Genomic DNA, 72,089 nt, shown 5'->3' with positions numbered 1-72,089 from the left:
GCTGTAAATTCTGCCTTTATGATGTTCATGAGGGAGGATGGGGGCAGTTGTGTTAGTGAGGCAGGACTCAACCTACAAGTTTGGATGGTGTCTTGAGGCAATCTCTTGATAATAAAAGAAAGAAGCGGGCAGAGAGACAGGGAACCTCATACCACCAAGATAGCAGTGCCAGGAGCAGAGGATATGCTCTGGACCCAGGGTTCCTGCACAAAGAAGATCCTGGTCGAGGAGCAGATTAATGAGAAGGCCGACAGAGAGAGAAAGCGTTTCCCTGGAGCTGACACCCTGAATTTGGACTTTTAGCCTACTGTACTGTGAGGAAAAAAATTTCTCTTTGTTAAAGCCATCCACTTTGGTATTTCTGTTATAGCAGCACTAGATGACTAAGACAACAATAGTAACAGAAAAGTTCAGTAATGTGATTGGATGTAAGCTCGATAATAAAAGTCGATTGTATTTCTTTGCACCAGCATCCAAACCATTAGAAACTGTATTTTTAAAAAGATTTAATTTGTAATCACAATAAAACTATAAATCACTTAGCAATAAATTAAAAAAAAAAAAAAAAGAGTGCAAGACCTGTATACAGGAAATTATAAAGCTTTTTTGGAAAGCATCAGAGAAGACCTAACTTAATGGATAGACAGCGTATGTTAATGCATAGAAAGAAATAATATCCTAAAGATATCCATCCTCCCCAAATTGGTCTACAGATTTAACGCATCGTCAATACAATTATCAAGAGGGATTTTTAAAATGGAACTTAAGCTGATTCCAAAATTTATATACAAAAGTAAAGGGCCAGGGCAGAGTAGTCAGGTGCTTCTGGTGATCCCCCTTACAACAAAGACCTGAAAAAACAAGTGAAACTATTGTACATGTGACAAGCTAGGAGCCCTGAACATCAAAGGCAAAGTTAGGAAATCGGACTGAGTGGCACAGGGAGGGAGAGAGAGTTCAGAAGTGGCAAGGAGTTGCCAGACCTGACTCTGTGGGAACCAGCACCCCTCAGGCACAATCTCCTGGAGCGACTGCGGCGGGGCTGGTGGTAGTTTGGGACGCAGTTTCCTCAGGGAGAGGCAGCAAGCACACTGTCTACTCAAACCTCCGGAACCAGAGAAGAGCAGCGCTGTCAGCAAAACTAAGTACTTGCGTTTATTTTACCCTGCCCCCAGCCCCCAAGCTGGCTTGAGTGGCTGTCGATTTCCCTGGGACTGAGATAGGTTCTGCTGCACACCCTGAGCCATTCTTCCAGCATTGGAGAAGGAATAAATTCACAGTTGGAGGAGAAGGTCATCTGCCAGCTCCACCAAGCTGGGGAGCTCGGGACAGAAGCGGCTCCTGTCCAGGCTCAAACAGTCCACAGGCTTTGACTACCTTTTACCCCCGTGGCAGGTTGTGTATGTGACTGAGATTTGACTTCACCTGTTGCAGCTGTGTGGTGGGGAGGTGGGTTTTTGATGTTTGACACCTCTTTGCCTGTTACACATGGTCATCACCTACCCACATCAGAGGTCTGAGGACTGGTGGCTCCACCCACATCACCTAGCCACCCATCACACGGGTCCAATGATAAGTGGTGCCTCCCAGTCCTTATAACCAAAAGGATTGGATACCCATGGTCTGGCTGCAGAATCCACCCACCTGAGTGCTCTAGGGGACAGAGACACACTTCCTTCACAGACACTTGGGGGACAGTTGCCAGGCCCCTGCCTTGGTCAGAGCATGACCCCCCTGCTGTAACCAGATACCTGTGCCTACACCAATCACACCTGCCCCTCTAAGACTGTAGGACAGAGCCTGTACCACACACTTGATGACTAACTACCTGGACACCTGAGCTGAATCCATACAAGAAAAGTGAATGGACTCCTAGGCTCGTATACCTGGTAACAGCTCTAGCTATCTGGGGACAGGATGTTAGAGCTTCAAAGGTGCAAATAATCAAGCCAGCTCACTCAAGCAGCCTATCTGGGCATATCAAAATGAAACAAAGCAAGAAGCTAGGATATAGTAAGTAAATCTAAGATAAATTAATACAATAACTTATAGATGGCTCAGAGACAATAGTCAATATCAAATCACATAAAGAAGCAGATCATGATCACTTCAATATGATCTCAAAACAAAGAATCAAGGGATCTTCCGGATGAATTTGCCTTCCTGGAACTACCAGATGCAGAATACAAAAGATTAATATATAGAACTTCTCAAGACATCAGGAATGAGATTAGGAAGGAGATCACGCAAATCACAGAACAAGCCAAGGAACACACAGATAAAGCAGTTGAAGAAATTAAAAAGGTTGTTCAAGAACATAATGAAAAATTTAATAGGATGCAAGAATCCATAGAGAGACAGCAATCAGAAATTCAGATTAACAATAAAATTACAGAATTAGACAACTCAATAGGAAGTCAAGGGGAGCAGAATTGAGCAAGTGGAAGGCAGAATTAATGAGATTGAAGATAAAACACTTGGCACCAACCTATTCAAAGAAAAATCAGATAAAAGAATTAAAAAATATGAAGAAACCCTGAGTCATGTGGGACTCTATCAAGAGAAATAACCTATGAGTGATTGGAGTACCAGAACAGGGAGGGATAACAGAAAATACAGAGAGAATTGTTGAAGATTTGTTGGCAGAAAACTTCCCTGATATCGTGAAAGATGAGACGATATCTATCCAAGATGCTCATCAAACCCCACATAAAGTAGATCTCAAATGAAAGTTACCAAGACGTTATAATCAAACTTGCTAAAACCAAAGAAAAGAATTTTAAGAGCACATAGAGATAAATGAAAAGTCACCTACAAAGAAGAGTCAATAAGAATATGCTTGGACTACTTAGCAGAAACCATGCAGGCAAGAAGGCAATGGGATGACTTACACAAAGTACCAAAGGAAAAAAATTGCCAGCCAAGAATCATATATCCGGCAAAACTGTCTCTCAAATATGAAGGCAAAATTAGGACATTGCCAGATAAACAGAAGTTTAGGGAATTTGTAAAAACCAAACCAAAACTACAAGAAATACTAAAGGGAGTTCTCTGGTTCGAAAATCAATAATATAAGATATCAACCCAAGACTAGAACACAGGACAGAGCAACCAGATGTCAACCCAGATAGGGAAATTACAAAAATAAATCAAGAGTAAAAAAAAAAAAAAAACACTCAAAACAGGGAAACAGTGATGTCATTATGTAAAAGATGACAACATTAAAACAATAAAGAGGGACTAAGAAATATAGTCATAGATCTTTCATATGGAGAGGAAGTCAAGGTGACACATAGGAATAAAAATTAGGTTTAAACTTGGAAAAATACGGGTAAATATTAAGGTAACCACAAAGGAGACTAACAATCCAACACATCAAAATAAAATACAAGAAAAACAAAGACTCAGCAAAAATAAAATCAACAACAGTGAATAAGAGGAAAAGGTAATATATAAACTTCTCAGCACAAAAATTGAGAGGAAAAAAGAAACTATCAATGACACAGAAAAAAAGGCATCAAAATGACAGCATTAAACTCATACCTATCCATTATCACACTGAATGTAAGTGGACTAAATGCACCAAAAAAGAGACAGAGAGTGGCAGAATAGATTAAAAAAACACAATCCATCTATATGATGCCTACAAAAGACACACCTTAGACTTAAAGACACAAACAAACTAAAGCTCAAAGGATGGAAAAAAATATATCAAGCAAACAACAATTAAAAGAGAGCAGGAGTGGCAATATTAATTTCTGACAAAATAGACTTTAATGTTAAATTCACCACAAAGGATAAGGAAGGACATTATATAATGATTAAAGGGACAATATACCAGGAAGATATAACCATATTAAATATTTACACATGCAATGACAGGGTTTCAAGATACCCAAAACAAACTCTAACAGCATTGGAAAATGAAATAGACAGCTCCACAATAATAGTAGGAGACTTCAACACACCACTTTTGGCAAAGGACAGAACATTCAGAAAGAAGCTCAATAAAGACATGGAAGATCTAAACGCCACAATCAACCAACTTGACCTCATAGGCATACACAGAAAACTCCATCCAAAAGCAGCCAAGTATACTTTCTTTTCCAGCGCACATGGAACATTCCCTAGAATAGACCACATATTAGGTCATAAAGCAAGCCTTAACAGAATCTGAAACATTGAAATATTACAAAGCATCTTCTCTGACCATAAAGCTATAAAAGTAGAAATCAATAATAGAAAAGCACCGAAAAGAAACCAAACACTTGGAAACTGAACAATACTCTGCTCAAAAACGACTGGGTTATAGAAGAAATTAAGGATGGAATAAAGAAATTCATAGAATCCAATGAGAATGAAAACACATCCTATCAGAACCTTTGGGACACAGCTTAAGCCAGTGCTCAGAGGTCAATTTATAGCAATAAATGCACACATACAGAAAGGAGAAAGGGCCAAAATCAAAGAATTATCCCTGCAACTTGAATAGAAAGAGAGCAACAAAAGAAATCCTCAGGCACCAGAAGAAAGCAAATAACAAAAATTAGATTAGAATTAAATGGAATGGAGAACAGAAAAACAATTGAAAGAGTTAACAAGACCAAAAGCTGGTTCTTTGAAAAAATTAATGAAATTGATAAACCATTGGCCAAACTGCAAAAAGAAAAACAAGAGAGGAAGCAAATAATCCAAATAAGAAATGAGATGGGCGATATCACAACAGACCCAAGTGAAATTAAAAGAATCATATCAGATTACTATGAAAAATTGTACTCTAACAAATTTGAAAACCTAGAAGAAATGGGTGAATTCCTAGAAATGCACTACCTACCTAAGCTAACACAAAGAGAGGTAGAACAACTAAATAGACCCATAACAAAAGAAGAGATTGAAAAGGTAATCAGAAAACTCCAAACAAAAAAAAACCCTGGCCCAGACGGCTTCACTGCACAATTCTACCAAACTTTCAGAGAAGAGCTAACTCCACTACTACTAAATGTATTTCAGAGCATAGAAAAGGATGGAATACTCCCAAACTCATTCCATGAAGCTGGCATATCTCTAGTACCAAACCAAGTAAAGACACCACAAAAAAAGAAAATTACAGACCTATATCCCGAATGAACTTAGATACAAAAATCCTCAACAAAATTCTGGCCAAAAGAATTCAACAACATATCACAAAAATAATTCACCATGACCAAGTGGGATTCATACCAAGTATGTAGGGATGGTTCAACATTACAAAAACAATCTACGTAATCCGTAATATAAATAAAACAAAAGACAAGATTCAGATGACCTTATCGATTGATGCAGAAAAGGCATTAGACAAAGTCCAACACCCATTCATGATTAAAAAAAACTCTCAGCAAAATAGAAATAGAAGAAAAATTCATTAACATAATAAAAGGCATTTATACAAGGCCAACAGCCAACATCATCCTAAATGGAGAAAGACTGAAAGTAATCCCCTTGAGAACGGGAACCAGACAAGGGTGCCCCTTTTCATCACTGTTATTCAACATTGTGCTGGACAAAAAAAATTTTTTTTTACTGATTGGAGGTGCAGTAGAGTCCATCGGCTCTTGAAAACTGAAATAAGAAATGAAGGGAAAAAACAAGTGATTTGTCCTGAATTATTCCACTGGCTCAACGTGATTGATGGGTACTAAATCACAAAAGAATTCATTCCAGCTGTGCAGGTCTGGGGGTTGGGCTGTGTCTAGATTAGAAACTAGATTTCCAGCTTTGCATGCTGGGAGAAGAGTTTTCTATTTGCTGTTTTTGTTCTGGGTAGAACAGTAGCCCAGAGACGGAAACCACCTTCAGTACCACCCACCTACCACACCAACTAACAGGAGTTGTGGGAGTTTTGATGTTTTCGAGATTGTAAACAACACCGGCCAGAACTGTAAATATTTGTACTTTGGAATGAGTTCATGATTCTCTGTCACCTTATACCAGCTATCTTTGGTAGACACTACAGCATCCAATTTCCCTGGAAACTGTACCACGTTTTTGCATTTAACAAATTTTACAATATCAGATTTGCTTATAAAATGAAACTGTGAACAAAAAGCATTTGGATTTGATGTGTAAAAATAAATAAATACATAGTAAATTCAATCTTTTGTAAAATTGAACCTCTCTATTAAAAACAGTGTCCATGTCAAAATTTTAACTGTAACCAAGTAGTTTGTGTCAAAGATGGCTAAATAATGGGAGCAAATTTGAATCTGTATAATACTAATGAGCTGCTTTTTTCTGTTCAGACTATCATTATTTGTCTTACTCAAAAGACAATTACCTGAATCAGATGTCTGAAATATAACTTACGCAGGAATAGTTCTGCAAATACATTTAAATAAACTGTAAAGATATTTAATAAATATAGTATTTATACTAAAAAAGAAAGAAAAAATTGTGCTGGAGTTCCTAGTCCAAGCAATTAGGCTAAAGAATAAAGGGCATCCAGTTTGGTAAGAAAGAAGTAAAAGTATCTCTATTTGCAGATGACATGATCTTATACTTAGATGATAAAGAATCCTCAAGAAAATTACTGAAACTAATAGAAGAGTTCAGCAGAGTATCACGATACAAGATAAACATATAAAAATCATTTGGATTCCACTACACCAACAAAGAGAAATTCGAAGAGGAAGTCACCAAGTCAATACCATTTTACAGCAGCTCCCAAGAAGATAAAATACTTAGATGTAAATCTAAGCAGAGACGTAAAAGACCTAAACAAAGAAAACTACAAGACACTACTGCAAGAAATCAAAAGAGACCTACATAAGTGGAAAAACATACCTTGCTCATGGATAAGAAGACTCAACATTGTAAAAATATCTATTCTACCAAAAGCAATCTATAGATACAATGCAATTCCGATCCAAATTCCAATGACATTTTTTAATGAGATAGAGAAACAATTCACCAACTTCATATGGAAGGGAAAGAAGCCTCAGATAAGTAAAGCATTACTGAAAAAGAAGAACAAAGTGGGAGGTCCCACACTGCCTGATTTTAGAACCTATTATACCGCCACAGTAGTCAAAACAGGCTGGTGCTGGTACAACCACAGATACATAGACCAATGGAACAGAATTGAGAATCCAGGCATAGAACCCATCCACATATGAGCAGCTGATATTTGACAAAGGCCCAAAGTCAGCTAAACAGGGAAAAGACAGTCTCTTTTTAACAAACGGTACTGCATAACTGGATATCCATCTGCAAAAAAATGAAACAAGACCCATACCTCCCACCATGCACAAAAACTAACTCAAAAGGGATCAAAGACCTAAATATAAAACCTAAAATGATAAAGATCGTGGAAGAAAAAAATAGGGACAACGCTAGGAGCCCTAATACATGGCATAAATAGTATACAAAACATTACCAACAATGCACAAACACCAGAAGAGAAACTAGATAACTTGGGAGCTCCTAAAAATCAAACATCTATGCTTATCCAATGACTTCACCAAAACAGTGAAAAGATTACCTACAAACTGAGAAAAAGTTTTCAGCTATGACATTTCTGATCAGCATCTGATCTCTAAAATCTAGATGATGCTGCAAAAACTCAACAACAAAAAGACAAATAACCCAATTAAAAAATAGGCAAAGGATATGAACAGGCACTTCACTGAAGAAGACATTCAAGCAGCTAACAGATACATTAGGAAATGTTCACAATCATTAGCCATTAAAACCCAAAACCCAGTGCCGTTGAGTTGATTATCATTAGCCATTAGAGAAATGCAAATCAAAACTACAATAAGATACCATCTCACTCCAACAAGGCTGGCTTTAATCCAAAGCACACAAAATTATAAATGTTGGAGAGGTTGTGGAGAGACTGGAACACTTACACACTGCTGGTGGTAACGTAAAATGGTATAACCACTTTGGAAATCGATTTGGTGCTTCCTCAAAAAGCTAGAAATAGAGCTATCATACGATCCAGCAATCCCACTCCTTGGAATATACCCTAGAGAAATAAGAGCCTTTACAAAAACAGATATATGTACAGATACATGTTCATTGTAGCACTGTTTACAATAGCAAAAAGATGGAAGCAACCAAGGTGCCCATTAACTGATGAATGGATAAATAAATTATGGTATATTCACACAGTGGAATACTACGCATCGATAAAGAACAATGGAAGAATCTGGAAGGCATTATGGTGAGTGAAGTTAGTTGCAAAAGGACAAATAATAGCGGTCTTAAAAAAAAATTTTTTTTTTTTTAAGACCACTATTATAAGAACTCAAGAAAGAGTTTAAACAGGGAAGAAAATATTCTTTGATGGTTATGAGGGTGGGGAGGGAGGGAGGAAGAGGGGTATTCACTAATTAGAAAGTAGACAAGAACTATTTTAGGAGAAGGGAAGACAACACACAATACAGGAGAGGACAGCACGACTGGACTAAACCAAAAGCAAAAAATTTCCTGAATAAACTGAAGGCTTCAAAGGCCAGAGTAGCAGGGGCAGGGGTCTAGGGATCATGGTTTCAGGGGACATCTACGTCAATTGAAAACATTCTGCATCCCACTTTGGTGAGTGACATCCGGGGCCTTAAAGCCAGCAAGTGGCCATCTAAATGCATCAGTTGGTCTCAACCCACCTGGAGCAAAGGAGAATGAAGAACACCAAAGACACAAGGTAATAATGAGCCCAAAAGACAGAAAGGGGCACAGGAATCAGAGACTACAAAAGCCTGAGGCCAGAAGAACTAGATGGTGCCTGGCTACAGCCAACGGCTGTCCTGGCAGGGAACAAAACAGAGAACCCCTGATGGAGCAGGAGAGCAGTGGGATGTAGACCTCAAATTCTTGTAAAAAGACCAGACTTAATGGTCTGACTGAGACTAGAAGGATCCTGGAGGTCATGTTCCCCAGATCTTCTTTTAGTCCAAGACTGGAACCATTCCCAAAGCCAACTCTTCAGACAGGGATTGGAACGGACTATAAGATAGAAAATGATACTGGTGAGGAGTTGGCTTCTTGGCTCAAGTAGACACATAAGGCTATGTGGGCAGCGCCTGTCTGGAGGGAAGATGAGAGGGCAGAGGGGGACAGAAGCTGGCTGAATGGACACAGAGAATACACGGTGGAGAGAAGGAGTGTGCCAACTCATTAGGGGGAAAACAACTACGAGTACATAGCAAGGTGTAGATAAATTTTTGTATGAGAGACTGCCTTGATTTGTAGACTTTCACTTAAAGCACAATAAAAAAAAGTCACTCATAGAACAGTAAAGGAGCAAAAAATAACCAAGACACCTCTGAAGAATAGAAAATATGACCAATGTACAGAACCCAGAAACAGACCCCCACATACATGGAACTATAATTCATGACAGAGTTGGCTTGGCATGTCAGTGGAGAAATGAGAGACTGTTCAATAAACAGAGCTTAAAAACCTAGGTAACAATATGGGGCAAGGAATAAAATTGGTTTCTAACTCATATATCACACAAGAATCAACTCCAGCTGGTTAAGAACTAAATGCCGAAGACAAAACTTTAAATTTTCTAGAAGAAAATATTGTTGAAAATCTTTCTGACATTATGGTAAGGGAAGACTGGTTAAAGAAGACACAAAACTTATAACAACCTTTTTAAAAGATTGATAATTTTGTCTATATCTTAATAAGTAATATATAATAATATCAACTGTGTTCATCAAGACCTTAAAGAAAGTGAAAAGACAAGCCATAAAGAAAGAACCACATATTGTATGATTCCATTACTAGGAAATACCCAGAACAGGCAAATCTATAGCTGAAAAGTAGATTAGTGATTTCCTGGGGCTGAGGGGAAAGGAGGGTTTGGTGGAGGAGGGTGGCAGCTAGGGTTGCAGGGGTTTTTTGCATGGGATGATGAAAATGTTTTAAAATTAATTATGATGATAATTGCACAATTCTGTGATGACACTAAAAGCCATTGGATTGCTTTATTTTAAAATTTCATTTATTTTGTTGTTGAGAATATACACAGCAAAACACTCACCAATTCAACATTTTCTGTGAGTACAATCCAGTGACATCAATTACATTCTTCAAGTTGTTCCTTCTTTGCTGAGCTGTTCCTCCCTCATTAACATAAACTCACTGCCCCCTAAGGTTCCTATCTGTCTTAGTCATCTAGTGCTGCTCTAAAAGAAATACCACAAGTGGGTGGCTTTCACAAACAGAAATTTATTCTCTCACACGCCAGTGGGCTACGAGTCCAAATTCAAGGTATCGGCTCCAGGGGAAGGCTTTCTCTCTCTGTCAGCTCTGAAGGAAGGTCCTTGTCATCAATTTTCCCCTGGTCAAGGAGCTTCCCAGCACAGGGACTCTGCGTCCAAAACATGCACTATTCTCCTGGCTCTTGTTTTCTTGGTGGTATGAGGTCCCCATGTCTCTCTGCTCACTTGTCTCTTTTATATCTCAAAAGAGATTGATTTAAAACACAATTTAATCTTATAGATTGAGGTCTGCCTCATTAGCATAACTGCCATAATCTCACATCATTAACACTATAGAGGTAGGATTTATAACACATAAGAAAATCACACCAGATGGCAAGATGATGGACTATCACACAATACTGGAAATGATGGACTAGCCAAGTTGACACACATTTTTGGGGACACAATTCAATCCATGATACTATATAATCTTTCGAGCTGCTGTTATTAATTTGATCTCATATAAATAGCTATTAAAAGAACATAATGCTCAAGGCAGACATTTTTTACTAGTTAAGCTAAAGTATTGTTTGGTTTTAAGAAGACTTCAGGGAATATTTTTTGTTGTTGTTTATCCACCCACCTTTTTTTTTTTAATTGTACTTTAGATGAAGGTTTGCAGAACAAACTAGTTTCTCATCAAACAGTTAGTACACACATGGTTCTTTGACATTGGTTAACAACCCCACGACATGTTAACACTCTCCCTTCTCAACCCAGGGTCCCCTATTACCAGCTTTCCTGTTGCCTTCCAGTCCCTGCTCCAGGACTGGCCCACCTCTTTAGTCTTGTTTTGTTCCACGAGCCTGTTCAATCTTTGGCTGAAGGGGTGAACCTCAGGATCGACTTCATTGCTGAGCTGAAAGGGTTTCCAGGGGCTATACTCTCAGGGTTTCTCCAGTCTCTGTCAGGCCAGCAAGTCTGGTCTTTCTTTCTGATTTAGAATTTTGTTCTACATTTTTCTCCAGCTCTGTCCAGGACCCTCTATTATGATCCTTGTCAGAGCGGTCAGTGGTGGTAGCTGGGCACCATCTAGTTTTACTGGACTCAGTCTGGTGGAGGCCGTTAGATGTGGTCCGTTATTCTTTTGGACCAATCTTTCAGGGAATATTTTTGGTATAAGGTTTAAAGATGATCTCAGGGCAATAGTTCCAGGGGTAAATTGTATACTTTAAATGGGTGAATTATATGGTATGTGAATTATATCTCAATAAAGCTGTTTAAAAAAAGGAAAAGGTGACTCCAGACACTGGAGGAGTTGGGAACATCCAGATACATCTAGAACATGTTTTGTGAAATTCCACTCTAGACCATGCTAGCCTCCATAGAGGTAGCTCAATAGGAACTGGGTCACATATAGACTTTCAGGTGAATGGCATCCCCCTGGAACTGTGCCTTGTGGTGTTAGTGCATCCCTGTTCTTTAGGCCAATCCCCCAAACCATTCTTTCTCATGGTCTTAGTCATCTAGTGCTGCAGAAATACCACAAGTGGATAGCTTTAACAAAGAGAAATTTATTTTCTCACATCCTAGTAGGTTACAAGTCCAAATTCAGGGCATCGGCTCCAGGGGAAGGCTTTCTCTCTCTGTCAGCTCTGGAAGAAGGTCCTTATCCTCAATCTTCCCATGGTCGAGGAGCTTCTCAGGTGCAGGGACCCCAGGTCCAAAGGATGCACTCTGCTCCTGGTGCTGGTTTCTTGGTGGTATGAGGTCCCCACTGTCTGCTCGCTTCCGTTTCCTTTTACCTCTTGAGAGATAAACGGTGGTGCAGGCCACACCCCAGGGAAACTCCTTTTACCTTGGATTGGGAATGCGATCTGAGTAAGGGTGGTGTTACAATCCCACCCTAATCCTCTCAACATAAAATTACTATCACACAATGGAGGATAACTACCTAATACTGGGAATCATGGCCTAAGCAAGTTGACATAAATTTTGGGGGGGACAAAATTCAAGCCGTGACAGTCATCTAAATTGTGAATGACCCATCTTTTTCTCCATCTCTCTTTCCTTCTCATATTAAAAATCTTGGAGATTTTTAGTATTTTCCCCTTCTGCCTAGCTTCAGTCTTTCCCTAACCGGATCCAGAATTGAATCCAACTCTTCTACACTTAATTGTCTCTCCTAGTTCAAGCCAAATATGAGCTACCAGGCTGCTCTATCATTACCCAACTTCTCCCAAGTCCTCTCCTTCCTCTAATAAAATATGGTTCAGCAGTAGTGTTAAATGTGAGAACAACAAGTGGTTGCTGCAGCTTCAATCACAGTATCAGAAAAAGAGGGTGGGTGAAAGCAGTTTTGAGAAAGGTCTGTTGCCCCTAATGACCATTCATTATTCATCCACGTGTTTGGGCAATAGAGTTGGAAGTACCTCAAGTCAGTGTTCAAGTTGATCACACCAGTGGTAAGACAGGCACCCTAACCACAGCAACAATCATAACACAACCACTCCACATGTATACAGGTGGTTTATAATTTATTCACATGGTCACCTATCCACCACCTCTCTGTCAGGTTGTTTTACTCTGGTGGCTTGCATGTTGCTATGATGCTGGAAACTATGCCGCTGGTATTTCAAATACCAGCAGGGTCACCCATAGTTGAGAGGTTTCAGCAGAGCTTCCAGACTAAGACAGACTAAGAAGAAAGACCTAGCAATCCACTTCTGAAAACCAGCCAATGAAAACCATATGGATCACAACAGAACATTGCCCAATATAGTGCTCCTAGGTTTGAAGGCACTCAAAATACACAGTGGCTGCCAACAATGGACTTGAGCACACCATTGATTGTGAAGATGGTATAGGACTGGGCAACGTTTCATTTTGTCACACATGCAGTCACCCTGAGTTGGAGCCAAATTGAAGGCAACTAACAACAACAATTATCATATAACCTTGTTATTCCCTTTTTTTCAGAAGAGGAAATTGAAGCTCAGAAAGCTTAAATAGTATGCCTAAAGTCACTTGGTGGTTCCAAAATGAACCAATCTACCCCCAAGTTCATTGTGTAGTATCTGAGGTCTTAAAAGCTTGCAAGTGGCATTCAAGGTATAGCAATTGATCTCTATTCACCCAGAGCAACAGAGGAAGAAGGAAAGTCAGGAGGAAATGAAATGTGTGGCCAATTGCCTCCATGAACAACTGCCTCCTTTGCACTAGACCAGAGGAACTGGATGGTGCCTGGCTACCATTACCAAACATTTTGATCAAAGAGCCTATAAAAGAATCCTGATCAAAAGGGGGAAAATGGAGAGCAGAATTTTAAATTCTCACAAAATCCATACTTCCTGTAGCTATGGAGGCTGGATAAACCCCTGAAAATATTGCTCTGAGATCATCTTTAGACCTTAAAACTTAAATAAAAAATATCTCCTGAAGTCTTCTTATTAGAATCAAGCAATAGCTTAGCTTAACTAGTAAAGAATGTCTGTCTTGAGTATTGTGCCCTTTTAAGATCTATCTGTATGGGATCAAATTGACAACATCAACTTGAGAGATTAGATAGGCAATTTAAGGGGAAGTGAGTTTATGTTAATGGGGAAGGAACAACTTGGAAAAGCAGGATGAGTTTGTCCAGGTGGAAATTGTTGAATTGGTATGTGTTCTGCTGTGTATATTCTCAACAATAACAACAAAAATAAATTATAAAAAATAATCAGAAAATGCTCCCGATCATTAGCCATTAGAGAAATGCAAATTAAAACTACGATGAGATTCCATCTCACACCAACTAGACTGGCATTAATCCAAAAAACACAAAATAATAAATGTTGGAGAGGCTGCGGAGAGGTTGGAACTCTCATACACTGCTGGTGGGATTGTAAAATGGTACAACCACTTTGGAAATCCATCTGGCGTTATCTTAAACAGTTAGAAATAGAACTACCATACAACCCAGAAATCCTACTCCTTGGAATATACCCTAGAGATACAAGAGCCTTCACACAAACAGATATATGCACACCCATGTTTATTGCAGCTCTGTTTACAATAGCAAAAAGTTGGAAGCAACCAAGGTGTCCATCAACAGATGAATGGGTAAATAAATTGTGGTATATTCACACAATGGAATACTACGCATCGATAAAGAACAGTGACGAATCTCTGAAACATTTCATAACATGGAGGAATCTGGAAGGCATTATGCTGAGCGAAATGAGTCAGAGGCAAAAGGACAAATATTGTATAAGACCACTATTATAAGATCTTGAGAAATAGAAAAAACGGAGAAGAACACATACTTTTGTGGTTACAAAGGGGGGAGGGAGGGAGGGAGGGAGAGGGCTTTTTATTGATCAATCAGTAGATAAGAACTGCTTTGGGTGAAGGGAAAGACAACACTCAATACAAGGAAGGTCAGCCTAATTGGACTGGACTAAAAGCAAAGAGGTTTCCGGGATAAAACGAAAGCTTCAAAGGTCAGCGGAGCAGGGGCTGGGGTCAGGGGAACTTGGTTTGAGGGGACTTCTAAGTCAATGGGCAAAATAATTCTATTATGAAAACATTCTGCATCCCGCTTTGAATTGTGGCGCCTGGGGTCCTAAATGCCAACAAGCGGCCATCTAAGATACATCAATTGGTCTCAACCCACCTGGAGCAAAGGCAAAGGAAGAACACCAAGGTCACACGACAACTAAGAACCCAAGAGACAGAAAGGACCACATGATCCAGAGACCTACATTATCCTGAGACCAGAAGAACTAGTTGGTGCCCAGCCACAATCGATGTCTGCCCTGTCAGGGAGCACAACAGACAACTCCTGAGGGAGCAGGAGACCAATGGGATACAGACCCCAAATTCTCATAAAAAGACCATACCTAATGGTATGACTGTGACTAGAGGAATCCCAGAGACAATGCTCCCCAGAACTTCTGATGCCACAGGACAGGAACCATCCCCGAAGACAACTCATCAGGCATGAAAAGGACTGGTCAGTGGGGGGGAGAGAGATGCTGATGAAGAGTGAGCTAATTAAATCAGGTGGACACTGGAGAGTGTGTTGACAACTCTTGACTGGAGGGGGGATGGGAAGATAGAGAGAGAGGGAAGATGGCAAAATTGGCACGAGAGACTGAAAGGGCTGACTCAATAGGGGGAGAGCAAGTGGGAGAAGGGAGTAAGATGTGTGTAAACCTACATGTGACAGACTGATTAGAATGGTAAATGTTCACTTGAAGCTTAATAAAAATTAATTAAAAAAAAAAATAATAATAATCAAACAAACAAAAAACAAACCCATCTTCTGAGTTATAACCCAGGCTTCGTTCTACCCAGTTTGTTCTGGTTCGAGCCCCTGCTGAGAATGTGCATTTCTAACAAGTTCCCAGGCAATGCTAATGCTACTGGTTAGGTACAAATTCTGAGAACCATTAGTAGAACAGTGGTTCTCAAAATTTTTTATATGTAAGAATCACCTGGGGATCTTGTTAAAACATAGACTGTGATTCAGTGTATCTGGGTGGAAATGCAAATTCTCAGCAGGGGTTCACCTGCACAAGCCCTGGTTTAAAGCACACTATTTCTCTGCTATCTGAGATACTACCCCTAAGTAAGTGTCAGCTCCACTAGGACACTTATTTCTTTTTTAATTTCTGGCTCTGTTTTTTCCTTAAAAAAGTAAATTTCTCATACAAAAGTTTATACACATATTATGTGACACTAGTTGCAATCCCTATAACGTGACAGCACACTCTCCTTTCTACCCCAAGTTTGTGTCCACTCAACCAGTTCCTGTCCCTTCCTGCCTTCTCATCCTGCCTCTGGACAGGAGTTGCCCATTTGGTCTCGTGTACCTGATTGAACTAAGAAGCACACTCTTCATGAGTATTATTTTATGTTTTATAATCCAGTCTAATCTTTTTTGGAAGAATGGGCTTCAGGGATGGTTTCAGTTCTGGGTTAACAGAGCGTCCGGGGGCCATGGCTTTGGGGGTTTTTCCAATCTCTGTCAGACCATTAAGTCTCGTCTTTTTACGTGAATTTGAGCTCTGCTCCACACTTCTCTCCCACTCCATCAGGAACTCTGTGTCGTGTGTTCCCTGTCAGGGCAGTCATTGGTGGTAGTCAGGCACCATCTAGTTCTTCTGGTCTCAGGCTGATGGAGTCTCTGGTTTATGTGGCTCTTTTGTCTCTTGGGCTAATATTTTCCTTGTGTCTTTGGTGTTCTTCATTCTTTCCTCAGAGTGGATTGGGATCAACTGATGCATCTTAGATGGTTGCTCTCTGACTTCTTTTTAAACTCATCATTATTTTCTTCCCCCGCCCCAGATTTTTTGTTACATACATACACATATTTTTGAAAATTATATTGTTGTTTAGGTGAAAATTTACAGAACAAATTAGTTTCCCATTCCACAATTTATACACAGCTTGTTTTGTGACTAAACCAAAAACCCATTGCCATTGAGTCGATTTCAACTCATAGTGACCCCTTAGGACAGAGTAGAACTGCCCTATAGCGTTTCCAAGGAGCACCTGGTGGATTTGAACTGCTGACCTTTTGGTTAGCACCTGAGCTCTTAACCACTGTGTCATGAGGGCTCATGTTTTGTGACATTGGTTGCAAACCCGAATGTGTCAGCACTCTCCCTTCTTCCTCCCTTGGTTCCCTGTATCCATTCGCACAGCTTTCCTGCCCCTACCATCCTTCCGAACTTTGCTTTTGGGCAAATGCTGTCCTTTAGGTCTCATATAGTTGATTGTTCTGAGGTGTACATTCCTCACTGGTGTTATTGTTCATTTTACAGGCCTGTTTATTGTATGGCTATAATGTGATCTCTGGGAGTGATTTCAATTCCAAGTTTGAATTGTATCTAAGGGCCGTAGTCTCAGGAGTTCTATTCATCTCTATCAGGCCAGTAAGTCTGGTCTTATTTACAAGTCTGAATTTTTTCTACATTTCTCTCCCACTCTGTCTATAGCCTACTATTGTGGTCCTGGCCAGAGCCGGTCAGTAGTGGTAGCCCGGCACCATCTAGTTCTTCTGGTCTCAGGCTAGCAGAGGCCATGGTTCATGTGATCCATTAGTCCTTTAGACTAATTGTTTCCTTGAGCCTTTGGTTTTCTTCACTCTTTCCATTAGGATATTTCACAGGGATTATTAACCCCAAAAAACCCAAACCAAACCCATTGCCGTCAAGTCAATTCCAACTCATAGAGACCCTGTGGGATAGAGTAGAACCACCCCATAGGGTTTCCAAGGAGCAGCTGGAGGATTTGAACTTCTGACCTTTTGATTAGCAGCCAAGCTCTTAACCACTTTGCCACCAGGGCTCCTTAACCCCAAGAGAGGCCCATAAACTTCTTTGGGAAAAAATTAATTTAGTTTGAATAACTTCTAATTGCAATTTAGCATTTCCTTCCATTATGAATGTGGGAAACAAACCACATTAGTGTTAACAGCACCTGTGACTTTGTCTCTGGTAGAAATCAGAGATATTTTCAGATATTGGAGATGTCTCAAAATGCTGATTATATTCAACTTCATCAAAATTTTGATTGTGATTGGGTCCCTGCTAAATATGTTATATAATGCATTAACAAATAAGCACGTACATTACTATGTTGTTGTTGCATGCTGTCAGGTCAGTTTTGACTCATAGCGACCCTGTGTGATGGAGTAGAACTGCCCTATAGAGTTTCTTAGGCTGTAATCTTTATGGGAGCAGATCACCAGGTCTTTTCTCCCACGGGGCGGCTGGTGGGTTTGAACTGCCAACATTTCTGTTAGCAGCTGAGAACTTAAACATTGTGCCACCAGGACTCCTTTATATTACTATATCACTGCTGTAATATTTTAACAACTGTAATTCCATACCATTGGTTTCCTTTGTAGTCCTACGTGTTTTATAGGACTAATGCAGTTAAAAACATTATTCTGAGAAAGGATCCGTAGGTTTCACATGATTGTGGAAGGGGTACATGGCACACACACAAATGCCTGAGAGTTCCTGATCTAAAGGATGTAGGACATGGTCAGAAATTGTGTCTTGCTATTACCATATTGTATTACATATATATGTATAATCTTTATTTTATATATATATATACACACACATACAACTTTTCCTTCCTCACTAGTTCTCGAATCTGTGTTTATCAGCTCTTTCTGACCAAAAGGCTATTGGGAAAGTAGCCAGAGGGCTAGAAAACAAAGATAAAGATGCTCCTTCTAGAAGGAAAAGTCTCCAGGGCTCTCATGAGGGGGCAGTTTACCTTGTTGTGTGGTTGTTGGTCTTGCCTAGTAAACCTTGAGGAGAAGTTAGCCCTCCATCGCCCCAGGTGTCTCAGGGGCTGGTGTCCAAAGACAAGGAGATGGACATCTGCCCTCTCTGGAATTCCCTCTGGTACAAGGGTTCTATGATGCTATCAATTAGTCAGAATATTCTGACTAGATCAGTTGCCTGGATACCTTGGGCTCCTTTTTCTTGTGAGAGACCAGAGCTGGGAAGGAAGTAGGCCAGGTGAAATTCTCTAGATTGTCAAACGCATGCTGAGAGACCAGGTTATGGGAGCACTTGGTGGCACAGGGACCTGAATCTGGGCAAGACTGTCTCTGTCCAGGAAAAAAAACAAAGGGAAAGACCCCTGCAGAATCAGGGAAAGAGGGGCTGGGGGCTGGGGGCATCTTACTAAGGATTAGGGGAACTGAGGAAAGGTAACTTAACAGGGACAACAAAGTTTGAGGTTGACTAAAAAAAAAACCTGATAAGGTGAAACATTTCCCCAAAGGGGTATAACCTCAAAATACAGAAAGATAATTTTAAATAAATCCATACAACATGTCCCCAGATATAAAAAGTTAATTTTAGTAAATCTAGGACCTTCCCACAGCAGTGATGCTATATTTATTTATTGAATGTATGAAACGATATTTCTCAGGAAACCATCAGCTCCCTTGTCTGTCCTTGGGTTTGGCTGACCTCTCTCTCAGCCCCCTCCATTCTGTCTGAACATCTTGCTTCAGCAAAGGGTGATGGTTATCACTGGGAATCATAATCTAATAAAGAAGCAACTAATCCTTTCTGGAGTTGATGTGGTATATATTTAGTATGCAATTAAGTACATAATTCAAAGGAAAATCAACCAGAATGACTTGCAACGTTATTGTTTTCAGTTTGTTTCTCCAGAGGATAGTCTCTACTTCTTCCAAGGAAAATTTCTTGGAGTGCTTTCTTTTTTAATCATGCCTCCAGTAAGCATTTCATGAGAAAGGTGCAGTGCTGGACTCTCTGTGGGAATCCAAAGATGTGTCTGACAGAAAGGTTCCAACCTACTAGGTCGGGTAAGAAACTGATAAAGATAATTGCATGACAAGGTAGGAAGTCACAGGAGGTTCAGATAATGAACTGGGGGAATCAGGAGAGAGAGAGAGAGAGGACTTCCACTGGAGAAATGGTCAGGGACAGGCCAGTTCTAGATAGTTCTAGAGGGTAGAATGGACACCAAGGGGATGTGTGGGAAAGACAGAGTGCCTGGGAGGTAGAGGTCCGCTTGGAGATCAAAAGAACTTCCTGCCAACTCCAGTGGATCAGAAGCAAGAGCTGTAAGACCAGGTGGTAAGCTCCCAGTCACTGAAAGTATTCATTCAAGCAAAAAGAGGATAATCTGTTAAAGATGTTATAGAAGAAATCCCTTCTATTTCTCCCTGTTGGTGGGAAGTCTGGACTAGATAGATGCTCTCAGCTCCTCTGACTCTGTCCCTCATTCCATCAGCAGAGTGTGGCATTATCAAGTGAGCCTCTCAAATGAAATATCAACACCTCATATAAAGTTCATTGGGAAATCAAATCTTTTTTTATTCACTTACTGGATTGCATATACCTAGCAGTCCTTTAGACAACTATCAAGAGCAACAACACAAACCACATACAAAATGAGACACACATGCTTGAATGGCACCCCATCTATTGTACAAGCTTACTGAGGAAAGAAATCCTAAAAGGTTGACATAACTCACTTAAGCATAAGAAGGTTCCCACAAGGGCTCCCCAGTAATCAGCCTTTCCACATCCCAGGGCTGAGCACTCCAAAGTCATTGTTCTCCCTTAGCGTTTGAAGTCAACATGATAAGCCAAGGACAAGTTAGATAGGTTCTGCAGTTTATTACACAAGTCCCTTTCACTCTCAATTGCTCATCCACAAGCTCTATGCCCAACGTACTACAACTGATGGCTTGAGCATCTCAGCGGGGAATCAGCCAGCCAGGCCACGTGGCCAATTCTGGGTATGTTTCCAAGCCCATCAAAGTCACAGAGAACTGACAGCTCAAACCTGAAGGGAAAAATCTGCTGAAAAGGGATCTCTTGGGCCAGACCCTTTGATTTCATAAGTTGACCCATATTTGGCCTAAATATGCCAGATAAAGACATCATTTAATACCACTGTATAACCAGTAACAGGATGCTAAGAGTACCCAAGAACCTGGGGTCTCCCTGAGCCACCCAGAAGGTGAAGTCTGCCAGGGGGTTTCCTACTGGTTCCTGACCAACTCATCTGCCAGAGGAAGGCTGGTCAGTGTCCAAAGGCACGTCACATCCAAGCCGGGGCAGTGTCCCTAGTTCTCCTTCCGTGGCTGCTGTAACCGCTTGGCCACAGCAGTAATGAGAGCTGCTCCCTTCCCACTGCCATCTTCTGACAACAAGAACGACACGTCACATCGAGGCGCAAGCTCTTTCACGGTTTCCTGCAATATCCGAGAAAAGCTATGAAGAAAAAGATAAAGAGAAACAACATCAGCACTTACATATTTACAAATATTTATAAATAACTCCAATCTAGTTTGTCCCTTTGAGATTGCTCCTCGGGCTCAAAACAGCTTCTTCAACAACTGTTTTATCTTTTATTGGGGACCTACTAATGCCAGAGACTGTTCTAGGTGTTTTACATGCAGAACAAAGTGTAACAAAGAAGTTTGAAATGTATTATGATTTCCATCACATAAAGAAACAGATGCTCAAAAGTTAAGAAACTTGTCCAAGTTTGCACAACCAGTAAATTAGGACTTGAACCAGGTCGGTCTTTTTCCAAAGCCCTTCCCCCATTTTTTTTTTTCCATATTTCTCCCAACTTATTTCGAAATTCTTCAAATTTACAGAGTAGTATAATGAACATCCTTATACCCTTTGCCTAGACTCAGCAACTGTTAAAATATTGTCCTACTGCTTTATCCATCCATCCCCCACTCCATTTATTTTCTCCAAAAGCGCACAGTCTTAAGCGCAATGATCCTCTGCCTCTCTCAGCTATCTTTTAAGATATAAATCCACTTGAACGGATATCTTGGGAGTTAGAGTTACCAAATCAGCCTGTGGGCCCAGAGAGTGTTCACAGAGGCCTGGGTATCTAGGCTCTGTTGCTGGGAGGCCTCTGGTCCCAGGATCCTGGGTTACCATGAATGGTACAGATGGGGGTCATCCCTGAGATCCAGCATGCCAGAACAGGTTTTGAACCTGACTCTAACACACAACCAGTGGGTGATCTCTGGCCAACCACTACAGCTCTCTGGGGCTCTGCCAGTTAAATGAGAGAAGGTGAGAAGGTTTGAGGTCTTAATGGGGGCATCATGTGAGTGGTTAAGCCTGACGTGCCTGCAAGAAAGCAGAAAATGGCTTGGTATACAGCCAAGTCTTTTGTTTTTTTTTTTAAGTTTATCTTCTTAAATGAACAATTTAGTAGTTTTTAGCATATTCATAAAATTGTACAACCATACCCACTCACTGTCTCATCCCAGAACATTTTCATCACTCTGAAAGAAACCCCTTATCCATTAGTATTCAGCATTCATTCCTCATTCCCCTCAGCCCCCAGCCCCTGGCAACCATTAATCTTACTTTCTGTCTCTATGAATTTTCCTATTGTGGACATTTCATATAAATGGAATCACATAACATGTGGCCTTTTGTGACTGGCTTCCTTCACTCAGCATAATGTTTTCAAGGTTCAAACATGTTGTAGCATGTATCAGTACTTCATACCTTTTTATGGCTGAAAAATATTCCATTGTATGAATGTATCACATTTTGTCTATCCATTCATCTGTTGATGGGTATTTAGGGTGTTTCCACTTTTCGGCTATTGTGAATAATGCTGCTATGAACATGTGTTTTCAGTTCTCTTGAGCATATCTAGGAATGGAACCGCTAGGTCATATGGTTGCTCTATGTTTATCTTTTTGAGGAGCTGTCCAACTGTTTCCCATGGTGATTGCACCATTTAACATTCCCACCAGCAGTTCATGAGGGTTTCTATTTCTCACATTCTTAATGCTTGTTATTGTCTGTCTTCTTTATTATAGCCATCCTAGTGGGTGTGAAGTGGTATCTCATTGTGGTTTTGATTTGCATTTCCCTCGTGAGTAATGATGCTGAGCTCTTCTCATGTCCTTATTGTCCATTTATATATCTTCTTTGGAGAAATGTCTATTCAAATCCTTTGTCCATTTTTAATTGGGTCACTTGTCTGTTTTATTGTTGAGTTGTAAGAGTTCTTTACGTATTCTGAATATAAATCCCTTATCAAATAAAGGATTTGAAAATATTTTCACTCATTCTGTGGGATGTCTTTTCCCTTTCTTGATAGTGTCCTTTGAAGCACAAAAATTTTTAATTTTGATGATGTCCAATTTATCTATAATCTATTTTTAATGTGGTTGCTTGTGCTTTCGGTGTCATATCTAAGACCTTATTGCCAAATTCATAGTCACTAAGATTTACCCCTATGTCTTCTAAGAATTTTCTAGTTTTAGTTCTTATATTTAGGTCTTTGATTCATATCAACTGTTGCATATAGTGTGAGGCAGGGGTCCAACTTTATTGTTTTGCACGTGGCTATCTTGTTTTGCACCATTTTTTGAAAAGCCTATTTGTTCTCCATTGAGGGGTCTTGGCACCATTGTCAAAAATCAATTGGCCGTAAATATATGCATTTATTTCTGAATGCTTAATTTTATTCCATTGATCTATACATTTAGCTTTATGCCAGTACCATACTGTCTTGATTGCTGTAACTTTATAGTAAGCTTTGAAATCAGGAAGCGTGAGTCTTCCAACTTTGTTCTTTTTCAAGGTTGTTTTTGCTATTTTCGGTCCCTTGCCTTTATTTATTTATTTTAAATTTATTTTGTTATTGTTGAGAATAACATATACCAATTCAACGGTTTCTATACATGCCATTTAGTGACACTGATTACATTCTTTGAGTTGTACAATCATTCTCACCCTCTTTTTCTGAGTTGTTCCTATCCATTAACATAAATTCCTTGACACCTAAGATTCCTATCAGACCTTTTGAGTCAATTTGATCTCATAGGCAGTTCTTAAACGAGCATAATGCTCAAGGCAGACATTTTTTACTAGTGAAGCTAAACTATTGCTTGGTTTTAAGAAGACTTCGGGGAATATTTTTTGTTTAAGGTTTTAAAGATTATCTCAGGGCAATAGTTTTGGGGTTAATCCAACCTTCACGGTTCCAGAAAGTCTGGAGCCCGTAAGAATTTGAAATTCTGTTCTGCACTTTCCCTCTTTTGATCATGATTCTTCTATAGAATCTTTGATCAAAATGTTCACTAATGGTAGCCAGGTACCATCCAGTTCTAGTCAAAGGAGGCAGTTGTTTATGGAGGCAATTAGCCACACATTCCATATCCTCATCCTATTCCTGACTCTCCTTCTTCTTGTGTTGTTTCAGGAAAAAAGAGACCAATTGTTGTGACTTAGATGGCCACTTGCAAGCGTTTAAGACCCCAGGTACTACACAATGAATCAGGAGGTAGAACAGAAGCACTAAACATTACCAAGCCAATTAACTGAAATGTCACATGAAACCATGATTGGGTCCTTTGCATTTCCAGATGAATTTTAGGATCAGCTTGTTAATTTCTGCAAAGAAGCCAGCTGGGATTTTGATAAAGATTTTGTTAAATCTGTAGATCACTTTGGAGAGTACTGACATCTTAACAATATTAAGTCTTCCAAACCATGAACATGGGATGCTTTTCCATTTATTTAGGTCTTCTTTAATTTCTTTCAGCAATGTTTTGTAGTTTTCATTGTACAAGTTTTACAATTCTTTTGTAAAATTTATTCCTAAACATTTTATTCTTTTTGATGCTGTTGGAAATGGAATTATTTTCCTAATTTCATTTTCAAATTGTTTGTTACTAATATATAGAAATACAATTGATTTTTATATACTTATTTTGTATCATGCAACGTTGCTGAGCTTGTTTATTAGCGCTAATAGTTTGTGTACGCCTTAGGGTTTTCTGTGTACAACATCATGTCATCTGCAAACAGAGACAGTCGCACCTTTGCCTTTCTAATCTAAACCCAAATACCACTGCTGTTAGATTATTATATTTCTAATCTGGATGTCTTTTATTTTCTTTTCATGCCTAATTGACCTGCCTAGATTTCCCCTTTGAGGTCACATATTTTTGGTCTGGTTCCTGCAAGCCTCTCCCTTGAGTCATGACTTGACTGAGGAACAAAACCACATGGTTATCTGGAGGCAGTACAATGTTGAACAGAGGTGGCAAAAGTGAACATCCTTGTCTTTTTCTTGATTTTTAAGAGAAAGACTTTAGTCTTTCACCATTTTAGTATGATGATAGCTGTGAGGTCCTTTATCAGGCTGAGGAAGCTCTTTTCTATTCCTGGTTGTTATTGTTTTTATTATGAAAGCATATTGGATTTTGTCAAACTTTTTTTTGTTTGTTTGCTTGTTTGCACCTATTGAGATGACTATGTGGTTTTTTTCCCCTCAAAAAGGATCAAACCAAAAATATGTGACCCTCAAAGGAAGAACCAAGAGAAGACACCTGTCAGTTACTTTAGTTAGCTTCAGAAAAAGAGCTAAGGATTACAATAATATGTTCATGTATGCATTTTAGTACAATTTGAAATTTTTGTAAGCTTATATGACTTTCTATCTTTCCCAAAACAGAATGTAAAACATTGAGTAAAAACGATAGCACCCATTATTTCGCTTTTGTGATGTGCCACATGCTTTGCAGATGTGATTTTATTTGATCTTCACAACAATCTATGGGGTAGATACGATTTTGGTTCTTATTTTACAGATAAGGAACTGAGGCTCAAAGAGGGTGAGAAACTGGCCCTAGGGCTCCCAGCTTCTACGTGGTAGAGGCAGGATTCAAGCCCACATTGCCTGACAGGTCTCTTAGGCTTTCTGTCCACCAAATCTGAGCTAAGAAAATTATTACCAGCCCACATTTAGCAGATGCTCTGTGCTATGCAAAACATTCAGTTCTTACTACAACCCTGTGAGGTCAGGTGGACATAATGATAATAATAATAACTTGCATTTATTGAGCACTGTGTGAAGCACTTTACATCTGTTACTTATTTACTCCTTATGTAACCCTGTGAGGTAGGCATCTGTGAACCCCAGGTTCAGAGAGGCTGGCTATATTCCCACATCATACCACTAGGAAGTAGAGATGCCAAGACTTGAACCTTGTCTGTCAGCCTCAACAGCCTGACTTCACCACCATGTGGCACTTCCTCCCTAGGCAGAGTGAGGACGCATCATCTCATTTATCAGCTGAGGAGGTTGTTTTGAGTTCACACTCGCCCTGCTCCCCGTATACCTCTCCCTGGGCACTCACTGAGGGTGCAGCTTGTACAGGGTGCCATCCACGCCCACAGTGATCCTCAGGTGCTCAAGCCCCTGGTTTTCCCTCCTTTTCTCCACGATGGCAGCCAGGCCAGCACCACAGAGCTGGGCTGCTCGCCGGGACACGGCTCCACACACCTCCTTCACCACAATGCTGTCCTCGCATGTGCTGTCCAGGCCGAGCTGCTGCAGGATCCCCCTGACCTGGAGGAGGGCCAGCCGGTCACTGCATGGGGCAGAACACAATGTCAAGACCTGTTTCCCAGGCCCCTGGAGCCTGCTCAGCATGATGCCTGGCCTTCCCATCCCTAGATGCTCTAGCAGAATGGAAGAGAAAATGACCCGTGCAATGGCTAAGGTGGAACAGATGACTTAAAAGCTGGGGCTCAGTGAGGTCCGCCACCCGCAGTAAGTCCCAACACCTTTAAAAAATAAAGTGTGAGTACCTCATGTTTATATCTATCATCTCACTAGGAGCTATTACGAGATCCAGCAAACAGTACACCAGGTAGCTATTCTTCTAAAGCAGAACCTGAGGTTCAGAGCGCTAGAGACTTGTCCTCAAACAGTAGCAGAGCGGGATTCAAACACAGCCACCTCACACCAAATCTAGCCCTCTCCTGCCCAAGTTCCTGGCACTCTGACCCCATTCCTTTTATTTAATGGTTTCTGATTCTTTGCTTTCTCTTCCCAATCAGACTACATGCTCTTCGAGGGTAAGAAGGAATTATTGGTAGCACCCAGCACTGGGCTAGGCACATTCAGTGAGCAAGTGGATATATAAATATATAATATGCAATTACCACCTTAGAGAATGGGAGCCTGTTTTGATTAAAAGTATCCATCACCTATCATGGGGACTGACTGGCCTCAAGTTTACTGTTGTTGCAAACTGCTGTTGAGTTGGTGACACCATGCACAACAGAATGAAACAGCAGCACCATCTCTATGATCAGTTGTATATCAGACTGTTGTGATGCATAGGATTTTCACTGGCTGATTTTTAGAAGTGGATCGTCAGGCCTTTCTTCCTAGTCCATCTTAGTCTAGAAGCTCCACCGATATCTGTTCAGTATCATAACATGCAAGCCTCCACTGACAGATGGGTGGTGGCTACACTTGAGGTGCATTGGCCAGGAACTGAACTTGGGTCTCCCACGTGGAAGGCGAGAATTCAACCACTGAACCACCACTGTCCCCTGGCCTAGAGTCTAGACTACAATGAAACAAAACCCACTGCCATTGAGTCAAATTCTGACTCATAGCAACCCTATAGGACAGAGTAGAACTGCCTCTGTAGGGTTTTCAAATCTGTAAATCTTTACAGAAGCAGGCTGCCACATCTTTCTCCCCAGGAGTGACTGGTGGGTATGAACCACTGACCTTTCGGTTAGCAGCCAAACACTTACAACTGCGCTACCAGGGCTTCCGAGTCTAGACTAGACCCTGATAATCTCAAAGTGAGTGAATGTTACTTAATAAGAACTCTGACTCCCGAGCTAAACAATGTGAAGTTATATCCTCGATGGTCTCTGGCAATATTTAGAAGAGTATTACCAAGAGAGAGCAGCTGAGAAACAGCCTATATGGCCATATGGGGGATAAAGCAGGCAAATGGTAACATAGCCAGACAATAGATGACCTTGCAGAAGACTATTTAATGCCACAGAAGAGTTCACGACACATTAAGTAAAAACAGATTATAAAATGTTATGAGCTATCTGATCTTGTTTTCTTAAAATGTTTGTCCTTGCACAGAAAAAAAAACAGAAAGAAATCTATTGAGATGTTGGTGAGATTACAGGTGATTTTCATTTTCTTTCTTTTCCTCACCTATATGTTTTAGACTTTCTAAAAGCAATGAGTAATATTCTTTGTCTGTCTGTCTCTCTCTCTGTCTCATGAGTTAGCTGTCATTGTTTGCTGATTGCCCAGATCTACTATTTCACCACAGATTGCAAAACGGTAATAATCTAATTCTATCATTCCTTCTGCATTTATTAGCTAGAAAACTTCTAGAAAAAGAAACTATGTTCTGTGTATAAAAAGTCCTTCCACAGGTTAGTTGATAAACTGTGGTACATCCATACGATGGAGTAATATTCAGTAATATAAAGAAATGAGCTATCCAGCTAGGAACTTCAAATGCATAATCCTAAGTGAAAAAAGCCAGTCTGAAAAAGCTACATACTGCGCAATTCCAACTATAGGACATTCTGGAAAAGGAAAAACTACACAGGCAGTGAAAATATCAGTGGTTACCAGGGATGTAGGGAAGGGAAGGAGGCATGAATAGGCGGGGCACAAGGCATTTTGGGGACAGTGAAAGTATTCTGTATGACACAACAATGGTAGATATACATTATGTATGGTACACAAAACCCATAGGACAGTACAACACAAAGAATGAATCCTATAGTTAACTACAGACTTTAGTTAATATACCAGTAGCAAGGGAGAATGAAGAAAACCAAAGACACAAGGGAAAGATTACTCCAAAGGACTAATGGACCACAACTACCATGGCCTCTACCAGACTGAGTGTAGCACAACTAGACAGTGCCCAGCTACCACCAGTGACGGCTCTGACAGGGATAAAAATAGAGGGTCCCAGGCAGAGCTGGAGAAAAACGTAGAACAAAATTCTAACTCACAAAAAAAGACCAGACTTACTGGCCTGACAGAGACTGGAGAAACCCCGAGAGTATGGCTCCCGGACACCCTTTCAGCTGAGTAATGAAGTCACTGCCAAGGTTCCCCCTTCAGCCAAAAGATTAAACATGCCCATAAAACAAAACAAGACTAAAAGGGCACACCAGCCCAGGGGCAGGGACTAGAAGGCAGGAAGGGAAAGGAAAGTTGGTAATGGGGAACCAAAGTTCAAGAAGGGAGTGTTGACCTGTCATGGGGTTGTTAACCAATGTCACAAAACAATATGTGTACTAACTGTTTAACGAGAAGCTAGTTTGTTCTGTAAACCTTCATCTAAAGTACAATAAAAAAACAATAATGTACCAATCGTTGTTCATCAACTGTACCAAATGTACCACACTAATACAAGATGTTAATGACAGAAGGACCTGTGTGCAGGGGAAGGAAAGAGCATACGGGAATTCTCTGTACTTTCTGTGCAATTTTTCTCTAAACTTAAACTGCTCTAAAAAATAAAATGTATTTTTTTCTTTTGAGTGTATATAAAAAGAGGAAACCCTGGTGGCATGTGGTTAAGTGCTACTGCTGCTAACCAAAATGTCAGCAGTTCGAAGCCACCAGGTACTCCTTGGAAACTCTATGGGGCAGTTCTACTCTGTCCTATAGGGTCACTATGAGTCGGAATTGACTCAGTGGCAATGGGTTTGGTATATAAAAAGAAAACCTGCAATTCCTACCAGGATCAGGCCCTTCACAGTTTACTAAGTTCTTTCTCGTATACTCCCTTACTTAATTCTCTGAGCAATCCTGGAGGTTAAGCAGCTGAGCAATTATTTATCTTATAGAGGATGACAGTGTGGTCCAGATTGGTGAAGAGAACTCCTCAGGTCACACAGCACAAACAGGTCACGACAGAGATGAATCTCAAGCTTAGGGCACTTCTCGGAATCACAGCCCTACCCATTTGATGACATGCTCTGAGATGGACCAAGGTCACTGTAGACCTACCAGCTTCCAACTGGCACTAGATGGATGTGATTTTCTTTTCATTCTATAGGATTTTTTTTTTTTTTAACCGTAAAAATCAAAGCATCACAAACGGACACTTCTTGTGCACTGGGAGCAAGTATTTCTGGAGGCAGATGGGTGCTGCCTCCTTACACAAGTCCCAGAACAACTTTCTTTGTATTCAGGCCAAAAGAAAAAACCAGGCGAAGACAAGCCAATTTGCTTCTCTGTGGCAAATCAGGGAGAAACTGCTTCCCAAGCAAAAGAGGATCCACAAAGTGATGACTTTTAACTTGTTCTTTGGGATCTGATGGGTTGAAGGACAGACAGAAAAAGGATGCTGACCACCTGCTAATCAATACTTCAAAAACACCAAGTCACCGCTGCTGTTATTGATTCTGCCACCATTTCCTCAGACACTGAGACAGCCCATCAGAGTCTCTTCACTAAGCACACTGCTTTAGCTTTCAGGTGATTTTGTTTTTCCTTCTGCAAAGTGATTTTCAGCCTGCTGGCATCTGGCCATAAAGACTCAGAGAATTAAATGAATGAATGGAAACTGAGAGAAATTCCAAACAAAGCCTCTGATAATATCCAGTGCCAGTAGGAAGAGCGGTGAGATGGGAACACTGGTACATAACTGGTGATGGGCGACAACTGGAGCTACCTTTTTATAAACTAGTGTGTCCATAAGGGAGCCTATGCCTTTTAACCAAATGCTTCTACTCCTAAGGAAATAATTCACAAGATGCAAATGACTGTGTCTACAAAAATATTAATTATAGTGCTACTCAGAAGAGCAGAAATCCATAAATTATAAGCTAAGCATCTTACACTAAAGGAAAAATGGAGTAAATTATAGCACAGCAACATAATAACATTACTCAGCCATTTAAAATGATAATTAGAGTTGATATGGGGGAAGTTTCTCTTTCAACAAGTATTCTAGCTAATAAATGCAGAAGGAATGATAGAATTAGATTATCACCATCTGCAATTCCTAGTGAAATAATAGGTCTGGGCAATGAGCAAACAATGACAGCTAATGTCATAAGAGAGAGGAAGAGGCACAACTCAATGTCACCTAAAAAGTATCCTTGCCCCGAAATCTAGTCAAGTATGTGGATCTCACATGAGTTTGCAGAAAACACAAGGGACAGAGGAAAAGGTCAAACAATCCAATCAGTAAAATACAGAATGTAGAAAATTCATAGAATACATAATAGTTTCTTCAACAAATAAATCCAAAGGAAAACAAGGAAGGGAGGGGAACCTAGCAACTAAAAAAGATCTAAAAAAACATATCACAAAACGGTATAACCATTCTAGAAAACAATATGGCACTTCCTTAGAAAGCTAGAAACAGAAATACCATATGATCCAGCAATCTCACTCCTAGGAATATATCCTAGAGAAATAAGAACCATCACACGAATAGACATATGCATACCCATGTTCACTGCAGCATTGTTCACAATAGCAAAAAGGTAGAAACAACCTAGCTGCCCATCAGAAGATGAATGGATAAACAAACTACGGTACATACACACGATGGAGTACTACGCAGCGATAAAGAACAATGATGAATCTGTGAAGCATCTCACAACACGGAAGAATTTAGAGGGCATTATGCTGAGTGAAATAAGTCATTCACAAAAGGACAAATATTGTATAAGACCACTATTATAAAAACTCATGAAAAGGTTTGATGGTTATGAGGGAGGGGAGGGGTGAAGAGGGAGAAAAAAAACACTAAATAGACAATAGATAAGTGGTAACTTTGGTGAAGGGTAAGACAGTACACAATACTGGGGAAGCCAACACGGCTTGTCCAAGGCAAGGTCATGGAAACTCCACAGACACATCCAAACTCCCTGAGGGACTGAATTACTGGGCTGAGAGCCGTGAGGACCACAGTCTTGGGGAACATCTAACTCAATTGGCATAACATAGTTTATAAGGAAAATATTCTACATTCTACTTTGGTGAGTAGTGTCTGGGGTCTTAAAAGCTTGTGAGTGGCCATCTAACTGTTTAATGAGAAACTAGTTTGTTCTATAAAACTTCATCTAAAGCACAACAATTAAAAAAAAAACAAAACATATCAACCAAATGCAACATATGGACCTTATTTAGATACCGATACAAGCAAAGAAATTGTAAAAAAAAAAAATTGTTTTTAGGCAGGTAGGGAAATAGAATCACTGTCAGGTTATTTGATGAGGTTAAGGTTTACCATTAACTATTCTAGGTCTTCTAGGTCATGGTACTGTGGTTATGTTTTTTAAAGAATCCTTATATTTCAGAAATGATTTTGAAATATTTATAGATAAACTGATAGGAAATATGGGATCTGTTTCAAATTAATCCAGCCTGGGGGCCGGGAAAGCGGGAGTTACAATAGATGAACCAAGTTTGGCCAGGAGTTGACAACTGTTGAAGCCGATGGTGGCTACATGGGGGGTTTACTGGGTTCATTTGACTATTTTTCCTATGCTTGAAATTTTTTAATAATAAAAATCAGAATTAGAAATGAATGTTTCCATGAACAAATACAGTAAACCAAAGTGTATAATGATATATGCAATATGACTGCAACTAGGAAAAAAATGTTTGTATGCATTCATGGACTGAAAGGGAATATAATATGCAAAAAATTAAAATAGTTGTATTTGGTGGTGGGCATATGGGTGACTTTTTTTTCCAAATTTTTCTTTCATAATGCAGACGCATCATCTTTTCAGGAACAAAAGAGGATGGACAGCCTTCAGCTAACTCCTGTGTCACAGTTTAGGCGCTCTGTGAGGCCTTAGTCACTCCTGAGGGCCCAGGCAGGATGAAGCACCTCAGCTGTGCGTGGCCCTCTGGAGAAAGGAAACATCTCAGAAAGCAGCCCTCTGCCCGGCCAGGGCCTTTCTGTTTTTATTTCTAAATCTCAAATCTGCCCAGCCCCGACATGAGGGCAGCCCACCCCAACCAGTGCCTCTCTCGCGAAGCAAATGAACTTGATCAAACGTCACCTTTCGATCTGGGACAGGAACTTGGTTTCAAAGATGCCCCTAGTCCGGAGACGCTCTGAAATCTGCCCGCGGAAGAGAAGACCCTGCTTGGTCAGGTCGATCAGGATCTGCCGCACTATCTCACCCAGGTACATCCCACTTGTCATTTTCTCATACCTATTTGGGGGGAGGAATAAGGTTGAGGAGGGCAGGAAAATCAGAGCTGGTAAACAGTTGCAGAAAGGACCGCAGAGAGCAGAAGGCAGCTGCCTGGTTAGGTGGGCCTCACAAGGCCCCCTCAAGCAGCAAACCTGGAGAAATGCAACGCAGAAGACAGAATGACTTGGTGGGGAAATCCAGGCTCTGGAGCCACGCTGACCAGGTCCCAGCTCTGCCACAGGCTAGCTGCATGACTTGGAGCTTGAGCTGTAAACTATCATCTATAAAATACGGAACAAGACACCGACCCCACAAGACTGTTAAGAGGAAAGCATCCAGCACAAGTAGACACTCAGCAAAAGACAGTTCCTCTCCTGGCGCCAGCCCCAATTCTCCTTGGCTTTGTCTTACAAATTTGTCCTACTAGAGAGCCTCCTTGGCTTTGCATTTGGAGAAATGTTCTCTTGGAGATTGCTCGCCATGAAATAATACTTGTAAACTCTCTGCGTTCACCAGGGGTGCTAAAAAAAAAAAAACGTTAGTCCCTTCCTCCTTTCTACTAGGCTATGAGACCCATGAGGACAAGGGGCAAGGGGCGAAGTGGTCTTTGTAACTGACAGCACTTTGCACAGGCAGATGTGACAATGCTGCCATCGTTAGTAATAACAATGATCACAAGTGTGCAGAGTTAGGGTGAGCTGTCTTCAGAGTCAAATGAATTCTAAATGTGTCTAAGATGTATGCACTGGACTCTTAAATGCTCAGAACCTCGTCAGTCTAAGGAACCAATACTGAAACAGACAAACAATGGTGACTGTGAGGCAAACCAAATGTGCAGCTCCCTTAAATTCTTAGTCCAAAAATGTGAGTCCCCCAGTGGATACAGGCACAAAATTAAGTTAGAAGGAACTTGTCCCTTGAAAAGAGACTTGATAGTCAGTTGACCCAACTTGGGATGCAGAGCTGAGGTCCTTTCTTCTTGGAATAGCCCTGGGTTCAGCTGGGGTTACCGCAACTCACCTGCCTTCCAGCTACAAAGACTAGTGCCAAAGGAAGGCACAGAGCCACCAGGGCTGACCGTGGCCTTGCCCAAGTCTTTTCCTAGACAACGTTCTCGTTCAACAGTTACATTTGAACTGGTGTCCACAGCCCAGACAACCTGTTACATTTCCTATCTGCTCAACTTCTCAACTTAGATACCACCTCTCACAATCTCACAATACATTTACCTTTTACTGGGTTTTTTTTATTATTATTATTATTATTATTATTAACTTTTATTGAGCTTCAAGTGAACGTTTACAAATCAAGACAAACGGTCACATATAAGTTTATATACACCTTACTCCGTACTCCCACTTGCTCTCCCCCTAATGAGTCAGCCCTTCCAGTCTCTCCTTTCGTGACAATTTTGCCAGCTTCCAACTCTCTCTATCCTCCCATCCCCCCTCCAGACAGGAGATGCCAACACAGTCTCAAGTGTTCACCTGATACAAATAGCTCACTCTTCCTCAGCATCTCTCTCCTACCCACTGTCCAGGCCCTTCCATGTCTGATGAGTCGTCTTCGGGAATGGTTCCTGTCCTGGGCCAACAGAAGGTTTGGGGACCATGATCGCCGGGATTCTTCTAGTCTCAGTCAGACCATTAAGTCTGGTCTTTTTATGAGAATTTGGGGTCTGCATCCCACTGATCTCCTGCTCCCTCAGGGGTTCTCTGTTGTGCTCCCTGTCAGGGCAGTCATCGGTTGTGGCCGGGCACCAACTAGTTCTTCTGGTCTCAGGATGATGTAGGTCTCTGGTTCACGTGGCCCTTTCTGTCTCTTGGGCTCATAGTTATCGTGTGACCTTGGTGTTCTTCATTTTCCTTTGATCCAGGTGGGTTGAGACCAATTGATGCATCTTAGACGGCTGCTTGTTAGCATTTAAGACCCCAGACGCCACATTTCAAAGTGGTATGCAGAATGTTTTCATAATAGAATTATTTTGCCAATTGACTTAGAAGTCCCCTTAAACCATGGTCCCCAAACCCCCGCCCTTGCTCCACTGACCTTTGAAGCATTCAGTTTATCCTGGAAACTTCTTTGCTTTTGGTCCAGTTTACTGGGTTTTTTGGGATATATATATATGTATATAAAGACACTGAACTTAAGAGATAATTTAATGTTTATTAAGAAGCAAGTTGATGGTAGCTGAAACTCTGCGGTACTTTCTTCAAAGATGGTGCCAGAATCACTCAACCCTACACTCGTGACTTCTTCATTGGTTCGTGTCTCCTATCCGTGAGGTGGCTAGCTGTGCCCTTCAGTCCAGAGGCTCCCAACTGTTATCCAAACATTTAATATGGATAATCCCTAGGTAATATATTCTAGTGCAGGGACGGGGAAACTATGGCCTGTGGGCCAAGCCTAGTTCACCTCCTGTGCTTGTAAATAAAGTTTTAGTAGAATGCAGCCATGCTCACTCATGTACTTACTGTCTATGGCTGCTTTTGCTCTACAAGGGCACAGTTGAGTAGTTGTGACAAAGACCATATGGCCTGCCAAATATTAACTCTCTGATCCTTTAGAAAAGAAGTTTGCCAACCTCTATTCTAGTGAATAGGCCCAGGTTAATTATCGAGTCCTAGCATTCTAGCTCTAACAGTATCTACCCCTTTCTTTCTTACTCAAGAAGGCATATCAGAATACAAGTATAAATCTATTCTAATTTTTTAAAAGAACATTCATAATTTACAGCATTCTAAATTTGGTCAGTAATTATAATACACCTCATAAGCAATTGTGATCCAATGGTGGGACATGACGTCACGGTTATAAACCCAGCACTCCTACCCATCAAAGGTGGCCACCTCCCACCCCTAGAAAACAGAGGTCACCAACCTGGCAGCAAACTCTTAAAAAGCTGAAGATGTTGACCTCTAAACTGGACCTACTAAAAGTCCACTCCGAGAGGGCTCACTAAGTCAGACCATGCCCCTGCTCTGTGACTCCCGGCCCACACAAGTGGACATTCCTGCAGCCTTTGCCTCATTAGCTTATCATTAGAAAAGAGACATGATACTCAGGTGATACTTGCTGTGATTAGAAAAAGGTGCTCCTCTTTCTACCTGTTGGAAATTTGTCTTAATATATTGTTTCTGTTTGATGGAGAGTGGTGTCTATGGTGTCTATGGCATGAAAATGGCATGCATTTGCCCTGGTAAACTTGTGCCCTGCACAGCCTGCATCCATGCACGCAGCCCTCTCCCCCTCTTTTTACCTCTGTTTTCCAGGATTCAAGGACCCCTCATCCACCTCCTTGTCATATTGGGTCCGGATATCATCTATGCAGCCATTATCTCCAAATCCCCCCCACTCTGTGTTGATGCACATCTTCCCTTCATTCTCTTCCACCAGTTCGATGTTCCTCATCTCCTCCATGTAGCACATGTTGCTGCCTGTTCCTAGAAAGGAACATGAAGGGTCTTTAGTCTTTGAAAGACACCACCAGGTCTTAGAGAGGCAATGGAATGCGGCGGATGAGAATTTGGCCTTGGAGTCAGATACAACTGGGTATAATTCCAGCTTTACACTCATAGCTGGGTAATTGTAGGCAAGTACCTCATCTTGCAGAGGCTCAGTTTCTTCATCTGTAAAATGGAGATAATATCTGACTTATAGATTTGTTATGAGGAAAAAATGAGGTACTATTTGTAAATTTCCTCCACCTGGCAAATATTCAATAAATAGTACCCACTGCTATTATTACTGCTGTTGTTATACCATAGGCACACAAAGGGGGCTTCCAAGTAATCATGGAGTTAGCAATCAAAGCTAGAAGGAACCATGACGAATTATGTAGTCTACGATCAACCTAACGCTTGGCATGCGTGGGTCGCTCTCTTCTGTCTTGCTGGTGACCTGGCCTCAGAACCATTCTCAATACAGCACTCCAAGCAACTGCTACATTCAAACAGGTATCAGCTCTTTAACCCCCTAGATCTTAGTCCAGCCTCTCCCACAGATGATGAAACTCAAGTCCAGACAGAGTAAGTAATCTGCCCAGGTCACACAGTGGATAACAGAGTGAGATGATATAGAAGACATCTCAATAAATCCCATCACCTTGTTCCACCTACTACTCATCTCCAGAAAACCCAGACAACCAATGGAACAACTTTTGTAGCTTGTCATGACTTAACATCTGCCTGTCACCTGGAATACACTTCGTCTTCATCTCTACATGTTCAAATCCCATGCCTGCCCCACCTCTTAGAAAGAGTCAGTCACCTAGAATCCAGCCTTGGCCTTAATCACTGCCAGACTTCTCCCAAAGACCCTTAATACCTTTGTATTACTTCAGGCTATCTTCTTCCCCTCTCCTGAGTTTCATTCAAGCTCTTCCCCTTCTTTGAGCCCTCACAGTCAGAGGAGTTCAGAGGAACAGAACAGGTACACATCGGGGCCAAAATGAAAATCAGTCAGCCCCAGGCCAACAAGCTCCAAGTTCTAGCACTGCCTTCTAGTCAAATCTTAACTATAGCCTCCTTCCTCCCAGGACAATCTGCCCTAAGGCCCTAATTTGAAAATCTCCTTCTATGTCATTTTTCTTCCTCAACAGAAAGGATGACCTCAGCTTAGGACTCTCACTGGAGAAAGGGATTAAGACTTAGGAATTCGGGATCTGGAATCACAATCCTAATTTCTTGTCTGCCTTGGACAAAGCTGACTTCAAAGCCTCTATATAACAGGACAGTGGTCCCCTACCCCTCACTATGTTAAAAGGAAACATCCAAAGGATCATATAGGATCGGGTGAATGGGACATGCCTGACCACTTACCTGCAATTAGGCCAATCTCACAATTGGGGTCTTCATGGCCACAGGTCATCATGGTCCCCACCGTGTCATTCACCACTGCAACTATGTCCAGGTCAAATTCCTGCAAAGGAAGCAGCTCTAATGTAGGTAGAATGCACAAGCCAAGCAAACTCAGGGGGAACATATCAACCCAAGGGGGACAGAGGCCAGAGTCCCAGGGACTTGGCACAGGATGACAGAGCAGAGAGCTCCACTGATGAGACTCGATATCATGTTTGAGAATCAGCACTCCTACCCATCACAGGTGGCCCCCCAACCCCTAGAAGAACAGAGGTTACCAAATTCTCAGTCCAAAAGTGTGACCCCAGTTGATATAGGCACAAAATTAAGTCAGAAGGAACTCGTCCCTTGAAAAGAGACATGATACTCAGTTGTCCCAACTGGGGATTCAGAGCTAAGTTCCCGTATCATACATTTCTCCTCTTGATGGCTTCCCTGAGCATGTCCACCACATCTTCCCCTTCACAGTCGGTGGCCTTGAAGCCTTTGGTCCACTCTATGAGTGTTCCCTGAAAGAAGGGAGGGGAAATTCATTTGAGCAATAGTTTCCTGGGACCACTGCACAACCTCAACATGTAAGAGATACAAGGCACTATAGTTTCATGTGCTTCTGACTGTGATTCCATCTCTACAGCCCCAACGCTGAGCGTGGAGGCTTCACACAGCACGATGCTCAGACAATGTCCACTGCTGAGTGGAATAATGACAGCAATTCATATTCATCAGAGGTCAAATCATGTTCCTTGGCCATGACTCCACGGAACATAGGCCTGGGATCGTAATGATCCCACTTCTAATTTAGCCTAGGACAGAATTAAGATGTGAGTAAAGATAAAGCTACAAAATACTCATCAAAGCACTGTTCCCCAATGAAAAACCAGCTGCATCCTATAATTCCAACATATGGATCTATCATCTTGCACATCCACATAGGAAATGTTATGCCACCATAAAAAATCACGCTGGAAGAGAATATTGGATATTATAGAAAGACATTCACTGTACATTTTCACAAAGATTGCACCCTGTTTCCCTCAAGCTGAAGCACAGATAGCTGTGCCGTGCCCCCACCCAAACTCATCCACCCTCAGCTCCAGGCAGCGGGTCCCAGGAGACAGTGGAAATCTGTGGGAGTCTAAGAGAACAGCTTAGTGTTTGTTCCCCACTTTATAAGCTCTGCACCTAGGTAAAGCTAGTTTACAAAAAAAGAAGCTATGTAGCTGGTCTACCTGAGTCCTAGCTTCCCAATAAAACAAATTCACTCCTTAAACATAAAATTAATCCCTGGGTGAAAGAGGATGCTTTTATCCACAAATACAAAGAAAAACCTTGTGACAAATGTTTTTAAATTATCATAAATGATCTATTGAAGTTATTATCCATGATGTTCTTCAACGTCAACTAAATAAGTATTATGTGATAAATTTCTCCTGAGACTCTACTATCAGGAGAGAAATGTAGTTCCTGTGATGAACTGGTAAACCTGATTTCATCAGACAATAAAAAGCTTACAACCCCATTTACGTTGGCTGCCTAGGAATGCACAGATAATATTAGTGTCCAACATTATAACTGGTCTTAACTGGTCAACTTCTGGATCATTCCTCTTATCTCTCCATAACACGCTTGACCAGCCTTTTGCAGGTTGCATGTGTCTATTGTCTACAACTCTAAAGTCTTCTGGGAGTTTCAATCCAAAAAATAATAATGAAAAATGGAACACAATAAATATTTTTAAAAGTCAAGTGATCCCAGTTCTTTTCATGTTTCCCCAGCTTCCCTGAACCTAACTAAGACACCTAGATAAAATGAACAGAAACTCAGAGGGACCTTGAGATCCCCTGGTGGAGGGAAGACACGTATCGGGCTGGCTGTGAGCCTGGCTGAACTAGCTTACCTTGTCAATGCTTGTCTGTCTGCAGGGAAAGGAGAAGGTGAAGCCCAAAGGAAGCTGGGCTCCCTTCAGGCCCATGTAGTCCAGGAAGTCAGCGATGCACTGCACAATGTGGTCAAACAGCTGCAGGGAAAGAGCAAGGGGTATTCGTACCTGGTGGCAGGCTGGCACCCACAAAGCACAGAAAGCCCACCCCCACCCATGGCAGTTACCTCCTCGCCTGTGCCCTGCATGATCTCCAGGGGGATGGCGAAGATCTTGTTGTACATCCGCACCGACCTTCGCCCGCTTCTGATCTTCACCAGGAGAACACGGAAGTTGGTTCCACCCAGATCCAGGGCCAGAAATTTCCCTTTCTCTGTGGTGGAGAAAGTCAGGAGCTTGTGTGGAGGCATTAAGAAGAAGAAGAATGCTGAAAAGGAGCTGACCAGAGCCTGGCCTCCTGTGACTTAAGGACCAGAGGGCTATGACGGTCACCGTGCACAGCAAGGTGCTGGGCAGGCACCTGAGCCTGTTTAAGGCCAGACTGTGTTTCTTTCTCCTCTTGTCCTCAGCAAAGGCCTAGGCACCACCTGATCTACCCCAGTGATGTGCAGTGAAAGAGCCCTGGACTGGAACCAGGAGGTTTGGGGGTTCTGAGAAATGAGCTTTTTATCTTGAGCAAGCAAGTCCAGGTCCCGTTTTCCACATCTGTGAAGTAAGGCAGGAGTTCCTGGGTGGTGCCAACCGTTAATGCACTTGGCTGTTCACTGAAACTAAGAGGTTCGAGTTCACACAGAGGCATCTCAGAAGAAAGGCCTGGAAATCTACTTGCCAAAAATGAGCCACTGAAAACCCTGTGGAGGACAGTTCTAGTCTTCCGGGAGCTTCCATGAGTCGGAATCAACTCTATGGGCAACTTTTTTTTTTTTTTTTTAAAGTATGGGAAGTTGAACCTCTGAAGGCTCTCCAGCTCTAAAACCTACTCATTGACATCCCCTAGGCAGCCCCAAGTAACCATGATCTGGGTGTAGGGTACAGAACTATGTTCTGGGCATAGAGTATCTGGTAAAGGACACACATGACACTTGTGTCCAAAGAGCCTCTAGGGCTAAATGCAGGCCAGGCTACCCAGACTGCAGCTGAACTCCGGAAGGACTTTCCATCTTATCTGCCCAGCCAAGATGAATTGTTCACCACAAGCATAAAATGATTCTTCCTGTCCCCATTCTCCCCTCCCCCAGATTCACACACCCTGGCCTATCTAATGAGGAATGCTATGAAGTCCTACCTCCTCGACAGTACTATGCAGGGCCACCCAAGCACAGGGGCCTCTCACTTCTCACAGCACCATCATCTGCTCTACAGAACTTTCTCACTCACTCTGTTCTAGCCACACTGGTCTTTTTTTGCTGTTCCTTGAATTTGCCAAAGACATCACTCCATATATCTAACTCTTATCCTGCTCTATCTGCCTTGATAGCACCTGTCACTAGCTGACATCCTATGACATTTATTTATTGTTGGCCAGCCCAGCAGACCATGAGCTCCACCAGGGCAGGGACTGTGTTTTCTTCACTGCTGTATCACCAGTGCCTGGAACAGGCCTGACACACAGTAGGTGCTTAATGAAACTGTGAGAACTGAAAGACAGAGGAGTCAAGGGATGAAAGCATGAATAATTAAACAGTATCTTTTACTGTTCTCAGCCTTTTTCCCATGTAGACACAGGGAACATTGGCTCTGGAGAAGATCCTGGAGGGCTTTGCTGTTCAGAGATCCAAAATACAGCTGTGTGGCCATGAGTAGGTCATCTGACCTCACAGAGTCTCAGTTTTGGCCTCCATAAAATGGGAATCATTCTCTCCTTACCTAATATGCAAAGTGGTTGTGAGGACCAAATAAGATTTAAGGCTCAAAAGCAAATTTTAAAACGTAAAGGATTTCACAAAGGTCATTATTTTCAGACAAGGCTAGTAAGGGTCAAAGAGGGGAAATAACTTGTTCAAAGAACTGATTCCATTCGTTAATGGCTTCTCTCCGCTGAGCATGGAGAACCAGAAGGATCAAGGGTTGGAAAAATGAAGGGCAGAAAGTGATGAGAGGGGAAAGGGAGACCCAACTCCCAGAAAAGTGCAGAGTCAGAGAAGTTAGGCGGGAAGCCTAGGCAACTCCAGGTGTCTAGATGGAAGCTCCCAAGGGTCTGGATGTGGGTCTTCTTTGTGCTAACAGCATCGGGTCCACTCCATGTTCTCAACTACATAGACACACACACACACAGATACCACACACACACATACACACATATACATGCATACACCCACAAACATACATGCATACATATATACATGCATACATTCACATACATACATAATATACACACATACACACATACATATACATGCATACATTCATATACATACATAATATACATACTCACACACACACACTTGAAATCTAACTTAGATTTTTTTTCACTGCAAATACCTTGGTTTAACCAAGGCAAACAGGTTCAGAAGGAGTACTGGGGCACTCCCTCCACCCTTTTACAAACATGAATCCAAGGCTTTAAAAACAAAAACCCTAACTAGCTGTAAGGAGCTTTAAGGGCAGCTCTGGGGCACACTGAAGAGAAGGGGCTGGCCCCGCCCACCTGTGCCATCCGGCATCCCGCAGACATAGGTGGGCAGCATCTTGACCGTGGCCAGTGGGTGCGTCTTCTTCTTCAGCCCATACTCGAGCTCAGTCCTCATCTTGTTCTGCACGCTCACCAGGTGCTCGCGCTTCAGCTGGAACAAAGCCAGCACCTTGTCGATCTGCTTCCGCTGGGCCTGAACGCGGGAGGCCACGGCCGTCACCATGGCGGCCCCCTTGGTGCTGCCGCTCTCTGACAGGAGGAAGCGGACGTCACAGTTTGGCACCAGTTTCCTCACCACCTTGTGCAGGCGTTTCGGGTACCTGAAGAAAGGGGTAATGGCCAAAATATTTACCGATCAGAAAGGCCCGGTCCGGCCAATTGGAACAGAGACAGGAGTAGCCGTGAACGGGGCCCGGGAGAGCCCTGCTGGGCCAGGCTCACCACTTCCGTTGCTGGATGGTAGGGAGGGCAGATGGGGAGGGATTAAGGAGAGGGGCTACAGCTGGGGCAGTGAAAGGGGCACTTGGGAGGCTCAGGGGAGTGGCTATTTCATCAATTAATATTTCAGCCAATGGGGCATGTCGGTGCATAACTGTTGGCCGAACATCATTTCTGTGCAAAGGGGAGGGATTTTCTTTCCCCGGCTCGTTCCAGGGTGTCCCCGCTGACTTCCAATACCACCTCGGTTAGCCAGGGAGGCTTTTGCTGTCCTTCCTTCTGTGAAATCCTCATTTTTTCTGTATTTTCCTACCAAAATCCTTCATGTAAACTTGGCAACCTTTGTCATCCTTATTCTCCCCCATCTATAATTGGGTATGCCTTATTTTCCAGTCCTACTACATAATAAAAAAAAAAAAATACATAATAGGTATTCAATAAACAATGGGTAGGTAGGTGGATAAATGGATAGATAGATGGTGTCATGGATTGAATTGTGTCCCCCCAAATTATGTGTCAATTTGGTTAGGCCATGATTCCCAGTATTATGTGGTTGTCCTCCATTTTGTGATTGTAATTTTATGTTAAAAAGGATTAGGGTGGAATTGTAACACTCTTACTAAGGTCACATCCCTGATCCAATGTAAAGGGAGTTTTCCTGGATTGTAGCCTGCATCATCTTTTATCTTACAAGAGATAAAAGGCAAGGGAAGCAAGCAGAGAGTGGGGACCTCATACCAACAAGAAAGCAGTACCGGGAACAGAGTGAGTCCTTTGGACCCAGGATCCTTGTGCAGAGAAGCTCCTAGTCCAGGGAAAGATTGATGAGAAGGACCTTCCTCCAGAGCCAACAGAGAGAAAAAGCCTTTCCCTGGAGCTGACGCCCTGAATTTTGATTTCTAACCTACTAGACTATGAGACAATAAATTTCTCTTTGTTAAAACCATCCACTTGTGGTATTTCTGTTATAGTGGTAGTAGATAACTAAGACAGATGGACAGATGAATGGACAGACACATGGACGGATGGCCTTGCTAGTTAGGCAGCTGGCTCTAGCACAGTATTTCTCTAAGAAAGATCCCCAAATGCAGCCCAGCCAGCTAGAGGACTCTAGTCTCTGGACTTGCCCTTTCTTTTGTAATCTCAGGACCGGTAGGGGTGGCTGGTTCCAGCAGCCCAAGTGAGAGCATAGCCCGAACAGAACAGCTGGGGCTCCATTCCAGGGGAGGCTCATTGTGGAGGGTGCGTTGCCAGACAGCACTTACTGGGGGTGTATCTTGTAGAGGGTACCGTCCATGCCCACCGTGGTCCGCAGCCGCACCAGCTTCTTGTTCTCCCGGAGGCGTGTCAGGATGGCTGCCAGGGCCGCTGCACAGAGATTGGCTGAGCGGAAGGAGACAATGGTGCACACGTGCTGGGCCGCAATGCAGTCAGCCTCTGACGGCTCCAGGCCCAGGTCTGTCAGGATCTCTCTGGTGTTGGCAAGGCCTTCTTTATACCTGGCCAAGGACAGGAATGAGAAGGTCACACTTATCTCCTGAAAGGCCACTTTCCCATCTCTCAAGATTGTGAAAGTAAACAGGCTGGTACCCTGGAATATAATGTCAATGTCAACAGTGATAATCGCAGCCAACATTTATTGAGCACTCACTTGTCTAAGGACTTCACACACATTAACTCATTTAATCCCCACAGCCATCCATCATTACTATACAGGTGAGAGAGCTGAGGTACAAAGAGGTTAAGTAACTTGTCCGTGGCCACAGTGCTAGCAAGTGCTAGGGACAGGATTTGAACTCAGGCAGCCAGATACAGAGCCCATGCTTTTAACCACCCTGAACTATACTGCCTTTCGCAGGAACTCCATCTCCACCAAGCACTGCACAGAACAGACTCTGGGGGTCAAGTGCCACTCTGCTAAGCTCAGAATCTAAATTGATTCCACGCTCAGGGCAATACCAGAGTTTCTAAGACTGAGGGGGCAGAACGCTGAATTGACTAGGGTCAGCCACTTTTATCAACCACCTCCCATTCCAGAGAGCTATCTGAAAGGACTCAAATCACTAAAGTTAAAGCCAGCACCTAAAGGGACCAGGTGACAGAAGTTCTTGCTATAGCAAGAGTTCTTAACTTGGACTTGACACATGGACTTTAAGGGGTCCTAATATTGTAAGCAAAATTAGGCATGAACATGCATTTTGGGGAGGTAAAGCATCCAGAACTCAAATCAGATTCTCAAAGGGGTCTCTGACCCCCAAAAGTTAGAAGTCACCACTTTAGGGAAGAGGAAGGCAACAAAACATGGGGAGGGGGTGGACGTCCAACAGCAGAATACCTGGCTGGTGAAACCAACAAGAATGCCACACCTGAGTCGTGGCAGAAAGTGCTAACCCATCTGAAGCCATCCCCAGGTCTGAAATCCTCCTGGTAAAGAAGAAAGATCTGGTCCCTAGTACTGTCCCATGACCACTGAGTGGATCACACTTTGGCCGCCTGCCCTAGCCCTCTGCAGAATTAAGACAGACGGGGTCTAGCCAGCAGCTTACTTCTCCATGGCAGCCACGTGTCGTGTCTCAATCTTGCCCTTAGTAAGGAGAGCTGAAGATTTCTTGCCACCAAACAGGAGGCCATCCCTGGCCATCTTCAGCAAGATGAGCCTGACGAGTTCCCCCAGGTACAGGCCACTGATCATCTTCTCAAACCTGCAATTTGGTGAAGAGATCAGTGGAAGCAACACCTTGGGTTCTACATCATCCTTTTCCCAAAGGCCATGAGCCATGGCCCACAATCAGGAGCACGTGGAGTGGAAGGGCTGCTCGATGGTGTGGCATAGGGAAGCCACTTATCCTCTCTGGTCTTCACTCTCCTCATCTACAAAAGGGAAGAGCTAAGCTATAGGAGATCCTAGATTCTTTCCTGCTCAGGATATGCTTCATTCCAAGAATCTTCCTGTCAGATCACCTCTGGCTGTGAGGGTACCATTCTCATGTTAGAAGTACCAGTTGCTGTTGAGTTGATTATAACTAATTAAATAGAAGAATCCATGAGTCCATACTAGTATAAACAAATGTAGGAGGTGAGAAAGCTCTTCCTTACAGAATAACAACTCACAAATACAGAAGGAATGATGGATTTAGGAATTCATTAATAGATGCTAAAACTAGTAAGTGAAAGTCTGATGAGGAACAGGGTATCAACATGGTCTCAAAGTATCTCAACACATACTTGTTAATTACAAAGGGAATAATAATAACTTTATGATGATAAAACCTGCTGAATATCCCCTAACAAAGTAATTCCAGTTAACGTCACCAATAAAAGAATAAACAGATATTATGTGCCTGGAGAAGGACATCATGCTTGGTCAAGTAGAGCATCAGCGAAAAACAGAAAGACCTTCAACAAGATGGATTGACATAGTGGCTGCAACAATGGGCTCCAACATAACAACAATTGTGAGGATGGTGCAGGACTGGGCAGTGTTTCATCCTGTTGTACACAGAGTCACTACAACTCAGAACCAACTCGAGGGTACCTAACAACAACAACAACATGTGCTTCCTGATATAATGCACTAAAAAGGATACAGCCTCACTTCTATAGTATATCCTGCCCCAAATGCATAATCTGAATCTCATCAAGATAAAACACGAGACAAATCCAAATGGACAGGCAATTGTATAATATAAATGGTCTGTATTCTTCAAGGTCATAAAAAACTAAGGAACCGTTCTAGATTCAAGCAGGCTGAAGAGACATGGCAACAAAATGCAACGTGTAATCCTAGATTGGAGCCTGGACCAGGAAATTGTTTTTCTTTTTTTATAAAGGATATTAGAGGGGGCAACTGGTGAATTTTGAATAAACTCTGCACATTAGATATTAGAACTGATTAAGTGTTAATTTTGTCATTTTGATAATTGTGCTATTGTTATGTAAGAGAATATACTTGTTTTTAGGAAATACACATTGAAGTTCTTAGGGGTAAAGGAGTATTATGTCTGCAATGTAGTCTCAAATGGTTCAGGAAAAATAGTTTCATACATACATATGTGTATCCATGTGCGTGAGTTCCTGAGTGGCGCAAACGGTTAAGCGCACGACTACTTGCCAAAAGGATGATGGTTTGAACTCATCCATAGGTACCTTGGAAGACAGACCTGACAGTCTGTTTCTGAAAGATCACAGCCTCGAAGACCCCATGAAGCAGTTCTACTCTGCACACATGGGGCCGCCATGAGTGGGAATCAACTCAAAGGCAGCCACCACCGCCAACAACACATACGGACATATCTACGCCGAGAGAGAGAGACAGAGAGAGGAGGAAGTGTTGGTATTTCGGCAATCCTGGGGAAGGGGTGTATGGGAAATCTTCTAGTATTTTTGCAACTTTTCTGTTACATCTGAAGTTATTTCAAAATTTAAAAAATTCTTTTATTCAACAGTTAATGAGCTATTACAATGTGTAAGATACTGTATAGGAAGGAAAGAAAAATTAAATGCATAGGCTGCCCTCAGGGAGCTCAGAGTGTAGAAAAAGAGCTGAGACAGGTTCCAAGAAGGCTCCCTGAACCCTGAAGTTGGGAAGGACCAAGCCAACAAGCAGGGAAGGAAGGCCCTTCCAGGCCCCCAGGTATCTTGTGATTCAGCCTCTGAGAAAGCAGATGGTAGGGAGTAATGGAAACCCAAAGCATGAGGCAGTCAGCTTCCTCAGCCCCCTACGGGTCAGATCTGAGACCCCTATCTGAATGCTCTAAGAAGACAGGGACCAGAATATCTTAATCACGGCCTTATCTCCATTGCTCCATAAATATTGATGGAATTCAAATTAGGGTTATGACCTAGGTGAAATCATTCAGTTTCTTTATCTGTCAAATGAAACTAAAATACAAACCTTGCCTTAGAAACTCATTGTGATGGATAACTAGTCACAATCAAAAAGCCCTAGGTGAGGTGGTGATGCACCTGAATGCTGGGTATCTCCTGGTGACAAGGCCCAGATTATAACCTGCCCGTACTTACAGTACTTACAGTTGCTTCCCTGGGTTGAGAGAGCCAAGGTCCAGCTCCCTGTCAAAATCCGTGCGGATGTCTTCTAAAGCCCCATCGTCCCCAAAGGCCCCCCACTCCGTGTTGATGCACATCCTTCCCTCGTCACCTTCCACCAGGTCAATGTTGCTCATGTCCTCCATGTAGCAGGCGTTGGTGCCAGTTCCTGGACAAGAGATCAGAAAGAACATGCAAAGAGGGAAGGGCTCCCGGCTAGGTAAAGACAGAACTCAACTGCCTTGAGTACCCCTGAAAGTACAACAAAGTGCTTTTGATCCACTCCAGAGGGCTCGTTCTTGCTGAGGGAAGCAGCTTTGGCAAGCCTAGAGTTTGTGACAGAATAAAGCTGGTTGTCAGATCTATACTTCTCGGGGTGCTAATGCTTTGCTGTTATGAATGGAGCCAATTGTGAAGAAGTCTCTTATGAATATGCATGAAAGCTGACAAGGCACATTTTCGAAGACGAAGATAAGTTAACCTAAGTTACAAAACCTTTTTTAAGTCATAAAACCTTTTTACCAGCCCACAGTAATTGTTTTAATCCTTTCCCTAAAATACTTAGCTTCCTCTCTATTTAATACTAAAAATATTCTTTACTCATGGCTTGCCAAAAGCTGTTCCTAGTGTACAGCTAAATCCTTATCTTTGACAGGGATTGGTTATCACAGCAGAAAGCCGCGTTCTGTTATTCTAATACACAGCTGCTCCAAGGAAATGCCTCAGAGACTTGAGTACTGGGGAGTGACTGCAATTGGGCACAAGGAATCTTCTTGGGATGACAGAGACATTCTGACATTGGATTGTGGTGATGATTACAAAACTCTGTAAATTTACAAAAAATCACTGAATAATACACTTAAAATGAGATAATTTTTATGCCTCACTAGAGCTGTTTTAAAAAAAACATTTAGATATTTTCCCCTGCCTGGTACCCTAGTCTGAGGACTTAAAAGGCCAGTATGAGAACTAAGAAAGGTAGAAAAGCAAAATTTAATATGCTAAATGGCAAAAACTTTTCTTGGAAAAGGGTAGCACTGTTAGGCATGGCACCCCATCTGCGGGTCACCAGACAGAGTCACAAGTACAGACAGGTCGGCAGTAACTGGATACTGCGGCTGGCAGCCCTATTCTGGAATGTGTGGCTCCTGGGTGCAGGAAAGCAGATGGGGCCCATCAGGTTTAAAGATCCTGCCCTTGGCAAAGTCAGGCTGAGGAGGGTGCTGTTGGAACTTAAGAAAAAGCAATTCAGAAAACCTCTCACAATAGTGGTAAAGGACTGAAAAGGGGGGAGGGGGGTATTCAAGGATAATCTATTGAGTAAGAGCTTCAGAACAGAGGTACCTGGCATATTTAGAGTGGCTGGCCTAGGAGAAGGCCCAATTCCATTTTGCTGCAAGATCTTGCCTCTGCATTTCTGAGAAGGTAACCTTGACTTCTTTCCATTAACATGCATATAGACCCTGGCCCCCTAACAATTACATTGTTTAACCAGCCTGACCTTTGCCCCAAAGCCACTTTTAGCACATAAGGGTGGGAGTCAGGAATATGATTATAGGGAGAATAAGTTACCCAGGAGGAAGTTTACTAGGAGTTAGAAACCTAAAATCAAGGTGTTTGGCCAGGGAGTTGGTTTAAAGTGAGAGGCAGACTTCATTTTGTCCCAGGCTCTGCTTCTGTTTCTTAGTAGGTAACCCATGACTGTTGGTGGGTAAACAAGGGAGGGGCAGCTTTCCCTCAGGAAGAATGGGGTTGAAAGTAGATTAACTAGTATGCGGAAAGGTGCTTACACAGGGAACTTGCCTGCAAGTGTCTTTCTTATACAAAGAACTTGCCCAGGTATGTCCTTAATGATTTATTCAAAATAGCCAATCAAATTCAAACTTATTGCCAGGGAGTTGATTCTGACTTATAATGACCCTATAGGACAGAGTGGAACTGCCCCATACATTTTGCAAGAAGTGACTAGTAGATTCCAACTGCCAACATTTTGGTTAGCAGTGGTAGCTCATCGTAACTCTTAACCACCATGCCACCAGGGCTCAATCTGCTGCAAAAGACCTCTTTAAAGTGTTGAAAAGCAAAGATGTCACCTTGAAGACTAAGCTGTGCCTGACCCAACTGTTTTCAATCTCCTCATATGCATTCGAAAGCTATACCATGAATAAGGAAGACCAAAGAAGAACTGACACCTTTGAATTGTGGTGTTGGTGAAGAATATTGAATATACTATGGACTGCCAAAAGAACGAACAAATCTGTCTTGGAAGAAGTACAGCCAGAATGTTCCTTAGAAACAAGGACGGTGAGACTACATCTCCCATACTTTGGACATGCTATCAAGAGGATCAGTCCCTGGAGAAGGACATCATGTTTCCTAGAGGAGAGGATCAGCAAAAAAAAAGAGGAAAACTCTCAAGGAGATAGATTGACACAGTGGCTGCAACAATGGGCTCAAGCATAACAATGATTGTAAGGATGTCATAGGACTGGGCAGTGTTTCCTTCTGTTGTACCTGGGGTCACTTTGAATCAGAACTGGCTCCAAGGCACCTAACAACAACAGCAGCTAATCAGAAGACCTTACATTAGCTAACCAATGAGAGTATTTTTACTCTTAGTTCCTGAGTCTGGTCTATATATATCCTCATGAAACAGCCACCCCTTCAATTCGTTGGTCTTCACTCTGTGTGAGCTAATTCCTCCCATTGGAATGTTTCTTATGCTTTCAATAAATCTTTGTTTCATTTTAACAGAATATGAGAGTTTTACTCTAGGACACTATAAATCGGATAAATGCGGCTTTTTTGTACCCCAAACGTTTCTTATGGACCTCCCTCCCTCTCCAGCAGAGCCCCTCTTGGTTCAGGTGTTGAGACCACCCACTGGCATTTATGCTCCACCGCTACCTCCTTGGTCCAGGCCCACATCACATCTCTCCTAGACAGTGCAATGGTAATCAATTCTCCACACAGCAGTTAAAATAAGCTTTTTAAAACGCACATCCTACGTTGAACATCATTAGTCATCTGAGAAATGCAAATCAAAGCCACATAAGATAATACTTCACCCCCACTAAGATGGCTATTATAAAAAAAAAAAAAAATGAAAATAACAAGTGTTGGCAAGAAATTGAAACTCTCATCCATTGCTGGTCGGAATGTAAAATGACGTAGCCACTGTAGATGATTAAAATGGCAAATTTTATGCTATATATATTTTGCCACAATAAAAAAAAAAGCACATCGTATTTATCCCTGCCCAAAGTCCTCCAGTAGCTTCCTGACTCCCTCAGAGTAAAAGCCAATGATCTTACAGTGACTTCTGTCCCATGTCCTATGCAATCTGTCCAGTCCTTCCCACTCTCTCTGACATTCGCTCACTGTGATTCAGCCTTTTAGGACCCCTCAAGCACCCCAAGTGTATTCCCATCTCAGAAGCCATAGGTTTCCTATTTCCTTTGCCAGGGACTCTATTTCCCTCCATCTCCACATGGCTCCCTCCTTGTCACCGAGGTTCCTGCTCAAATGTCACCCCCTTGGAGAGGCCTTCTCTGGCCACCTTGCCCCACTCACTCTCGGTCATGTCATCCTGCTTTACATTCTTTGTCACACTCAATACCAGCTGACATGATCTTGTTTGTTTAGGTGGTTTTGGCCTTTCATCCCCCTCCCCAATAATGCTCCATGAGCACAGGGACTTCTATTAACTCACCATTGTGCCCCAGCACGGAGTACAGGACCTGGAGTACAGCAGGCACTCAACGAACACTTGTATTAATTTTCCATCCTCCCTATATAGCTGCTTCCAAATAAAGTGCCAACCCCCCTCACCAATTTACTCAGAGTTTGCTGAAACCAAGCCCCAAACCAGTCCTATTCTTCCCACTCCCCAAAAACAAGTCAAATTGAGTTACCAATGATGACGCCGACTTCACAGTAGGGATCATCATAGGCGCAAGTCATCATGGTCCCCACCGTGTCATTGACCAAGGCCAGGATGTCCACATCCATGTCCTGCCAGAACACAAGTTCCAGGAGGCATCAGTGGGTGAGACCGCAGAGGAATCAAAAATACTGACAGTGACTGATTAAGACAGTAATTGCATGCTGCCTGCCAGGCCTTCCTGGGGGAAACAAGGCCTTTATCAAGGTGCGGTGCCCTTCATGACCATGGCAGGGTTTGGGAGAGAGAAGAGCAGGTTGGGAGCTGAAGAGGGAATCCATGCACCTGCTTTTTATGCCTCTGTACAATGGAAACATGAGGGGCATACTGCCAGGACCCCAGTCCCTTGTTTGGGGAACCCTGGGAAGATACCATGGAAGCACATTAAATCTGGGAGCAATGGCACTTCCAGGAGAAAGCACCAAAGTCCTTGTCCACAGAGGCATCTTAAATAGCAAGCACAGCCCCAGCCAAATTCTCCTGGAGGCAGCACCAAGGGATTCCCACCTGGGTTTCCTTCTTCTGAGGCAACTTGAGTTACTGCACCAAGGTTAGGGTTCGGGAGAGCAGTTTAAAGTAAGATGAAAAGAGGAAGAGAGAAAATCAGGCTACAAATGAATACAATTCCAGTTTTAAAAAGTAAAAAGACTCAAAGGTTACCCACCAAAACACTCCTTCTCCTGTCAGGGTAACAGGCAATCTGGGTTTCTTAGTGTAATTTTCAGCTCTGCAAGTAGTATGTCTTGCCTTTGCAATTCTTTAGATTATTTTGAAATACATTCAATGAAGAGAAAGTAGGAGTGAGACTGGAAAGTGCACGGTCTTTTAAAGCTCTGAGAGGAAAGGCCGGGGAGAGAGGGAACTGAGGCTGGTGGGGAGGCCTGGGAAGTTCAGGGCCACTTTTTAAAGACCATCAGTGATCCGAACAAGCCCCACATACCAAGTCTTTATCCAAACTGGCCTTGTCTCCACTGTAGTAAGGCCTTCCCTAAGACTGAGTCCTTTGGCCATTGACCTTCCAGGGCAGGTACAGTACAAAATCCCACCAAGTGGAAAGGGGTAGGACTGGGGGAGCTCCCGAGGCCAAGGTCAATCCTCACCGGGTGTTTTCTCATGGCTTTGGTCAGACGACTCACTACGTCTGTGTCCTGAACTCCTCGCGCCTTAAACTTCTTGGTCCAGGAAAGCAGGACTCCCTGTGGAAAGATGTCAGGTCAAGACAAAATAAAGGAGGTTCTCAGATGTGAATATTGATGTTGTTAGCTGCTGTCATATTGGCCCCTGACTCATGGCAATCCCATACACAATGGAACAAAATGCCTGTGCCATCCCTATGGGCTTGACCATCCTATGATCAGTTGAGGATCGAACTGTTGTGATCCATAGGGTTTTCACTGGCTGTTATTTGGAAGTAGATCATCAGGACTTTCTTTCTAGTCTGTCTTAGTTTGGAAGCTTTGCTGAAACCTGTGTAGCATCAGTGACAGACGGGTGGTGGCTGCACATGAGGTACACTGGCCAGAAATCAAATCCAGGTGTTATGGATTGAATTCTACCCCCCAAAATATGTGTTGTAAACCCTAACCTCTATGCCTGTTATGATCCCGTTTGAGAATGGGTTGTCTTTTTTATGTTAATGAGGCAGGATTAGTGTAAGATGTATCTTGAGTTAATTTCTTTTGAGATATAAAGGAGATTAAACAAGCAAGAGAAAGAAGTACAGATGGGGGAAGAGAGGTCCCAAGCCACATGAAGACTGCCCAGGAGCAGAAGCTCGAAGAGACAAGGACCTTCCTCCAGAGCCAACAGAGAGAGAAAGCCTTCCCCTAGAACCAGTACCCTGAATTCGGACTTCTAGCCTCCTAAACTGTGAGAAAGTAAATTTGTTTGTTAAAGCCATCCACTTGTGGTATTTCTGTTATAGCAGCACTAGACAACTAAGATACCAGGTCTTCCACACGGAGGGTGAGAATTCTGCCACTGAACCAGCACTGTCCCACATGAATATTAGCTGCAGAAATTTCATGCTTTAAGCGCATCTCCCTTGGCCTTCTCTAAGTGAATCACCCCAATTATTTTAACATTTCTTCAGAGGCCTTTTCTAGTAATTTAAACATATTTATTACTCTAATCTGAGTAGTTAGAAAAAGTATACCTGATGGTTAAAGGAGTAATTGCTGAAGAGTTAGGACACTTGGGTTCATGAAGCGTTGGGCAAGTCATTTAATCTGAGTATCAGTTTATTCACCTGTAAAATGGATATATCACTTCCCTGCTCCTCTCACAGGACTGAAAACACCTGATGTATATATTGTCAGGTGTCTTTCAGTTGGTTCCGACTCATAGTGACCCTGTAAGAGAGAGTAGAACTGCCCCATAGGGTTTCCAAGGAGTGGCTGGTGGATTTGAACTGCCGACTTTTTGGTTAGTAGCCGAGCTCTTAACCACTATGCCGCCAGGGCTCCACCTAGTATATAGTAGATATATATTATGTGTGCAGACTGAATGGTTTGCCAGGCCCATAAAACAAGATTACATGGTATTACCTTCTAGGAATCCCTTGGACACTTCAACTTAGAAAAATCATTCTCAATTTGCATTATCAATCATTTGCCTACAAATGGTGTTTCCCAAGAGTTTCATGTGGGAAATAACAAATAATCATAGAATTTTTCAGGTGAGAGGAACTTGGACGTTAAGAGACTTGCCCAAGGCTACACATTCAAGAGTGGCTGAACTCAAGCTCGAAAACTCCCCGACCACACTTCCTCCAGTAATCTCATCAGTTTATGGATAAGGAAAACGAGATTCAGAGAGGAAGGCGACTGACTACTCTAGGTCTCCTGTGAGTGAAGTATAAAATTTAACTAAGACATGGGTCTCTGATTCCCACCATCAACCAGGTTATTTTTTTTTTAACTTTACCACAGCGTTATCCTATGGCAGCTTTCTCTAACTTCTGCCTTCATAGCTTCACCTGGTAGGGAAGTAAGATCTGTAGGCTGGTCTCCCTGACCCTCTAACAAGAAAGGGTGTTAGGGACAAAGTGGGACCTCTGGGGGTGGTCTGAAGGTCATGACATAACCATCACCTGGCTGACATAACAGTATATGCAGTCGGAGATCAGTAGTCACCACCCCAGACAGGAGTGTTCTGAGAGACTTGACTAGACCATAACCCCCTGGTTCCAGAAAGCTTATTGTCCTTTTCCATGGTCCCTTGCGTACTTCCACAGATTTACATAAGATCAAGTTTACCTTCACCCTGTTTACAAACTGAAGAGCTGAGGCGCAGAGAGATGAATTACCTGAGGCTTATACCTGACAATGGCACAGCTGAGACTGTGTACGTTTCCGGCACCCTGACTGATCAATAACGTTTTCGCTCCAATGACCCCACCTCAATCCTTCTCGTAAGGGTTCACTGGAGAGATAAGATGTCTCAGCTTTATTCTAGTCAGCTATGTTAGTGGTTCAAACTGAAACTTGTTCAAAATGCAAAATTAGGGCCCCATGCCAGGCCCACTGATTAACAAACTCTGAGGTGGGGCCCAGCACTGTTTTAACCAGTCCCCAAGGGAATTCCCGTGCATACTAAGGTTTGAGAACCACTGAGCTATTCACTTTCTTGACCTGTTCCCATGTTAAGTATAAAAATCAAGGCACCTGGGTTAACAAGGTCTCCACCTCACATTTGTATCTCGTCATTTAAAAAAAAAAAAAAATTCCTATCGGGTACCCTGGGCCCTCCTGTTCCTAATCTCCCCCCCACCCCACAAGCCCACAACCTCCAACCCCAGACCTCATAATCCTGCTTGGCCTCCTCACCCTACCCCAGCCCTACACCAGCCTACCTCTTCCAATTTAGTCTGCCTGCAGGGGAACGAAAACGTTAGGCCAAGGGGAAATTTCTTATGCTTCAAATCTTTAGTCTTCATGAAATCGGCCAGACAATCAACTACGTATTCAAATAGCTGCAGAGAAGAGAAAGAAAAGGCACTGGGATGAGGCATGGGTGTTCATCAATGTGATGCCAAGGCCATCTCCACCTTCACGGGAGCTGCCTGCCCGGGTACCTCAGAGCCGTTCCCTCGGATAATTTCATTGGGCGTTGGGTAGAACTGACTCTCCATCTGGACATTTCGCTTCCCCTCTTCAGAGACTTGCACCTTCAATACTCGAAACTTGGATCCTCCAAGATCCAGGGAAAGAAACTCTCCCTTTTCTATTAAAAAAAAAAAAAAATCATCAATTGAAGCTCTGCATTAGAAGTTGCACATATAATAATCAGTTCCCATCAAGTTGATTTCAACTTGTATGTGTCAAAGTAGAAGTGGGCTCCATAGGGTTTTCAGTTTTGGGGAAGTAGGTCACCAAGCCTTTCTTTCAAGTTACCTCTGGGTGAATTCAAACCTCCAACCTTTCAGTTAGCAACTGAGTGATTTAACTGTTGGACATACAATAAATGTTATTAAACCTCAAAACCACACCATGTGCTTGGTATCATTCCCCACTTGCTTTTAGGCTCAAAGAAGCACAATAATTTATCCAAGTCCATGCAATAAAGGACAGAGCTGGGATGTGAAGCCAAATCTGTCTGACCTCACAGCCTGAGTCCTTCTCAATAGGCCAGGCTATAGGGAACAAGTGTGTTCACTTGGAGAAGACAAACTTGAACCCACTTCCTGCAAGTGGTATTAGAAATGGGCCTTGAGGGTGGGGCAGATTCTGTCACAGGGAAGAGAGGGAGATAACTTCTGGCATGGGGGAAATGTGGGTAAAGGCACAGAATAGAAGGCAGAAGGGCTCAATCTGATGGCAGGGGAGTTGTTGTTGTTAGGTGCTGTGGGGTCAGCTCCAACTCATAGCAGCCCTATGCACAACAGCACAAACCACTGCCTGGTCCTGAGCCATCCTCACAATCACTGTTACGCCTAAGCCCATTCTTGCAGCCACTGCATCAGTTCATCTTGTTGAGGGTCTTCCTCTTTTTGGCTGACCTTCTACTCTACCAAGCATGATGTCCTTCTCCAGGGACTGTTCCCTCCTGATAACATGTCCAAAGCATGTGAGATGAAGTCTCACCATCCTCCCTTCTATGGAGCATTCTGGGTGTACTTCCTCTAAGACAGATTTGTTTGTTCTTCTGGCAGACCATTCAATACTCTTCGCCAACACCATAATTCAAAGGCATCAGTTCTTCAGTCTTTCTTATTCATTGTCCAGCTTTCACATGCATATGAGGTGACTGAAAATACCTTGGCTTGGGTCAGGAGCACCTTAATCCTTAAAGTGACATCTTTGCTTTTTAACACTTTAAAGAGGTCTTTTGCAGCCGATTTGCCCAATGCAACGGGTCATTTGATTTCTTGATGCCTACTTCCATGAGTGTTGATTGTGAATCCAAGTAAAATGAAATCCTTGACAACTTCAATCTTTTCTCCACTTATCATGATGTTGCTTATCAGTCCGCTTGCAAGGATTTTTGTTTTCTTTATGTTGAGGCGCAATCCATACTGAAGGCTGTGGTCTTTGATCTTCATCCCACTAAAACCACTGCCGTCGAGTTGATTCTGACTCATAGCGACCCTAGAGGACATGATCTTCATCAGTAAGTGTTTAAAGTCCTCTTCACTTTCAGCAAGCAAGGTTGTATCATCTGGTAACCCCAGGTTGTTAATGAGTCTTCCTCTAGTCCTGATGCCCCATTCTTCTTCACATAGTACAGCTTCTCATATTATTTGCTCAGCATACAGATTGAATAACATGGTGAAAGCCTGCAATCCTGATGCACACCTTTCCTGACTTTAAATTAGGCAGTATCCCCTTGTTCTGTTCAAACGGCTGCCTCTTGGTCTAAGTACAGGTTCCTCATGTGCATAATTAAAGAGTTCTGGAGAGGCAGGGACCAAATGATGGCTTTTAAAATACCAAGGAAAGAAAACAGAAGAAGAATTGACGCAATTGAATTGAGGTGTTGGCAAGGAATATTGAAGATGCTGTGGACTGCCAGAAGAACAAATAAATCAGTCTTAGAAGAAATACAATCAAAATGTTCCTTAGAAGCGAGAATGGAGACTCTTTGGCTTACTTACTCTGGACATGTCATCAGGAAAGATCAATTTCTAGCGAAGGACATAATGTTTGGTAGAGGGTCAGTGAAAATGAAAGAAACCCTCAATGAGAAGGATTGACACAACAGGCACAACAATGGATTCAAACGTACCAACGAACCAACGATCCTAAAGATGGCACAAGACCAGGCAGCGCATTGTTCTGTTATACATGGGGCTGTCATGGGTCAGAGCTGACTCAGTGGCAACTAACAACAATACCGACAAGATGCCAAGGCTGTGTAACTTTAGGCCAGAACCACCTCCAAAGGAGAAAATGGAAATGGCAGAGCCTGACCTGACAGATGCTATTAATAAAAAAAGTGGAAGATGGGAGGGTAGAGAGGGTTAGAAACTGGCAAAACGGTCACGAAAGGAGAGACTGGAAGGAGGGAGCGGGCTGACGCATTAGGGGGAGAGTAAGTGGGAGTATGGAGTAAGGTGTATATAAGCCTATACGTGACAGACTGACTTGATTTGTAAACTTTCACTTAAAGCACAATAAAAATGACTTTTTTTTAAAAAGGGGAAATGAGACACATTTTGTGGTGAGACAGCCCACCCTCTCAACTTCTACTTGAACCCAGAGAGAATTCCTGCCCAGAACCCCAGCCAGGACCTTCGGTTCCTGCCACAGAGATGGGATGGGAAATCAGGTGTACAAATCCTGAAACAAGAAGCTTCTGTACAGAATCATCTGTGCCTGAAAAGGGGCCTCCTACAGCAGGCCTGCTTCATACCAACCAAAGCAATGTGTAAGGGAAACTCCATGCCTATAACCCCAGATGCCTAAGTGACCCCAGCCACAGCTACCTGGATCTAAGGGGCCAGTAGGATTCACTCCATGTGAGAGGTGAAAAAAAAAGGCAAAACAGGGGGGAGTTGCTAGAAGGTAGTAAAAACTGGAACAAAAAGGTCCCAGAAAACAGAGGTCAGCTGGGCTGCCACAGTGGCCACAAGCAGGCTGACACCACGGGGAGGAAACTCTGAGTTCCAGTCCCTCATGGCCTCAGGTCCCCTCTGTCTCCCTTTTTGCTCCATATGTCCCCACACAACAAACCTCCTTTCCTTAAACTGGCTTGAGTGGGTCTCTCTTCCAGGCAACCAAAAAGCTAGAGGCAAGGCCTCCGGATCACTCAGAACCATGTTCTCCAAACTTCAATGAGAATCTCTCCAGGATCTTGCTAAAATGCAGATTGTGATTCAGTGGAGATGGGGCCCGTGATTCTGCATTTCCCACAAGCTCCAGGGGCTGCTGCTGCTTTGAGAACCACAGTTGGAGTAACAAAGGTTTCAAGTCTTCATATACAAATCCAGCCAGCGTATTCTTCTGTTTTTGTGGAGACATCTAGAAATAAAAATTCTTATCTTTCTAAATCAGCCTGAAAGGAGCCTGATGGAGCTGTTTTTGTTTGGTGAGAGAAACCAGGGACCTAATCCTATGCAGGAGCCCTGGTGGTACAGTGGTTAAGAGCTTGGCTTGCCTGCTATCTTAGTTATGTAGTGCTGCTATAACAGAAATACCGCAAATGGGTGGCTTCAACAAACAGAAGTTTATTCTCTCAGGGTCTAATAGGCTAGAAGTCCAAATTCAGGGTGTCAGCTCCAGGGGAAGGCTTTCTGTCTCTGTCAGCTCTGGAGGAAGGTCCTTAACATCAATCTTCCCTTGGACTAGGAGCTTCTAAGAGCAGGGACCCTGGGTCCAAAGGATGCTCTCTTCTCCTGGCACTACTTTCTTGGTGGTATGAGTTTCCCCTGTCTCTCTGCTTACATTTCTCTTTTATATCTCAAAAGAGATTGGCTGAAGACACAATCTAATCTTACAGATTGAGTGCTGCCTCATTAACTTAACTGTTGCTAATCCCATTTCATGAACATCATAGAGACAGAATTTACAACACAGGAAAATCACATCAGATGACAAAATGGAGGACAATCATACAATACCGGGAATCATGGCTAGACAAGTTGGCAGACATTTTTGGAGGACACAGTTCAATCCATGACAGCTGCTAACCAAAAGGTCAGCAGTTCAGATCCACCAGCCACTCCTTGGAAACCCTACGGGGCAGTTCTACTCTGTCCTATAGGGTCACTATGAGTCGGAATCAACTTGATGGCAACAAGTTTTAATCCTATGCAATTTTTATGAAGCGCTTGTTATGTACCAAGCAGGAGATGCTTTCGTACATATTATCTCATTGCATAGGAAGTCGGGTAGCTCACACGATTCATGTTCATTTACTGAGCTCTTACTATGTGCCAAGTAGTGTGCCAGGTACCCAGGGATGCAAAGATAGAAGACCGCGGGCTCCTTGAGGAGTCTATCAGGGATAACCCCATTGCCACTGAGTCAATTCCAACTCATAGTGACCCTATTTCAAGGTTAAAGGTAAGTAAAGAAGTACAGGGAAGGGCCTCGAAATCAGAGTCAAAGGCAGATCCCCAGAGGAGGTGATACAGAGCTGAGTGTTGAAGGATGAGAGGAAGTTAGCCAGACAGGAGAGAGCCATGTCGCAGGGAGAGGAGTACACGAGCAAAGCAATGGGGCGGGGGGTGGGGCGGGGAGGCAAGAGAGAGGATGGATGTTCGTACTTTGAGACAGGAGGCAGGCTGTGACAGGAATTGGGCTAGAAAGTAGTCTCCATTTAAATTTGGAAGAATCTAGAAAAGGCATCCACCACCCGCCTCCAAGGAGCTTGAGCTTTATCCAGGTGGGGGGAAGCCACAGAGAGAGTCTCAGCAAGGGAGTGCCAAGATCTGATTGAGATTTTGGCAAAGTGCCGCTGGCACCAACCAGGGATGGAATGGAAGGTTACTGCAATCCAGACTGGAGGTGACCCACTGTGGCCAGGCATGAAAACGTTCCTTCCTCTGGCTGCCAGCACCATTATCACTGAACAAACTCCTCACTCCCCCAGGGAGACTCAAATGCTATTTCATGGACACCACATCGTGTGACCCCTTCAGTGGCTCTGACCCCAGAGAAGGGACTCATTGGACCCTGGGAAAGGGCTTCCCAGAGAGAAGGAGGGCCACAGTCGCAGGAGGGCCCTCAGGGTCTTTAAAGCAATTGTTAGAAAAACGACTTCCCAAGAGGGTGAGTCTTAGTGTAGACCACTGGGCCATCAGCTGGCCCTGGGCTGACTACCTGGGGGTCCCCAGGCTCACACTTAAGGGACCCTGCCTAGAGAGAAAGGTCAAGAAGAGAGCCGGCTGGCTTTCTTTTGGGAGGCCTGTGAAATCACAATCACGTGATGAGTGTTCCTGTTCACCTTCCCTCCCTGACTAGTAAAGGAGAAGGCACAAATTACGACCCAATTCTTTTAAAGCACTTGACCCTAATTAGATGGGGTAGCCGTGGTTCAGTGGTAGAATTCTTCCCTTCCATGTGGGAGGCCAGGGTTCAATTTCTGGCTGATGCACCTCACACGCAGTCACTACCCATCTGTCAGTGTCATGTTGCTATAATGCTCAACAGGTTTCAGTGGGGCTTCCAGACTGAGATGGACGAGGAAGAAAGGCCTGGTGATCTACTTCTGAAAATTAGCCAATGAAAACCCTGTGGATCACAACGGTCCCATCTGCAACTAATCATTGGGATGAGTTGAAATCGACTCAACAGCAATGGGTATGGGTTTGGGTTTTGGTTTGGTTTGGTGTAGGACCAGGCAGCATTTAGTTCTGTCATGCATGGGGTTGTCATGAGTCTGGGGGCTACTTGAGGGCAACTAACAATGACAACGACCCTAGCTGAAAACAGTCAATCACAGCTCCTGTACTAAAAGACTGGGAGTAACTAAGGCTCAAGCTGGCTACTCACTGTCAGGTAAATTCAAATAAAAGCAGGAGGTGAATTCAGAGGATTTCTCTGAAGACTGTGTATACGTTTCTGAAATTGAAGCCTCAAGGAATTGTTTCTGTTAGGTGTCATAGCGTTGATTTCAATTCAAAGCAACCCAATGTGACAAAATAGAACTTCCCTATAGGGTTTTCTAGGCTGTGATCTTCAAGGAGTAAATCAGCACGTCTTTCTCCTGCAGAGCTGCAGCGTGGGCTGAACCTTTCAGTTAGCAGCCGAGCACGTAACCATTGCTTTAGCAGAATGCATTCTCAAGGAATTAGCAGAGTTTTTTTGTTAGTAAACATGAAATTACATCACCGGCCCACAAGAGCTCTGAAGGACTTGGGGCAACATTTTAGAGATTTCAAAGCACTCCATCCACGTGACTTCATCTGATCCTAACAACCCTGCAGGTTGGCGGGACAAACTGACCACAGCCTCTTTACTGATGAGGACAGGAGCCCCAGTGGTCCTAGAAGTTGCTAAGGACACCTGGCTAGTTAGGCCTCTGGGCCCAGGGAGCTTGTTATAGATTGAATTTTGTCCTCCCAAAAAATGTGTGTCAACTTGGCTGGTTCAAGATTCCCAGTATTGTGTGATTGTCCACCATTTTGCCATCTGATGTGATTTTCCTATGTGTTATAAATCTTACCTCTGTGATGTTAATGAGGTGGGAGCAGCAGAAGTTATATTAATTAGGTAGGACTCAATCTACAAGATATGTTGTGTTTTAAGTTAATCTCTTTTGAGATATAAAACACAGAAGCAAGCAGAGACATGGGGACCTCATACCACCAAGGAACAAGAGCCAGGAGAATAGCATGTCCTTTGGACCTTGGGTCTCTGCACTGAGAACGCTCCTAAATCAGGGGAAGATTGATGATAAGGACCTTCCTCCAGAGCCAACAGACAGAGAAAGCCTTCCCCTGGAGCTAACACCCTGAATTTGGACTTCTATTTTACTAGACTATGAGAAACCAAATTTCTGTTTGTTGAAGCCATCTACTTGTGGTATTTCTGTTATAACAGCACTAGATAACTGAGAGACCTCATGCACAATGAGAGGGTCTGAGGTGACAGCGAAGAAAGGCACTGGTGTCTCCCAGCCTGAGGAGGAGCTAGTTTCAAAAATGTTGTCAGTTTGACTTCCAAACCATCCTGAAGCAGCCAGGGTAAGGAAGGCACGTCCTGCCCCTGCAGGCTCCAGACTATCAAAGGTCACTTATGCTAGCTTCTGAGGACCTGCCTTCTCCCTATCTGGAGAAGGAGCCACAGCACAGGAAGCCAGGAGGACTTAGCCCTGGTGCCACCCCCCCCCCCCCCCCGCCACCACACACACACCCCATGAGTCAGGGAACAGATGTTGACTCAACTACTTCCTCGGAATGGCCCTGGATGACCCCATCAAGGACAACAGTGCCCTGAACACAAATGTCAGCAAGCAGAGTCAGGGATCAAGGCAAGATTTCAAAGCAGAACCATCTTTCCCCAAAGTTATGTTCCTCCACAGTAGCTCACTGCCCACCCCATACACTCACTCACCAGGGAGGAAACAAAGCTTTCCCATCACATTTTCCCAGGGACCTCACAACCAGCAGAACCAAGCAACTTTTGACTCACACATTGCCCCAGAGGAACCCAGAAAGTGTCTAATCCAATTGAGGTCCCCTAAAAGCTCCCCAAACTTTAGTCCTTGCTCCTTCAAGAGTCCCAAACCTTGTGCAGCTTGATTTGGGTGCTGGGACCCTGATGTTGGGGAAGCTCCTGGGTCTACAGTGCTTTCTTCTGACCTGGGGTAACAGCTACACCACAGGATTCTTTTGGGGGTTTTGTATGACAATGAGTCGCTGGCAAGCAATAGCTACAGTAGGTGTTCAGTAAATATTAGTTCCGTTCCCTCTGATGGCTTTGCCTAGAGGCTAAGAATGGAACAATTGGCTGGGACTTCATAGATCCCCTCTAGAAGGTTCTAGACTGTGGTAGGCAAAATAATGGCCCAGCAAAATGTCCATGTCTTAATCCCTGGATCCTGTGAGTATGTCAGGTTACACAACAAAGTGGAATCAAAGTTGCAGATGGAATTAAGGCTGCTAATCAGCTGAATTTAAAATTGGGAGAACCCTGGTGGCGTAGTGGTTAAATGCTACGGTTGCTAACCAAAAGGTCGGCAGTTCGAATCTGCCAGGCGCTCCTTGGAAACTCTATGGGGCAGTTCTACTCTGTCCTATAGGGTCACTATGAGTCGGAATCAACTCGACGGCACTGGGTTAATTTTTTTTTTGGGGGGGGGTATCAGGGAAGGTGGAATAGTCAGAGAGAGATTGGCAGATGCTATACTGCTAGGTTTGAAGATAGAGGAAGGGGCCACGAGCTAAGGAAGGCAGGCAGCCTATAGAAACTGGACAAGGTGAGGAAACAGATTCTTCCCTAAAGCCTCTAAAATGAACGCACCCCTGCCAACAGAGGCAATTTAGGCCACTGAGACACATTTTGGACTTCTGGCCTCCAGAACTGTAAGACAATAAGTTTGTGTTGTTTTAAGTCACTAAATTTGTGATAATTTGTTACAGCAGAAATAGGGAGTAAACACAAAGGCCAACCTACCCATTTTACAGATGAAGAAACTGAGGATAAACACTTGCCTAAGGTCACTGAGGCAAACTAGAACTCAGGTTCTTTTCTACTATATCACGCTTCATTTCACAATTTACTATCCATAACATAGAACCTACAGGCCTAGGGATGCAATGCCGTTTATGATTCATTCAACAAATATTTGAGGACCTAGTATGCATTAGACATTATACTAGGTGCCCAGAACACTGTGGAGAATAAGACACAGACCTGCCCTCGCGAAGCTACTGGCCCAGTGGAGAGACTCTCGCACACAAACTTAGGGTGATGGTGCTGACAAGCATCTAGCCCAGCGTGGGAATGCTTCCAGATGGAGGCAGTAATCTCTACATTGGATAAAAAAGCTAAGCTGGTGTTCATCAGGGGAAGAATGCTCTAGAAGGAGAGGGAACAGAGTGTGTGTGGCCAAGGTGGGCAGAGAGAAAGCAAGATACATTTGTCTGTGGAGCCCAGAGGTATTCTGCTAAAGCATAGAGAGCCAGGGAGAGTGGGGAGGAGAATGTGGAGAGAAGCCTGGAGAGGTAAGCCAGGGTCCAGGAGCGAACTTCAGGTGCCCCCCAGCCAAGAGGAAACTGCAGGGATCAGGGTCCCTGGCAGCCCCAGTCCCACTCACCGGAGCCATCTGGAATAGCCCTGACGAAGGTGGGCAGCATCTTCACTGAGGCTGTGGGGTTGGTGTCCTTCCCCAAGCCCTTCTCCATCTCGGCCTGGAACCGTGCCATGATATCCAGAAGGGTCTCATCAGACAGCCTCATGTGATACAGGAACCTGTCCACCTAGAACAGACGCCAGGAACCAGGGCTGGCTGTGGGGCACTTGCCCTCCAGTCAAAGCCATAAGCTCCCTTCCCACACCCAACATGAAGCTGCACTCCTGAATCAGGGTACAGGCTCCCTGCCTGACCCCTCATCAAGCTGGGAACAAGGTGGGGAGTTGGGAGAACAGAATGGAATGAACAGCTGTTGAGGTGGGGGTTTATGACCTTCTCTGGAGTATAAGCTTGGAGGAAGAAAGGACCTCTCCATTTTTCTGTGGGGCAATGAAGAGGCAGATGCTACGGACTCAGGGTTTCTAATTCTCGGTACAGGCCCCCACCATCATCTCCGCTGGAAAAGACTAGCTATAGTTTGACTCTTAGGCTCCTACACTTGGATGGTTTCCTTTGTCTGATGATGAATATATACACCCAAACACGTTCCCCTTAGTTCAATGGCTGCCAGGAAACTCAAAGCTAAATTCCTTTTCCAACTGCAATCTCTAAAATCTAGCCCTTTAAATTTTCATTCTGTTTTTAACTGAGGTTGTTTCAACTTAAATCAAAGCCAAACCTGTTGCCCTCGAGTTGATTCTGACTCATAACAACCCTGTTTATGTTTGAATTTAGATGAAGTTCAATTTCTAAGGCCAACTTAAATTGCTAATGGGAATGAAGCAATGTCACTCAAATACATAAAATCCCATTGCTGTCGAGTCAATTCCGACTCATAGTGACCCTATAGGACAGAGTAGAACTGCCTCATAGAGTTTCCAAGAAACGCCTGGTACATTTGAACTGCCGACCTTTTGGTTGGCAGCCATAGCTCTTAACCACTGCAACGCCAGGGTTCCCCCCCAAATACATAAAAGTAAACCAGGAAACTAGGCCAAAGGACCACTGCCACAGTGGAGGGAAGTTATAACAATTACTATGGGTGTGCTCAGTCCACTTGAAGGTAATGTCACATCAAAAATGGCAGAAAAATTCCCACCCCCATGCTAATGTTGATGGTGGCAGCCTGGACTGCCTAGGCTTACTGGGTGGTGGCAGCCTGGACTGCCTAGGCTTACTGGGAAGACACGGTGATGGATGATGGGTAGGACAGGAGAAGGCAGAGTGGGGTGTGTGCCATGTACTTGCTGTCCCTGCTTTATATTCGCTGACAGCGGCCTCCACCCACCCAGGTTACAGGGAGGCTGGACACAAAACACTTTCCTGTAGGAAGTACACTCCCACATTTATCCAAGGCTAAGAGCACTGGCTGCAGGCTCCAGAGAGCTTCAGTGTATGTCAATCATCTAATCTTCCAACATCCCTTTGAAACAGCTGGGTGAAGCCAATACTATTGTCCTTAATTTAGAGATGGGGGCCCCTGGGTGGTGCAGATGGTCCATGTGCTTGGCTGCTAACCGAAAGGCTGGAGGTTCAAGTCCACACAGGGGTGACTTGGAAGAAAGACATGGTGATCTATTTCCAAAATATCAGTCATTGAAAACTATACAGAGCACGGTTCTACTCTGACATACCCAGGGCCGCCATGCATTGGAGTCGACTTGATGGCAACTGGCTGCTTAAAGATGAGGGATCTGAGGCTCAGAGCCGTTGAGTATCAGTAAGCAGAGCTGCTGTTAAGTGGCAGAAGTGGGACAATAACACAGTCTCTAGACTCCTTGTCCTCACTGCCTGGTTCGGTCCACAGCTCTGTGTGGGATTCATAAGTCCAACAGACAAATTGTATCAAAAGTGCAGTCTCCACATCGCCCATACCATATTCAGGTGCCCAATCAGGCCTCAGAGATCAGGAAGAACCAGGTCAGTCTGGGGCCAATACAGAGACCCAAGCCAGAGAAATGCACAAGTCTCAGGGACTTTGAGGCCAGAGGAAACCCATCAAAGAGCCATTACAAGACGCCGTTAACAATTGGGCTTTGAGCAGATTGAAGAGAATAAGATGTAACCAGGTCATGCTTCATTACAGGCCTCCTGATCATCCGGAGTCTGATTCTGACTAATTGGTTGGCACAGCCACACACAAATGGAGAAAACGGCACAAGCAATTGGAGGTTGGGAAGGGAAGGATGCCCTACATGGGAACAGGCTTGATCCTGCATCACCTCAGCCCCTCGGACAGTGCTGCTGAACCAGTTGGGTTTTGCTCAGGTCCCAGGTGGAAAGAGCTTCTATGTAAGTAATGGTTGTGGCCCTGGGGGGCTACTCGTGAGCTGCAGTTTAACAGAGTCACTCAGGACCTTGAGTTGCTGCTGCTGTTTCAGTAAGTTAAAGTTATGACATGAAGAGTGCCAATTTAGCAACAGTTCCTGGCTTATTCTGTCTCTTCCACAGCACTTCCTACAGTATCTAGAATAGAAGAGTGAATCATATGCTGGGGCAAAAAAAGAAAAAAAAAAAAGCTATATTTTAAATCCAAACAGGTGATTTGGGGCACGTGGAAGCAGGGACATACATCCTGGGCACTAAGAGAAGACGCCTGTGTTATAGAAAGCCAAGGCCACTTTTGGAGTGGACCTAACAATTTTTTCACAAACCATAGCATGAATTATCTTCTACACAAGAGAGCCAGCGTGCAGCACATTTAACTTAGGAACCACAAATTCAATAAGTTGAAGTTCAGAGCTGTTGAATTACAGAAGGTGGGAGCGGGAAGGTGCCTTAGAGATCACTCAGTCCCAAGGTCTCACATTATGAATCAAGAGTCATAAAAAGGTTCATCTCTTTGACCCAGCAATTTTACTTCCGGGAATCTATCTCAGGAAATAATCCTAAATATGGAGAACATTAGGTATACATGATTTTTTTTTATCATAGCAGTATTTTAATTGCAAAAAAAAGTTTTTGGAAGTAACCACAACATCCAACAAGAGGGAAAAGGGTTAAATAAATTATGATATATTCACTTGATTGGAGGTTAGGAAGACATTAAAATGATAACCATAAAGATAATGAATAAATGTAGATTAAGTGGTTACAACACAATAACAACTGTATGCATATTATAAGTACACTGTAAAAACATATGCCGTGAAAAAAGACTATGAGAACTTCTAAGAGCAAATGTGACTGTGTTTGTGAGAGGGGTAGCTTTATGGAGAATGTTTCCACTTTTCGTAATGCTGACTTACTAAACTGTAAAAAAATACACATTTAAAAACCCAACCAGTCCTTCTCTTAAGAACAAGCAATCCATAGGTCAGTGACCTGTCCTGGCCCAAGGCTGTCAATAGGCCAAATAATGTCAATATGCAGAATTAGAAAAGAAACTGTCTGAGTGGCTTCTCTTTTCTTTCTTTCTGTCCTTTCTTCTTTCTTTTTGTTGTTTTAATGGTGGTTTGCTTTCTCAGATTGACCCAGGGTCTGAGTAGTAACCTTCACAGGCAAGAATGGCCTAGGATCTTGACAACTATAGAAGCAGGAAGCACATAAACTAAGCAGGGAACTGGCTACCTGCCTTTTGACCAGGTGTGTTTTCACCAAGTGGAGGAGTGAACGAGTGTAGTGTTCTCAGAACCCGTGAGTCATCTCAGCAGCCTATAAACCAGCCTCCCACACTATCCCCAAGCTCCGTTGGGTCACCTGCTTAAGGTGGTGACAGGATGTTTCCTCATCACCAGCGTTCTTGCCTCGCATGGGCGGGCGGGTGTGGGGAGGAGCAGTGTCAGCTTCAAGCACGGACAAAGGACCCGGAACAGATCAGGGGACTGCATTTCCAAAGGGGCCTCCTGAGCCTGCACCTCGGCTAGTGGACAAGCACGTCCGGCCTGATTCCAGGGCGTGACAAAAGATTAACCACCACAAAGGGGCCCGAGGAAAGGAAATGGGTTTGGAGAACCAGAGGTGCCAAGGTTTTACAGACCCTTCCTTGGGGGCTGGAGAGACAATGTGTAAGCTGCAGCTTTCCCAAAGGCGGGGATTATGTGAGTCAAGTTCCTTCTCAAGCGGTGCTGTATAGAGCTTCCCCCGCCCTCCATAGCCAGTAGAGGGCTCCGTGAATCTAATCAACACAGGAAACCTGATCAACTGGTAATATTTTTACATTTCCGGAAACCTCTAACCCAACTCTTACTAACAGAAATTTCATGGACTTTATCCCACCAAACTCAAGAGGGCGGTAAGGGCCACGCTTCCCCTCAGTTTGAAAAGCAGGCGGCATCAGGGCACAGTAGAATGTGGAGGAGGAGTCAGCCGGAAGTGGTTTGATCCTCGTTCTCCCTTCAATACCTGGGTGACCCTGGCCAAGTCCTCTTCCGGGAGGACTTGTGTTATCTGTAAATTGAGAGACGCTACATGCCCGGGGCCCTGATGCTGGCAGCCAGCCCCTCAGGCCAGGGTGGCAGGCTTGGCACCTTCAAGGCTGCAGGAGAGAATCCTGGTATGCCCCCAGCGTAGCCCTGGCAACTTTTAATCAGCCCACTTTGAAATGAATTTTGGAGACAGGCTTCTTGGGCACAGTGACGAAACAACGCACACCGTTCATAGCATACCCTTGGCAAATACCAAAAGTAAAAACCAAACCCGATGCTTCAGAGCAGAACTGTGCTCCATAGGGATTTCTCTGTTGTAATCTTTAGGGAAGTAGATCACCAGGCCCTTCTTCCACAGTACTACTGGGTAGGTTCAAACTTCGAGCCCTTAGGTTAGTAGCTGAGTACTTCCCAGGGACCCTTACCGTAGGCAAATAGCATGTGCCAATAATAAATACTACAATTATTGTACGTTAAAACTCACACCCCTCTTAGTGCCCATATTTATAGTCTCTCAAATGCATGAAGAACCAGATCTGCTTCAAACGTTTCTTAAAACTCCTTTAAACATGACTCTCCTGTCCTTTGTAGCAAACATCCCTTACATTACATCAAACACTCTTCCCATTTCCTAAAGACCTTCTCCTCAGCCCCTTCGGTATCTGGTATCTGCAAGGAAGTTCTGCGTAAAACGCAAGGCTCAGGACAGCAACACAACGCCCAGCGGTGCAGGAGAGTTACTTCCTCTTCCCCTTGTACGAATTTTTTACTGGCCTCGTGCTTCCTGTATCTTTTATAATAAAAAAAAATAAGCTCTCTTAAATCCTTTTTGACGTAGGCAGGGTGTCAGATTTGTCAGTGAAGACAGAACCAGGCATCCCTCGGCTTTGCTGAGTCCTTACCTTCTTGATCTGGTCCTCCTTCAGCTTGGTGAAGTAAAATGCCATCAAGTGTACCGCGAACATTTTTCCTACGTTTGGTTTCTCTGGAGATGAGTAGGTATTTCTGTGCAGTGTTTACCCCCAGGTCTCAGTCGTGCCTGGCATGTCCAGTTCAGGCTGAGAGACCTCCTGGGGAACTAGGTGTTGCAGACTAAATACCTCCAGCTTGCTTAGTTCAATGATTAAACTTCGCCCCCTCTCCCTGGTCCCTCCCTCCAGCATGCTCTTAATTGTCTAATAGGAAGCTCTGGATGGTAGCTGAGGGTTAGCTAGGGGGAGGCGGGGAATTGATGAGTTGCTTGTCTTTTGAGAATCGGGTGCCACAAATTCTCATTGCTAAGCAACTCTCAAGCCTGTGCCCCCTCAAGCCCACTCAGCCGAGGAAAATCTTCTCTCTGAGAACTTGGGCGCTAAACAAAGGCAACTTTCAACTGCCTGAGCTGCTCTGCAAATTTCCAGTCCCTCGGCTTTTGTCTTCAGTTCTTTTCTCCTCAGCCCAGGGATACAACTACCTGACTCCCTGCGCCTGTGTAGCTCTGTCTTAATTAAGACTAAATATTGCCCCAGTCAGGGAGATTTCTACAGTGTTGGAGGAAATTCCTCCATTTGTGACCAATAGGATCTCTTAGCTAATAGCCTATGGTGATGGTAAAGAATCGATAAAGGTTTAATATTCACAAAGCCTTTCACACGTAGTGACCCAGAAAAAAATATGCATGAGGAGGAATGAAAGGAAGTCCCAGAGCTTACTGCGAAGTTGCTTTTTTTTTTTTAGGAGGGAAGAATTAAAGTTACAGATGAGAAATGTCTCAGGCCACTCACATATTTGGTTTGCTCACTTACCGCACCCATACTTAGTGAAGAGAAGGACCCAGAAAGGGGGCCAGTGTGCAGATTCGATAGACCCTGGGCTCTTCCCACAGTCATTGGTTGGCTCACAAAATCAAAACAACCACCACAGTGTTCACAACAACGGCTAACATGAAATGAGTACTTATTATTCCCATTTTATAGATGAGAAAACTGAGGCCTAGAAACGTTGACTTACTCAAAAGCTTATAAGTGATACAGTGAGGAATCAAACCCAGGAGTCTGATTCCAGAACCCAGATCTTAACCAATACACAGTACTGCCTCTCAAACTCTTCTTTCTCCATGCAATAGGTATCCAGCTGATAACCATTCATAAGAGCAGCATTCTGTTGGGTTATTGTTAAGAATTTCAACTATTTGGAAAACCAAATACAGAGTTATTCATTTCAAGGGGGTATTCACAGGGGCTGGGGGAGCGAATTAAGAAATTCCTGATCATAACGTCCCAAATACTAATCAAATGCTTCCTAAAGTTAGTAACCAACCAGATGCTAATGAATGTCTGCTGAGCATCCCAGTGTTTCCAGTCCCTACAGGGCACCTGCTCTTCAACATAAGGGGGTGGGGTTGCTTGCCTGGTCAGTTTATCTGCCTCAGCTCTGCTTGCTTTTCTATTGCACAGTCTCATTAATCGAACTGATTACCAAATGATTGTCTGGTGAGAGAACCTTTAACAGCTGCCTCTTCAGAACCCACTGATACTCCAGTCCGTGCCCTTGACCCATCCATCACATGGCTGAGTGGTCTGATATTGGGAGTCTAGCTTAGGCCCACAATGCAGGGGGTACTTGATTAAAATTACCCCAGATTCTTTTCTGAGATTGATAGAAAACTGTCTCCCAGATTGAGAAACCCTATCCTTTTCAGCCTGTTTACTGCTCCAACTCTGGACTCTTTTTTAGCTCCTTTACTTTGTTTATTACACAAGCAAACAAAAACCAACCTTCAGCTCTGGAAACCCTTCAGTTCTCAAAACAATTTAGGCCCCAAACTCTTTGGAATTGTTGGTATTCCCAAACTGGTGTGCTGTTCTCGAGTCTGGAGTCCCTGGGTGGTGCAGATGGTTAACACACTTGGCTGCTAACCAATAGGTTGGTGGTTCAACTCCACTCCGAAGCACCTCGAAAGAAAGGCCTGGCAATCTACAGCCCCAAAATCAGCCA

At 43.2% G+C, this 72,089-nt stretch overlaps 1 protein-coding gene across 2 annotated transcripts; it reads right to left on the bottom strand.

Moving 5' to 3' along the window:
* Nucleotides 1-20,457: 20,457 nt before the first annotated feature.
* HKDC1 (hexokinase domain containing 1) lies at nt 20,458-70,704 on the bottom strand. 2 transcript variants are annotated; one of them, XM_003409306.4, is made up of 18 exons: nt 70,016-70,704; nt 64,711-64,873; nt 55,583-55,731; nt 55,361-55,480; nt 52,608-52,703; nt 51,479-51,578; nt 47,550-47,733; nt 45,065-45,220; nt 43,784-44,017; nt 42,096-42,400; nt 39,676-39,821; nt 39,467-39,586; nt 37,983-38,078; nt 37,531-37,630; nt 35,970-36,153; nt 32,573-32,728; nt 25,885-26,118; nt 20,458-20,959 (listed from the first exon to the last, which is right to left on the bottom strand). In XM_003409306.4, exons 1-18 carry the CDS (start codon nt 70,076-70,078, stop codon nt 20,812-20,814), a joined length of 2,754 nt encoding a protein of 917 aa, XP_003409354.1. In that variant the 5' UTR covers nt 70,079-70,704; the 3' UTR covers nt 20,458-20,811. The 2 variants fall into 2 exon arrangements, with proteins under 2 accessions (XP_003409354.1, XP_023402793.1); XM_023547025.2 differs by lacking the exon at nt 52,608-52,703.
* Between the last annotated feature and the right edge of the window lie 1,385 nt (nt 70,705-72,089).

This window comes from Loxodonta africana, chromosome 16, assembly GCF_030014295.1.
Source record: "Loxodonta africana isolate mLoxAfr1 chromosome 16, mLoxAfr1.hap2, whole genome shotgun sequence".
NCBI lineage: Eukaryota > Metazoa > Chordata > Mammalia > Proboscidea > Elephantidae > Loxodonta > Loxodonta africana.
The sequence above is the reverse complement of the archived record's forward strand: the minus strand, read 5'-3'. Positions and strand labels throughout refer to the sequence as shown.

Bases quoted from the DNA above. Each gene is read 5' to 3' on its own strand.
- HKDC1 (XM_003409306.4), bottom strand. From the start codon at position 70,078: ATGTTCGCGGTACACTTGATGGCATTTTACTTCACCAAGCTGAAGGAG. The intron at 45,221-47,549 runs GTAAGTACTGTA...ACCAAATTGCAG, and splicing joins CTCAACCCAGGGAAGCAACT to GTTTGAGAAGATGATCAGTG. The intron at 32,729-35,969 runs GTAAAAAGAGGG...CCCCCCAAATAG, and splicing joins TTGAATCCTGGAAAACAGAG to GTATGAGAAAATGACAAGTG.